At 33.8% G+C, this 72,089-nt stretch overlaps 3 protein-coding genes across 3 annotated transcripts; 1 reads left to right on the top strand and 2 right to left on the bottom strand.

Moving 5' to 3' along the window:
- Positions 1 to 18,083: 18,083 nt before the first annotated feature.
- Positions 18,084 to 23,615, top strand: LOC139858679 (uncharacterized). The gene is made up of 2 exons (XM_071847516.1): positions 18,084 to 18,772; positions 22,716 to 23,615. Exons 1-2 carry the CDS (start codon positions 18,275 to 18,277, stop codon positions 23,478 to 23,480), a joined length of 1,263 nt encoding a protein of 420 aa, XP_071703617.1. The 5' UTR covers positions 18,084 to 18,274; the 3' UTR covers positions 23,481 to 23,615.
- A 1,452-nt stretch (positions 23,616 to 25,067) lies between these two features.
- Positions 25,068 to 26,144, bottom strand: LOC139856228 (uncharacterized). Its single transcript, XM_071845467.1, has one exon. It carries the CDS (start codon positions 26,142 to 26,144, stop codon positions 25,068 to 25,070), a length of 1,077 nt encoding a protein of 358 aa, XP_071701568.1.
- A 24,386-nt stretch (positions 26,145 to 50,530) lies between these two features.
- Positions 50,531 to 67,342, bottom strand: LOC139856133 (disease resistance protein Roq1-like). The gene is made up of 6 exons (XM_071845406.1): positions 66,913 to 67,342; positions 53,530 to 53,714; positions 53,163 to 53,234; positions 52,899 to 53,099; positions 52,635 to 52,814; positions 50,531 to 50,662 (listed from the first exon to the last, which is right to left on the bottom strand). Exons 1-6 carry the CDS (start codon positions 67,340 to 67,342, stop codon positions 50,531 to 50,533), a joined length of 1,200 nt encoding a protein of 399 aa, XP_071701507.1.
- Positions 67,343 to 72,089: the final 4,747 nt, after the last annotated feature.

The raw sequence follows: 72,089 nt of genomic DNA, 5'->3' as shown, positions 1-72,089 counted from the left end.
CGCCATTATATTATACTAACTCATGCTTCAATTCCCAACACTTTTCCACAATTCATTCATAATTTATACTTCAATTTTACAGAAGTTTTCAATATAATAGAATACAGAAAATACGAAGAGGTAGATAATTTTGGACAAGAATATTTATGAAAATATCCTCAGAAATATCGAAGATATTTATGATGATATTTTGGAATTTCTAAGTTCGAAGGTTGATGAAGAAAAATTTTTTCGCAAGATTTTAACATGACTTCGGAGTAAGATATTCTCTAGAGATTTCATCGAATCCAGAATTATTTGGGTTCTTTGAATATAGGGTATGTTCCTTGTATTTGTCCTCGGTCTCCTTCATGGTGTACTCAATTCGTTTTTCAGTACCAAATTTTCTATCGAGCGTTCCTAACACTCCTTTCTTTATCATCAAACTCTTGGCCATTTAGGCCATCTACAATTTTACTGTTTCCTCTGCATTTAATGCAGCCATATCTGAATCGTTGGTTATCAATCCGAGGTGGTTTCAGGAGAATTGTGTTTTTAGATGATTAAACGCTGATGTTAATATGGTGGAATATAAAAGGCTCTCTGGTAACAATAAATGAGCACGCATATATATCAAGGTTATAATAAGGTTGTTTTGAATGAAAAATCGAAGTTGACTTGCTGGAGCTGTGACAAAATTGGCTAATTTGAAAAGGGATTGCAAAGTTATTTTTGGTAATAACAACTCCCAAAGAGTTAGCACAGATACGTTTTAAACATTTACTCAGGTTCCCAGTGTTTTCAGGTGCATAACTATATGCATAAATCTTTTCTTTCGTAGATGAAGTGCGGTTGGTTCATCCTCTCGATTGAGGTGTTTTCAAGAATTATGAAAGGTTTGAACGCAGATTGTAACTGTCAAAATGCCAATGAGGTTTAAGATGAAATCAAGTGGCAAACTTGAAGAATTGTTTAGTTTCATATGTTATAGTCAATATTTTAATTCATTTTAATTGTCCAATGTTGGTAGTCCACAGTTGATAGTCCACAGTTAGCAATTCAATAGTTCATATATAGTTTAATATATAATATTTGAATTAATTAATACGTATCGTGACCCGTATTCATCTCAGACTCGATCACAACTCAAATTATATATATTATTGTAGAATCAACCTCAACCCTGTATAGCTAACTCCCGCATTACTGCATATAGAGTGTCTATGGTTATTCCAAATAATATATATAGATGGGTCGATATGATATGTCAAAACCTTGTATACGTGTCCCGATATTTAAAGTGCGTAAAATAAATACAGAAATTAAATGACGATAAATAAAATGCGTAAAGTAAATAACAGAAATTAAATGACAATAAATAAAATTGCGATAAATAAACTGCGATAAATAAAATGTAATCAGTTAGCTAGGAACAGTTAGCTAGGATTTTGTTAGCGTGGATTCTTAACAAAATTTTCTGATGGTTAATTTGTTTGTTTCTAACAAATTTTATTTTGTCCAATGTTTTCTTCATTATGCCACTTGTCGGATTCTGATAGGTCAAAATCCAAATATGAAATTGAATGAAAATGGTTATTCTGCGGTGAACGGATACGTATATCGGTGGTTGTAAATAGGATAGTAAATGACTGTTGGATTAGATTTGAAAGAATGTACAGTGTACTTATTAATGTGAAATCTAAATATTCCCCGGGTATTACTTACCCGTTAAAATATTTTCACCATTAACAGTTTGTACAAAAGAATTTTTAATTACAATCTTTATGAAAATATATATATACATATATATTTTCTTCAGATGTAATCATGGATTTAATGAGTCAATGTGATATTAAACTCATCAGATTTACGGCTAAAACTAGAGTACATAATCTCTAAAACATTAAAGATTACATAATTGCCATGAAGGACGAAGATAGTTTATGTAGAATGATTCGTAGAACGATGATTATATTCGAGGTACCGAATGAGACGTTGAGGCGTGTGACGTTGAAACTTGGGTTGTTGGTGGTAATGGTATTGATGTTGTTGATGAAGCTGGTAAGTTTTGCACCATATTCTGCAAATTGATTACTCGAGCACGAAATTTGTTGACTTCTTGTATTACTCCGGGATGATTGTCGGTTTGGATGAGCGGATGAAAAGGATTCAAAATTTTGAGATAGTATATAATCGTGGCGAGATATTCAGGAAATGAGGATAAAAATGGTGTTGCGGATAGGTTCGCCGGTAAGTGCTTCAGGTTCTTCACCAAGAGGTGAATTCGGTTGATGGAAAGAATCGCCTTCTTCGCGTCTCCATTGATTAAGTCGACTACGAACTCATCAAATGAATTGGGGACGGATGATTGGTTGATTCATTCTGGTGATGCTGCTTTCGGAGCTTAGGTGATCATCTATGTCGGAATAGCTGTCGAAATTCGGGGGACTTGAACTAATTGAGGATTCATCTCGTACGATCAGATGAAGTATTTTCGATAAGAAATAGATTATGTGATGTAGATTAGTACCCTGCAATACATAATTTACATATGCATATAATACTAAAATCTCATAAGTTACGGAGAAATCTACGAAAGCTGTCAGGCAAAGGTAACAATAACAGATACGCTAAGATATAAATTTATCTATACACAGTCTATGCAATAGAGGTAGTAAGACGTGTCTAGACTTTAAGGATGATAAGCAAATAATTTTTGACACTAAATGATAAGCAAAACTTTTGACATGCAGACACGGTTGAAGTCCAGACTCACTAATGCATCTAAACAACTACTAGTTAGATACACTAATGCAAGACCTGGTTCGCTAAGATCACCGCTCTGATACCACCTGTAGTGACCCGTCCTAATCCATCTGGACGAAGTCTTCAACAGTTGGTCCCATTGCGTGGTTCTGACCTCTATATGCCATGAACGACTCCATATAGTATGAGCAAATGCACAGCGGAAGATTTCTTTCATACCTGAGAATAAACATGCTTTAAAGTGTTAACCAAAAGGTTGGTGAGTTCATAGGTTTATCATAAAACAATAAAATTCATCATTTTGATAGACCACAAAATTTAAATCTTGCATGGTACAAATGGGCCCGAATCCTATACCCACCTGTAATGTACATGCGATATCTTTTAAATACAGTACACCTTTCTCGTGTATGAAATCATCTTTCATAAATCTTAGTAACCGTACACATATCTCGTGCACAAAAATAACATACACATAACCTGTGTATAAAATCATTCTCTCGATACATAACATTCATATTAATTGGTGGCAATTATCATGTCCACATAATTCAATGGTGGCAATTATCATGTCCACATAATTCAACGGTGGCAATTATCATGTCCACATAATTCAACGGTGGCAATTATCATGTCCACATAATTCAATAATAATCCGCAGAACTTCTGTCTGCATAATAATTCATTCGAGAAATGTTTTGCTTGTGTCTATCTCGTCAAACATTTATAAAAGCATTTCATGGATTCGCAGTTCAAAATATATTTCAAAAGCATTTAATAAAGCAGTTGTAAAAACAGCGCATGTATTCTCAGTCCCAAAAATGTAAAGAGTAAAAGGGAATCAAATGAACTCACGCATATAAATATTGTAAAACAGTTAATAAAATATTTGCATGTATTCTCAGCCCAAAAATGTAAAGAGTAAAAGGGAGCAAATGAACTCACCATAATGTATTTTGTAGTAAAAATACATATAACGACATTGAACAAAAGTAGGGTTGGCCTCGGATTCACGAACCTTAATGTAACAAGCCCTTAAAAAAAATAAATGCCTTTGCCAAGAATTGAACTCGAGACCTCTCGCTTACCAATAACACCCCTTAACCATGGCTTCAGTTCCATTTTTACTGATTAATACTAGTCTTTGTTTTATTTACCCCCTTTTACTTTCATTTCAGCCCAACAGGAGGAAATGGATTCGGCCCAACATAACTGAATAGAAGTTCGGTCCAGCAAACAAATCAAGGCCCAATCCATGTTTAATGTTGATAAAAAATATTTGCAGTAGCCAAGATTCGAACTCAAGACCACTCGTTAACCAAACACCCTCTTAACCGTTCCTCCATCTTTGCTTTTGTGGAATGAATCGAATTCCTAATTGATTAAACAAATATCTCTGTTTCATCTTCTTCAAAACTCATTAATTCTTTTCAACATCATCATCTATATTTGCTAGCATCATCATCGATTTATTATTACTATTAACATTGTAATACATATCATATTATGTATCATTCATCAACTAATTCATCACCTTTACCAATTATCACGGCATCATTAGACAACATCGACATAATTTCCATCTTGATCATATTCATACATTGTTACCATCACAGTTAACTCGCCAACATCTTCATCTCATTATCATGATCATAATCATTAACACATAAACTCATACGCATCATAATTAACAGCATCATCGTCATCTTAACGTCTCCATCATCGTTTAACATCATGGAATACTCATCATCATGGGTTTTGAATATCATTCTTATGTAACCTCATCATCTTTATTGTGTATTTATCATCATATCCATTTACTCGTCTGATCATGTACATCATGATCATTATCTTCGTGTTCCAAGTTTTAACAGAAGCTGTAGCAGGAAACATGATTCTACGAAGGTGGTGTTTTGAAACGAATACAGAAACAGAAATTAACTAATGCGAATCGTTTAGATTCCACACGTTCCGCTTAAATCTCATGACTAAATTACGCGATACGTATGCTAAAGTACAATAAACGTGTAATCTTTTGGCCATGTTATTGTAGCATCACCATCATAACTTTGCATCTTCGTGATTTATCAAGCAAAAGAAACTATCACATATGATAAAATAATGGGTCGTGTTTAATTAAAGACACCGATTACCTTACCATTTGTTTTTAATTCTTAGCAAGCTCCATTATTGTATTAATTTATTCCCTTGCAACCCACTAGTGAGAAAAAGTTGGCAAGTGGGGTATCCTTGATTGATAAATGTTGGTCAAAAAGAAAACACAACACGCTACCATATTCTATTATTAGCAAGTGGTTTTGGTAATAAAGGCAAAAGAAAAGGTGGCGGTTTTCAAAATTATATAATAGTTACATTAGTTAGATGGTTTATAATGGTGGTTTGCAAGTGGTGGTTGGTAGCTCAATGGAGAAGGAAAGTGATGGTGGTTAGAAGGTGAGGTGGTGACCGGTGGAAGGTGGTCGTGGATTGATGCTCGATGTAACCATAAAATATAAACAAGTTGATGAACAAAGGTGGGTTGTGTTCACGGTGTACAGTAACCGCAATTTAGGAGCTACAGCAGGGTGATTTGTGGACTGTTTTAGGTTGTCTTTGGGTGGTTTTTATTGTGCAGAAAGTAGTAGAAAAGGAGCAGAAGTAACGGCTGCAATATATAATCGTGTAGGGTTGTTTTAGACCTTAGTCGAACAACAACAAATAGCAACTTAAGGGGATTGTGGTTGGCGGTTTAGAGTGATGATGAGGTGGTGATTAGAAACAAGAGAGAAAGTGTGGGTTTTAGTTTAACTATCATTATGCATATGTCGATAGATGTGTGTATGTTGTAGTATGTATACATAGATTTGATATATGATTTGTTAAGATTGATCAATTGAACACAAGAACACAGTAAAGTTAATAATTCATATTACATGTAAAATATCTCTGCCGACACTTTAATTATGAATAAAACCCTGTACTCCGTTGTTGATCAGTGGCGGATAAAAAGTCTTCTGAAAAATCCCCTATTTTTAAATTAACTATATTTATTTATTTTAGTCATTATGGTATAAAATTCAATCATTAATTATTAAATAAAAAATACATCAACTGTCCCTCTTAATTTTGGGTAAAATATAAAAAGTGTTAAAATTTAATAACTAGATCCTAAATACATTTTTAGTAAGCCTAAAATTTATACAACTCATTTTCGGATCATCGTTTATTTTAAAATAATATAAGTTTTAATTTAACTTGCTTAATATCAATCGGAACATCAAACGAGTATTACAATCATTTAATATTTATTTTTAATATTCTTTATTTATATATAGAGATATATTTTAAATAATAATTATTATAATATCCTATTTTTATTTTATTAATAACAACAACATATAATACTTCAAATTATATTTCAAATTATTAATTATATATACACACACACATATCTATTTACAATTAATTGTTCGTGAATCGTCAAGAGCAGTCGAAAGTCAATTGAATATATGAAACAGTTTAAAATTTTTGAGACTCAACCTATCAGACTTTTCTTATCGTGTCAAAATCATATAAAGATTAAGTTTAAATTTGGTCGGAAATTCCCGGGTCGTCACACGTAACATATCCTCCAACGTTTGATTGGTACGCTCGGTTTGACCGTCTGTTTGAGGATGATACACCGTGCTCATCTTCAACTGTGTACCCATATCTTCATGAAACTTATTCCAAAATCGAGATGTGAAATGAGTATCTCGATCCGAAAAAATAGATATAGGAACCCCATGTCTCGATATCACCTCCTTGATAAACAACATTGATAAGGTATCCGACGATATCGTCTCTCGAATGGGAAGAAACAATGCACTTTTTATCAACCGGTCAATTATCACCCAAATTGTATCAAATTGGGTTCTCGCCGTCTTTGGTAACTTTGTAATGAAATCCATGGTAATGTGCTCCCATTTCCATTTCGGGATTTCTAACGGTTGTAACATACCATACGGATTTTGGTGCTCAGACTTAACTTTCAAGCACGTAATGCATTGTTCAACATACTTAACAACATCACGTTTTATGCCGGGCCACAAATACTCTTTCTTCAGATCAAGATACATCTTCGTCGCACCCGGATGAATGGAATACTTTGACTTATGTGCTTCATCAAATAGCACTTGTCGGTAATCTCCCACTCTAGGCACCCACACTCTTCCTTGAAAGGACAACAAACCATGCGGGCCTAAAGTAATAGAGTCCGTTTGCCCCATGATTCGTTCTTCACGCTTGTTAACAAAAGATTCAATTTAAAACTCATCGAGCTTTACAAGAAAATCGTTAGTAATAGTCATGCGTAACGATCCTACTCGTATTGCCGGATGTTGACTCTTTCGACTCAATACATCTGAGACCACGTTCGCTTTACCCGGATGGTAAAGTATCTCACAATTATAATCTTTCACCACATCGATCCACCTACGTTGTCGATAATTCAAATCCCGTTGGTCAAAGAGATGTTTCAAACTCTTGTGGTCCGAATAAATCGTACACTTGACACCATACAAGTAGTGGCACCAAATCTTTAATGCATGAACCACTGCCACCAATTCGAGGTCATGAGTCGGATATCTCTTTTCGTATTCCTTTAATTTTTGAGAGGCATAAGCGATAACTTTTCCCCGTTGCATTAGAACACACCCGAGCCCATTTAATGAGACATCACAATAAAACGTCATATCTTCTACACCTTCCGGTAACACCAAAACCGGAGCTTGACATAACTTCTCTTTCAACAATTGGAAAACAATTTCTTGCTTGTTTTCCCAATTAAATCTCACGTTCTTCCTTGTCAACTTCGTTAATGGAGAAGCGATTTTAGAAAATTCTTGGATAAACCGACGATAATAACCGGCCAATCCGAGAAAACTTCGAATTTTCGTAGGCGTAGTCGGTTGTCCCTAACTCTTCATCGTCTCCATCTTTCCTGGGTCTACTTGAATGTCATCTTTGTTCACAATATGGCCAAGGAATTGCACTTTCCTTAGCCAAAATTCACACTTGGAGAATTTGGCATACAATTTCTCCTTCCGTAACATCTTCAACACTTCGCGCAAATGGCGTTCATGTTCCTTCATACTCTTAGAATAGACAAGTATGTCGTCAATGAACACAATTACCGACTTGTCTAACATAGGTTGGCACACTCGGTTCATAAGTTCCATGAATTCCGCCGATGCATTCGTAAGACCGAAAGGCATAACTATAAATTCAAAATGCCCGTAACGAGTTCGAAAGGACGTTTTCTCAATATCTTCCTCACGGACCCGCATTTGGTGATAGCCGGACCGTAAGTCAATTTTATAAAAATATGTCGCACCTTGGAGTTGGTCAAACAAATCGTAAATCCGAGGCAATGGATAACGATTCTTGATCGTCACCTTGTTCAACTCCCGATAATCAATGCACATCCGCATACTACCGTCCTTCTTTTTCACGAACAAAATCGGAGCACCCCATGACGAAGCACTCGGTCACATAAAACCCTTTTCAAGCAACTCTTGAGTTTGATTCAACAACTCTTGCATTTCCATTGGTGCTAAACGATAAGGAGTTTTAGTAATGGGAGTAGCCCCCAGAACCAACTCAATACGAAACTCAACTTGTCTTTCTACCGGAACACCCGGTAACTCATCCGTAAAAACGTCTTCGAATTCGTTAACCACCAAAATTTCACGAATGGTTGGTGGCTCTTCACGAGTATCAACTACATGGGCAAGAAAAGCCATGCTACCACTACTAAGGAAACGACGTGCCCGTGCATAAGTGCATAATGGCACAATTCTCCCCCGCTCATCCCCATGGATAATTAACTCTCCCCCACTTGGGGTCTTCACACGAATGAACTTTTCATGGCATTCAATATCGGCTCTATAACGATCGAGCCAATCCATACCAACAACGATATCAAACTCACCCAAGGTCATCGAGATAAGATCGATTTTTAAGGTCTCGGCACCAAACACAACATTACAATCTTTACACACATCAACCCCTAGCATCGTCTTACCATCCGCTATTTCAACTTCTACCGGATGACTTAAATTAGCTAGCGGTCTATTAAGTTTAGGCACAAATCTTGGTGATACAAACGATAAATTAGCACCGCTATCAAATAGTATCCTCGCCGGATTAGAGTTAACCATGAAAGTACCTGAGACAACTTCATTGGATTGTTTGGCTTCATCATTGGTCATCAAGTAGTTGCGACCCCTAGCCGTGCCTGCCGCCTTCTCTAGCTTCTTAACTTGATCACCATACAAATAAGGACACTCCGTCCTTCGGTGCCCATCCTTTTGGCAATTGCAACAGGTAAGTTTGTTCGATGATTTGGTACAATCACGGGCCATGTACCCCTTTTGACCACAATTATAACACGTGGGTCCATAACTCAAAGTACCACCTTTCTTCATGCTATTAACACTTTCGGAGCCCTTCTTGTTCTTTTTGTTTGAAAAGTTCGAATGACTTGAACCTTCAAATTTTCTCTTAGAGAAAGAGAAATCACTTCTTTTCAGGACCTCTGGCTCGAAACCCCGAGTCAACTCAAACAACTCTTCAAAAGACTTAGCCATTCCCCGACTAATCTTACCCTTCAACTCATCACTTAAGGTACGATAGAAATCTTGCATCAACATTTGTTCATCACCAACATACTCCGGACAAAAACGAGTCTTTGATAAAAAGGTAGACTTGAGAGTAACCAAGTCCATCGAACCTTACCGCAAATTGCGCAACTCGTCCTGGATTCTATTAAGGTCAGCTTGAGTTCGGTATTCCTTAAAGAATTCCTTTCTAAACTCTTCCCACGACAAGCTCAAACATTGCTCTTCACCGTACACCTGAATTTTACCATCCCACCACAACTTAGCCTCTTCACACAACATACTAGAACCATAACTCGTTTTATTCTCGGGAGGGCATTCATCGGTGCGAAAAGCCCCCTCGATGTCGGAGATCCAACATGTACTTTTCAATGGATCTCTCACCCCATTAAACATAGGAGGTTGAACATCCTTGAAGTTCTTATAATGGAAGTCTCTATCACACCCCCAATTAGGGCCTGGGTGAATGTGACATTAATATCAAATAAACCAACATATTATAATATACGAGAACAATACTAAATGATAAGAACAAACTTCATTGAGTACGCAGCGGAAAATGAAATGTCGTTAAAATAATGGGAATTACATTAAAGTAATTGTTTCAAATGCAAGAATAATAAATGCGATATCTCTTGATCCTAAGTCCAAGTAGCATCACATAAGCAAAAAGTTTGAGTAAAGTTCATAGGTTTAACAAAAATGTTTGATCGTTGTTTTAGATCACAAGATTTAGTTTATAAAGTTGATCTCGCAGGGATCAAAAAGTTATGCCAGTTCGTGATATTTAGACTAAACGTTCAAGTTTGCCCCAATGACAAGTTGTGTCTGTCCTTGTCGGTTTAATTTCATTATTAAGTAATACAATGACTTGGTCAAATGTATCGGGGACGTTACTCCCGATAGGCCTACCCCCAATAATTAAGCATGTATTCAACGAGCAATTAAAAATATCACTGTAGGGACTTAGTCGGACATAGCCGGGTATAGCAGAGTTTAACAGTTGGTATTGTGTCTAAATTGTAAATAGTAAAAGCAGCATGTGTCTCACCCCAAGAAGTTAAATAAGTTGTGCACAATATAAAGTGGGGCTATGAAATTCACCTTAGTAAGTAGAGAGAGAGTTATTCCTCGAAATAGAAAGTTTGAATGAACGTGAGCAGAAAATCAACCTATTGACATTTAAGAGTAGTTAAGTGTTTTGCCCAAATTTAAGTTTAAGTATGCAAGTGTTTAAGTATAGCTCGTTTTACTAAGTTCCATTCTTAGTAAGTTTCTACTTTTAGCAAGTTTCCATTTTTAGTAGTTTCCACTTTTAGTAAGTTAGTGTCGAACACTAGTGAGTTGTCCTTAATAAGGCTACCACCTATTAAGTGTGAAGATAACTAAGTGTATGATTACTATAGTCGGGTTTGACATTGTGCATCATACTCAAACATCTATTCCACCGCCGAGTCACCAGAATGAACAATTGTTACCGGTTGGCCCAGGATTTCTTGACCAAAATCTAAGTTTGGCATTCGTAATCCACAAGCGTCCCATAGTGGTACCAAGGATCACCCTAGGCCTTAAGTAGCGTTGACGTTCGAGTAATCACACGTTATCGTGAATGACTAACGTAATCGTATTATATAATATAAGTAGTAGTATGTGTTATAATATAAGTAGTAGGTTATAAGTGTTAGTAATAGTAATAGTGTATAAATGTTAAATAATAGTATAAGTAATATTAGGGTTTCATTAATTAATTAGGGTTAATTAATTAAAGTAGTATTTTAAATGATTAGGGTTTAGTAATAAATGACTAGGGTATAATTAATGTCCCAGGGTTTAGGTAATATTAAGGTTTTAATAAATTAGGGTTTACTAATTAGGGTTTTAATAAATTAGGGTTTACTAATTAGGGTTAGGTTTAGGGTTTATGTATATATATATGTATATCGTATATGTGTGTGTGTGTGTATATATATATATATATATATATATATATAGTTTTTATTTTTATTTTTTTATATGTAAACCGTGTATATGTATATATATATATATATATATATATATATATATATATATATATATATATATATATATATATATATAAATATATATTTTTTTACATGTATATATATGTATCGATTTATATATATGTATATATGTTTATATTTTATTTCCTTAATTAACACAAACAAATCTTTTATCTAATCACCTTGGTTTTAAAGATCAAACACTCCTTTTCCTTTTCTTTTTTTTTCGATCGACACACACACATACATATTAATATTTTTTTCTCCATGTATATGTATATATATATATATATATATATATATATATATATATATATATATATATATATATATATATATATATATATATATATCTATGTGTGTTCATGTATATGTATATGTATTTGTTTGAATTAACAAGATTATATCATGAACATGAATTTAAAACAAGATCAAAGATTATGTAAATAAGTTTTAGGGTTTATGTTATACCTTGAAGATTCGAAGATGCTTAACAAAGAAAAGATGAAACACTTTGGAGATAAAGATCAAAACCTTGAAGATTTGAAGAACACCTTTGAAGATCTTTGAAGAATGCGAAGAACACGATGAAGATTGCTTGAAAACCCTTGAATATTTTTGATGGTGGTAGGGGATTTTCGGTTTTGTGAGCCGAAAATTAGAGAGAGAGGGGAGAGATTTGAGAGAGATTTTTGATTGTGATTTGGTACATCTTTAGCTCTAGCTTAGGCCTCTATTTATAGGGAGGATTAGATAATTCTAGAATTAGGGTTTAATTAGGAATTACCTAGGGAACAAGTCAAGTAAATGAGGAGGTGATTATGGGTGCCTTGGCCGAAAATTTAAGGGGCAAAAGGGTAATTTTACCCTTCCTAAATTCGGCTAGGGTTACATGAGTTGGTTTTAGGATTTTTCACTTTAGTCCTTGTACTTTAAGTTAGTTTAAATGATCCCTAAACTTATTTAAGACTAATTAAGTTATATACATTAAACTTTAATTTATTACCTTTTGTTCACGAAAGTTATTTAGCTTATCATTTCCGTATTTTATTAACTTGTTGTTTATCACACAAAGTTAACTTGTTGTTTATGCATTCGTTCGTTGATTAACTCAGTTATTTGCTCATCAACCGATTCTTGGAAGACCTTTTTGACATCCACGAGAAATTCCGCTTTTTGACGTTTAAAGATGGCCTCAACCTTAGCCGTGAACTCAGAGTCTTCACTCGTACCTCCGTTATTGGTATCGTGCCCGTTTCTCACCTTCATTCTATAAAACAGAATATGTTAAACAACGAAACAAACGAGAATGACATATGTACACCACACCGCCCCATCTTGCCTAATACTCGTCGTACATTGCTTGTTTGACACGATTTGCACCCGTAACAATGGTAGCTAGTCATTGTTACGCGAGCAGGTCGCATTAACTCGCTAGTACAATGTCTATCACGTTTGATGATTGCAAACGCAACACGAAACAATTATCATATAGTTAGTTCACCTAACCTAGGCACTAACCAAGCCCGATCCGACCCGACCCGACCCGTATCCTACAAGTCCCGCATAAAACGCATACACATTTAAGTCTAAGTCTAGAAACCTATCTCAAGTCGCCTAAATCCCTTAGACCATGCTCTGATACCACTTGTAACAACCCAACCCATAAATAATCACAAAACGTTTTTTTTTTTGCTAACATTGCTGTCAGAACCAAGGCCCAATGCGCCTTATTTGGCCGCGGCGCGGCTCACCAGATTTGCTGAAGGTCAACAGCCTTAAAAACGACTGTCACCAATTTACACTTACTTTCGCGGCGCGTCCCCAAGGGACCGCGGCGCGGCTTCGCCCTGGGTCAGATTCTGCCATCCACAAACATGAGACCACCATTTTTATTTTCAAACTTTAATCACACATCGACTCAAAGGCATCCAAAGACATAATTAAAGAAATTACATGTTTAAACCACAATTCAAGTATTTTAACAACCGAGTCACATTCGCAAACCAAAATATAAGTTTCAACCGATAAGTTTAAATACCAAACATAAACCCGAGCATGGTGTTTGGGGTTAAACTACCCCAACCTAGGTCGAACTCCAAAAGCTAAACTCTAGCATAATCATGTAGGGATATCGCTAATCCATACGTATACCCTTGCATTTGTCCACATCGGAGCCTAAAAGAGTAAACAAGAATAGGGTAAGCATAACGCTTAGTGAATGCAATATTTACACATATACATATATAGTATATTTACTTGCATACACTTACTCACATACCGCATACATGCTAGCAAAATAATTAGCATACCATCTCAAGTACAAAGTTAATAACCTCCACAACCGCAACTAGCATAATCATTAGCATATAATCGAAACAATATAATATGCTACACTACAACGCACACAAAACCATATGGTCAACCATACTCGCGTCATGGTAATACCGGCTCCGTGGTTCACACCATACGCATTGTCATGATGCTACCGGCTCCGTGGTTCACATCATAACTCGAGTCATACTCACGTGAAGGCGTTACCGGCTCCGTGGTTCACACCTCATTTTATAGTGCTACCGGCTCGTGGTTCACACTTTAGTGTTATCGGCTCGTGGTTCACACTTTGATGCTACCGGCTCGTGGTGCTCGTATCAACTCAAATACCAAGATGTTATCGGCTTGTGGTTCACATCATGACACTCGTCACATACATGTTATGGTACTACCGGCTCGTTGGTTCATACCATAGCATTCACAAATAAATACGTCATATATATACGCGTATAATTATTCCACTCACCTCGTATCTAAAATGAAGGTAAGCCAATAAGCTCTTCAACCGTCAATGAAATCACCTATACATTAACATAAAATCAACACTTATCTAAATTGGACTCTCAACCCGCCCAAATAGACACCTAGTGCAAATGTTCACCCTTTGCACTTACAACGCCAATCATAGGCCTAAATCACCAATAATCACTAAAACTAGTGACCATGGCATTAAATCATCCAACTACACACCACTAGGTCATTCAAAACTCATTTGACCCATTTCAAGGTCAACACACCTATTTGGGTCATCCGAAACCCAAATAACACACATTCACCCAAACACAAAGTGTGCTAGTGATTTAACTAACCATTCAAGACCCATAAACACCAATTATTACTTTAAAACCCTAGGTTAGTCATTCTTGGGTTCTTATGACCCAATCACACCCAAAACCCCCAAATTACCAACAAATGGGTTTTATGTTCACATTTGACCCAAACCCTAGCCCTTATACAAATCAAAGTAAAGAAAATCAAGGTTAGGACATACCACCACAATCAAAATGTAGCTAGTGACTAGATGAACAAATTTAAAACTCGCGCTTTGACCCGAATCAAGCTTTGACCCGAATCAAGCTTCTTCCTCCTTAATTTGAGCTTTCTCTCTCTCAAAAGGTTTTCTCTTACTAGAATTGAAGTGGAGAGGATAAGGTTGGTGAATGTGAGATTATGAGCCAAACCAGCCTTCTAATGGCCATAAACTCAGCCTCAAGTGAAAAGTCCAAACTACCCCTCTTTTAATTTAAAATAAAACAAATGAATTTCCACCAGACACTAGCTGCGCCGCGGCCTACGTTGAAAATTGAAGCCGCCAGCTGCCATAAATATACAATATGTACGTTTAGAACTTAGGTATTATAGTTTAGTAAATAAAATTGTTGTTTCTTCGTCACTTAATCAGTCACCTAATCTGAAATTTGGTTTATTTCGATGAGAAATAAAATTAGACACCTCTTCACACTAAGAAGCAAATACGAAACAAAGACAAATTCAAAAAAAGTCAACAACCCTAATTTCATAACAATAAACTAACAAGGCGTTAGTACATACGAGACACTTGCAAGACGTTGTACACATATTAAAATTTGTAACAAAACTATTGAAAACATATATATATAGCTAAATAATTTCTAAAAAATACTAAACGTGTTTAAACATAACATATGTAATTTAATACAAATTATAACTAAACTCTATCGTGAATAAATATTAAATATCAAAATTATATAAGAAAAATTGATATTAAAAATGAATATTTATACTTTGTAATTAATTAACAATGATTGTAAACTTAAATATGTTATGTTTAAACGTACTCTTAAGGGTTACGTTTAACATTCTTCATAATTTTTAATAATTTTTTCTATCAGAAAAACAAATACTCCCCAGTCCTAGATTTGTTGTTTGAGTTGACTTTTAGTTAAATTTAATATATTTTATAATTTTTCTATTATGTTCTTAATTGAATGAGTTATTTTAAATAGAGAATTTATTATAAAGAGTAGGTAATAAATTTGATTATATAATAAATGTTAGATTTCTAATTATAAATATAGAAATGGTTTAATTGAAAAACAAGTGAATTTTTATTGTCATTTAAAGTATGAACAGTAATTTTAGAAGAAATTAAAATAGTAAGATAGATAGTTTTTTTGAGACGAATGAAGTATTAAATTATAATATATTCAAAAATCAAAAGATCTAATTGTGATACAAATTAATTCAAATAAGGAAATTTAAAATAACATAAATTTTAAACTATTTTTTTAAGTTGAGCTGTGATGCGTGTGGAACAATATATCAATTACCCTCAAATTTATACAAGATCAAACACTACAAATAAGCACACACAACTAACGAGCACTTAAAAACCGGTTATTATAACACTTTTTATGTGAGTATTCGTTTCAAGTTCGTCCCAAGAGCGCGATGTAAGTAGAATAATTGAAACTATTAATTGTCCTAGGGTTTGTTTGATTGTGTGTGTGGGGGGGGGGGGGGGGGGGGGTTGATTGATTTTAATTAACAACTAAGACGTGCACAAGTAATCAAACTTAAACTTAACAATTAAAACTAGTTTGCAAGTAACGAGTAACTAAATATTAAGAACTAAATCAAGTAACTAAGTAGTGTTCACTTACCTAATCCTCTCTATACTTGGATTGCCCCGTTTTACCTAATTTGCTATCGCATTAGTTGTTGAACTATTGAATGTTTAGCATTACTACCAAAACTTAATCATACTACACTTTGCAAACTCACATAAGCATTGTATCCTAAGATCAAGTTAAGCATGATTGATTATTGAGATTATGTTTGGGTTGAAATCACTTAGAACCCTTCAACTATCGAAATCACTTAAGATAATCGAACACCACTATGTTGACTAAAGGCCAATTGAAAACCAACTTAAATCAAGAACACAATCACTTGAAATCCTTAATCTAGTTGTCTCGATCACTATGAGTGTTGAAGCATAAATTGATTCACTTCTCAAATCACTAAGAGAGCTACACAATCTATGTAATCAAAGTAAAGCCTAAAACCAATGCATAGCAATGGATCTATAGCTAACACAATAACAGTTGTTCATGTATTTCATTAAAACAACTTCATCCAATTAATTTAGGGCAAATCCTTGCATTAGAGGTTCATAGATAAGCAAACACAATCAATTTAGTCGATCATGGCTAAGATTACACTAATCATAAGCATTGAAATACAAATAAACATCATATTAATCTATTACAAGTAATCAATTCAAAAACTAGAGAATTAAAGGTGGAGATTACAACCCAAATTGAAATAGAAGAAGATCTAGAGCTAAACTATGATAGAACTTGAGTTTGTCTCTTTCAAATCACCTTCAAACTCCAATGGATGATGAAAATTAATGTTTTGAAAGTGAAAATCAGATTTGGAATTGCAGCTCTCCCTTGAAATGACCTAATCTCTTTCCCTTTTATAGTGCTGAAAATTCTGGGCTGAATAGTGACATGAGCGCCGCTTTTGGTTCAGGAGCGGCGCTTTTATGGTGAATTGCGGCGCTTTTGTCTACTTGTGAAAAATGCCAAAACGTATACAAGAACGTCGCTTTTCTATGAGGTGCGGCGCTTTTGACAGTTAGGAGCGGCGCTCTTCTATTAAGAACGGTGCTTTTGGAGCTGATTTCTGCACTTGTCATTTTCTTTGCCTCTTTTGATTAAGACTTGGTCAATTTTGCACCAAATCAAGTTTTTAGCCTTGAACCGACACTTTAGCGCAAATAAACAACTTTCAGGCTCAATGATCCTCAAAACCGAATGAAATGAGGGAGATATTGCGAGACAAAACGTGTATAGTTAGAGCAATATCAAGCTGTCCTATTTTAAGTTATAAGGCATAAAAATTGAGTGTTTATAACCATTAAATTTTTCAATACATAAAAAAAAAAAAAAAACATTATTAGAGTGTTATCAATAAAAAAATTCTTACAACAACCGTAGCAAGATATTTTATTTTATTCTTCTATAATTGTTAACTCCTTATATTTAATTTATTAAAGAACGGCAACTAAATTTTTTTTCTTCTAAAATATTCGATCAAATGTAAATAAATGGATTAACAAAAGATATCGACTCCTATTCGGCTCCATACTCTACGCTAGACATGGCTCCAAGTCGTTCTTTTTCTAAGAAATATGACAATTTTGTATTTTTTTTCATAATGTAAAATAACTATATATGCTAATTAAGTCACATAAAGATACCTTTTCATATAGAATCTTTAATCTTTATTAAATAATCCAACCATTGAATATTCACACCAAACATTTTACAAAAAATCTATAAATTGACAATACTGCATAAACCATCACCTTCTTCTTGCCAACCTAGACACCCCACACGCTAATATCATGTTCTCCTAATCCTTCATTTCCTTCAATTAAATCCGTACAACTTTTTGTTCATATCAACTCAAATTTATCACAATCAACACAAATAAATCTATTCAAATTCCTCGAACTTTTTCATCATGAAGACGATACATAAACTCTCATCACAGCTAATGAAACGGTTATTCGACCTCAAATGGCGGTCTGTATTCATTTTAATCATTCCGATTTCGGTCATCCTATTTCTATCAATTACAAACAATCAGATTCACTATTTCAACAGCTTCAATCTAAACCTTAAACTAAATTCATTATTCGTTAATCAAAGCGCTGCACATGTACATGTAAATAACAGTTTGTCGACGGAGTTGAAGAATTCGAAAATCGCGGTGTGTTTAGTAGGCGGAGCACGACGCTTTGAGCTAACTGGACCGTCGATTATTGAGAATATTCTGGAAGAGTATCCTAATGCAGATTTGTTTTTAAATAGTCCGGTTGATTCGAATTCGTTTAAGTTTTCGCTGTTGAAATCGGCCCCGAAAATTGCGGTGATTAGGATATTCAAGCAGGAGGTGATGCCCGAAACTGATGCCGCCGTTAGAGTGTTAACGGCGAGCAACTCACCTAATGGCATTCAGGTGACTTTAATTTATCTCTTATGTTTTTATTTATATCATAGTTTCAGTTACATAAATATATAAATACGATTCTCAAATTCAAGTAATATTAGTAATCGTATTTATTACCAAATTAAATTTACTTTCCGTTTTTTTTTTTTTTTTTACATTAATAATTTTGTATTAACGCGCTAATAAATAACAGTATTTTGTTTTGACGTTAATAAGTTACTGCTTCCGTTCACATGTAAAATGGCAAAAAAAAAAAAATATTTTTAACAAATAGACTTCCAAAAAAATAAAATTGGAGACCGGCCGTCTAGATTTATTTCATTGTTGAAATTGAAATTAAATATACATGAAATGACAATTACCGGTTCGGACCGGCGGTCTCATTCCATGTATGAGCCATGCAATGCATGTGTTCTATGGTGTGCAATAATTTGTTTATATTTTTTCCTGTTTCTGAAAATTTATTTATTGGTTGCTTCTTTAATTAGTTAGAGGTCTTTTTTAGGTTGTTGGTATGCATAAAAAAGTGTACATTTTGACATTTTACCTAAACAAAACCAACCAGGATAATATTTATAAAAAATCATAATGAAATAGTCTGAAAGTTAGTTGTCATCTGGTTGCTAAATAATTAGCTTCTACGATTTGCTAACTTGTATGGTAAATTTTTCATTTGATAATGATATATTTGCATATATGTGCATTATATTACGTTAAGATCTTATAAGAATGTAAACATTTATTCTTAATTATAGTCTGATCGAGTTATTGATCGAAACAGATAATAATAGGTAGTTTGCTTATGTTTGGTTAATTGAAAAGCATTTAATTTATTGAAAAACAGTGTATTGTGTGATTGTACTCTAGCTGTTAAATTGTGACTTGCCTTTTTATTAGTAAAAAACTTGATCTTGGTTGATCTTTATTTTTAACTTGTAATTCATGATTAATTTGACATGTGTAAGTTACTATATGCACATAATTATAATTATTATTTTTTTTTTTTAAAAGTTAATAGTAGTATTGATATACCAAAACACCGGGATTGTTATATGAACGCCTTGGTACACAAGGAGCGGACATGACTACAACTAGAAACAATATACCTTATTAGGATATTATGTTCTTATAAGAAGTAAAACATGATAAATATTTAACATAATAACCTACAAAACCACAAAATTAATTAATTTAGAATAGATTAAAGTCATTTTGTTATTTTGTATATTAATTTACACTAGAACTAGAAAAGATATATATAACTTTCTACTCGTATAGAATCACACGAGTTTTGGAAGAATCAAATATTCTAAAGAGTCAATAAATAAATTACTCTAATAATCAAAATCATTTAAAAAGTCGGGATCCAAATCACAATGTAATAAACTTTAGATTTTTGACCTGATTCTAACAGCTATGATTGCACAAATTTGTGCTATGCTCCGTAAAAATGAATGCAAATAAAAAATATAAAAAATGCGGTTGGTACAAAAAAAGATAGTGTTGGTTAACGATGGTTGCCAACCACTGAAAATATGACCAACTAATTAACAATAACGAAGGGTAGCAGCTGTACTAAGTTAGAGTTGAGCTTGATAGTTTGTTAGGTTTGTAGTTTTATAGAGATTCATTTAGTAATATAGTTTGTTTTCTTTTCCCAACACACACATCAAAAATTTATTTATTTATTACTTAAAGAAAAACGAAATAATAGCAAAGATTGAAAGCTTTTTGTTACATGTTCGTAATCTCACATTTAGTCACTTAAAAAAATTGAATCAAGGTAAACGTAAATCCATTAACTATTAATTGAAATTATAAATTTGGGTCAAAGAAAGTAAAACTCAGAAGTATGAATATTGGGTTGTCTTTGATTGTCGCAACTATTATACAATTAGTTTGTAAATTAAATTATCACTATACGAATTTTATAGGTATTACTCCGTATTATAAGCTATATTTAAAATATGAGAAAAACGAGTATAAAATATAGATGTGAGAATTGTGATTGAATGCGCGAACTAATAGTTAATTGAAGTGGAAGAGTGTGACATTCAAATGTTGGTAAATTATTATTTAGCTCATATTAGTTGTTGCTTGAGTTTCATAACTCTCAAACAAAAAATTAATGACACATGCATGCATTGGCGTAACTTGAACCTGATCACAGATAATACGAAACTAGTTATAGGGTGCGTGTAAACACTAAAAGAAACCCTTATTTTTTAAATATTTTTATTCTTTAGTGTAATCTTTTTATATTAAATGTATTATGTCTATGTTCTACCTCTGTATACGTACTTATTTTGTTTACCAATCTTTTATATATAACAAATTATAGAACTAATTTCTAAAAAGAAATTTAAAGATTAATATAAACTCACACAGACTTAGGGAGATTCATATAACTAAATAAGTGACTCATTATATGTAAAACAAATCCTTCTAACAGTTCTTTATCCCCAAAGTCAGAGAAAACAATTTTTTAAGATTTTTAGCGGTAGAAAAACTTTTTACCTAGATGTTATTCCTTTTAGATATAAAAGAAAATGTCACTCACAAAGTTATATATTACTATAAATCACTTGCAATAACTTTACGTGTCATTTTCTCTATTAAACTGAATTAAATAATTCAAAATGTCATTTTCTCAATTAAAATGAATTAAATATTTATGCATGTTATTTTTAATTAACCTGAATTAAATAATAATAACTCTCTAAAATAATTCTTTGAGTTAGAGTTACGTAATTTTTATGATGTTCTATTTGATTACTTATAGAATCACAATCATATTTAATATATAATAATGACTGATATCTTATTCATTAATATTAATATTAATATTAATACTACGTATCATACGATTTTAAGTTTAAATTATTATTCATTAAATTTAAATATTTAATAGTTTAATAATTAAATGCTACTATATTTATAATTTTAAGTAAACAATCTGTCACATAAATAGGCTAATAATCTATGTATTAGTATTCAATAATAATGTTTTTGATACAAATGTTATTAGTAATAAATAATTTTTTTATTGTAATTGTATTATACATTTGATAAATATTAATATTAACGTTATCGAATGCAAATTTATACAACTGTCGTGCAATTCACGGTCTCGCGTTAGTATTCAATAATAATGCTTTCGATACAAATATTATTACTAATAATCATTAATGATTTTTCAATTTAATTGTATTATACATGATACATTTAATAAAATATCAATAGTAACATTATCGCACGGGCACATAAAAGGATAAATTAAATTAGTATTTTATAAAAATATGTAACATGTATTCTTGAGAGATATATATGTAAAAAGAATCATTAAAAGAAATCGTGTTTAATAATTTATAGTTATGATGTGTTTTAAATTTGGAAAATTATACTCCGTATATGAATAGCATCATATCAACCCGACTTGAGCCCCATTCGAGATATACAATTTGATAATCCGAACCAAAGTACTCGCTGGTTGATCAACAACCAGTATCAATCTATTTTACGATATTTATTCTTTTATAATATTCTATTTATTTAGTTTAATTTCAAAATACAACACACACTACATATATTCATATTATTCCCATTTTGTTTCATTGACAAGTCTCTTGATAAAATCTGATAACGTCAAAAGTTAACTTCTTTTAAAATGTCGACTACACGTCTCTTGACAAAATCACGGAATACATGTTAAAAGCTTAAAGTTCTAAAAAAGTTGGCTAGCATGGTTTTCACGAAAAATTCAATCCAAGATTTTAGAAAGATCAACAGGTGCAGTATTTAGTCAATTAAGCAAACTATACCTTTTATATATTTCAGTTGAAAATGATAAAAAATTAAAAAATTATAATAATAAAAAATTAAGAGATATTTAATGCTTAAACACGGACTATATTTCAGTCAATTAACATGACCGACCTTTTTTTCATTTCAGGGCTTGTTACAATATTTCAACCTAGTAGAAGGATGTTTAACCATGATCAAATCATACCAGCAGCAAAACAACTTCACCTACAATTGGATAATCCGAACCCGGGTAGATGGATACTGGTCAGCCCAACTTGAACCCGACTTATTTATCCCAAATCACTACATTGTCCCATCCGGATCCTCCTACGGTGGTCTCAACGATCGTTTCGGTGTTGGCGACTTCAAAACTTCCCAAACCGCCCTTTCCCGCCACTCCATGATCCAAGAACTCGATAAATCCGGATTAACTAAACAAAATTCGGAATCATTTTTCAAAGCCCAACTCGGCCTCCACAACATTTCGTACCTCACCAAAAGTGTCCCATTTTGTATAGTCTCGGATCGAATGTACGAGTTCCCTCCACAAATGTTTGGTGTTCCTGTGGCGGCTATGTCGAGTAAAGGCCCATTAAGTGGGGTGAAATGTAGGCCGTGTGTTTCAAGGTTTTCTACTAAATGGGCCGAGGAAATTGTTAATAGGCTGGATCGAGGGTGGAGTTGGGCCGAAAGTGCGAATGGGACAATGCAACTTTGTGATGGACATAGTGAGTGGGAAGAAGGGTGGGAAAGGATTTTTGATAAAGTGGTTGGAAAGAAATTGAGTCAAGTGAGAAAAAGGGTTTCAAAATTGAAGTTTGATGAATGTGTTGAAGATTTTGAGACTTTGAAAAGAAGGTCAGATGTGTGGGATGTGATACCAATTGATGAAATTTGTAAACATGTTGGATAGGTATAGCCGTATAGATTATAGATATATATCGGAGTAGATAGATAGATATATAGGAAATGAGTTTATTTTGTGGTGTATTAAAATTTGGATTTAGGAAACAGGAAATTTTTTTTTTTTTTTTGGACAACTTCAAATATATTAATAAACAACCTTCCTAGCAAGGAGTTAGGAAAGGCTAAAAAACTACAATGGCTTCACTAGTCAAGAGTTCCAAGTTACATTGATTTTACTTCTACTACTAAACCAAAAAAGTTACAAATTGAATTAAACAGTAAATTTTTCTTAATTAGAGGTAGAAATAACAAACTATTCATATATATCCAAATGTGCCATATCGGCGTCACAACAATAGAGTATAACCGCTCCTTCACATCCGCTTTTCTCGCCAATCATGAAACCATAAAATCCAATCTCCCCAATAATTAAAGTTGGCATCGAACTATTCACCCATATCCTAATTTTTAGCCATTATACTTGGTAAATATTTATACAAATATGCACTTCAGAACAAAGAACAATATATTCATATATTCATATAAATATACATAAAGATAATTTTATTTTGTTAAATCATGAAGGTTATTGGTAAAATAGGGCTAGTAACTAGTAAAACATTTATTTATGAATATTACTCCCTCCATCTAAAAAAGAATGTTCTCTGCATTTTTTTCTTTCTAAATTCCATTTATATCTAAAAAAGAATGTTCTTTGTGGGTTGGGGTTCGCAGCTGCAGACTTTAGTTCAGGTGAGGGCTTTTCTTAGAATTCGGTGGTCTGGGTGGCGGTTACTTCACGAAAGCAGTAGCTTCCCGTTATTGGTTGTTTTGTAATTTTAACGTATTGTTGTTGTATTACTGTAATAGGGTTATTTCAATCAACAGATGCATATCTGTCAATGTAACACATATGTAACGCCCTAGATCATCGGATCCATCTTTTTTATTTATAATATTATGTTATTTTTCCAAAAAATAAAAAAATAAAAAAATCTATGTGACACATCAATATACTTATAATTTTTTCTAAATTACTTCGTACATCAGTAAAGATAGACTTTTATAAGACACGAATAATACAAATAAATGCTAGCTTGCACTTGATGATATATATAGCTTTTAGAGCACAAGGTGTCCCTGTCCATTTTTCAGTGTCCATTTTTGACACTGAAATTGACTGACAGTGTGTAAGGTGGAGGTGTCCACAGTGTCTATTTCAGTGTCAATTTCAGTGTCCATTTTTTATTTTTTATTTTTTAAATTGATTTTTTAAATATTGTATTTAACTAAATCTAATATAAAAACAAAATAATCAATTAAAATTCATAAAATAAACTATTACATTTATTAAAATTCATAAAATAAACCATTACATTTATTAAAATTCATAAAATAAACTAATACATAATAAAATTCATAAGTCGTCTCGAAGATCCCACAAATGTTCAACCAAATCAGATCGTATGCCTTCATGCACTTCTCTATCACGTAACTCCCTTGTTCTTCTTGCACGAGCGTCGCACCTATCGATCTAAGTACGTTGTATATGTTGAACGGGCTCAACTACCCAATCATTCTCAGCAAGGTTGTATCAATTGTCTTCGATAATGATGTTGTGTAACACGATGCACGTGTACATTAGTTGTCTCATTATATTCACCTCGTAAGACCGTGCGGGTTGCTGAAGAATATGCCAACGGCCTTGTAGGATCCCAAACGTTCTTTCAACATCTTTGCGAGCGCTCGCTTGTTTCTTTGTAAAGTAAGAACGTTTTTCGTCAACGGCACTTGAAAATCCCTTAACAAATGCCGCCCATGTTGGGTAAATACCGTCAGCTAAATAATACCCTCTTCTGTAATGAACCCCGTTTATTTGATAAGGAACGTCGGACATTTCCTCATTAAGCATTGAGTTGAACAAATCACTAGTGTTTAGCACATTAATATCGTTGTTTGAACCCGCTACACCAAAATACGAATGCCAAATCCAATTATCATACGAGGCGACCGCTTCAAGCATAATAGTTGGGTGACTGTGATCGCCTCGCATAAACTGTCCTCTCCACGCAATCGGACATTTTGCCCATGCCCAGTGCATACAATCTATACTACCCAACATGCCCGGAAAACCATGAATCCTTTCATGACCTTCATACAAACGGTGAATGTCGTGCAAAGTAGGCTCTCTTAGGTAGACGTTAGCATACAAATCAATGATACACCTACAAAAATTGTGTAGAGATTTTCGACCAACTCGTTCAGACATTTGAAGATACTCATCCAACGCATCCGGTGTATAACCGTATGCTAGCTGACGTAGTGCGGCTGTCATCTTCAAATGTGGGCTAATACTCCACTTACCACGTATATCTTGTCTTCGATAAAACCATCTAAAATAATGCGGCAATGGATTTGCTGAGTAGCTTAGAATATCATTCATAATCCTAAGAAAAACACGTCGCCGCATTCGAAATCTTCGTTTGAAATTTTCATTAGTATATTTGCAACCCTCGTTAAAATAATCGTCCATCAAACGATCGTGTACTTCATAATGATTTCGACGTATATAACGACGTGAGTTAACTTCTTCTTCAGCAGATAAATCTTCAAGTACGTTTAGTGTATAGTTTGTGAACGAGTCGCCAGAAGTACTCGAAGAAGACGACATATTTTGGGGAAAAAAGATAAAAACAAATTGATAAATAAGATAATTGTGTTGAAAGGTGAATAAGAAAATGGGTGTGTGTGTGTAAAATGAGGAAATATGGTGTTATTTATAAGAATAAAAAAGAAAATAAAAAAAATAGGAAAACTAGTCTTAAAAACGGCTAGTTTTTAAATATTCAAAAAATCAAACCGTTGAAGCCACTGTCGGATTTGGGATATCGGAAATCGACGGCGAGATCGACGCCGTGCCGGTGTCGGCCGACCGTCGATCTCGGCGTCGATATAGGAGGACGGCGAAAACAAATTACGGGCACCGGGTGCTCTTATGGCCTATGTTAGTCATAAGTGATGTGACCCTTTAGATGTTTTGACCAGTGACAGATGAAGAAAAATAGTGATTGGAAGCAAAAAAAAAAAAAAAAAAAAAAAAATTTATTAAAACATGGACGGGTGTTAATCAAAATAATATATATACATATATATAAAAGAAAAAGTTATTCTTCGTTGTGGTTGAAAGTTATTTTAGGATGTTTGTATCTATATATTATATCTATATATATATCTATATTATATATATTATTATTAAATTAATTATAAATTAATTAGTGACAAATTAATTACGGAGTACAAATTTTTAGTCTACTAACAAACAAACAAAACGCATAGCATATTTATAGAAAAAAATTTATATAGATAAAACAACTAAATATTTTTAAACATTAACTAGATTTCATTATTATCGATATACACTTGTGGAGAAAGAAACGAATATTTTTGTAACTACAGTAATTATATACACTTAAATTGCATCATAACTTGTCATATTATTCATGAATACGTATATATCCACTTACATGTTAGCCTATATGTATTGATATGTGTGGCGTATTTTTTTTTTAACGGCCAAAGAACAATATATAAAAACAAAAATGCTCCCTAGCAAGGCGTTAAAGGGAAGAATTACAAGGGCATATCGAGCCATAAGTTCCAATTAGAAACTAGATGACCCCTATTTTTAATCCAACAAAAAATAAGTAATCTAATCAAACAAAAATACTACTTCTAGAACAAAAAGAATCATTAAAAACGAGATCATTTCTAAATTTCCATAAAGCCCAAAGTAACGTCACCACGGAAGAATTTGCTAACTTAGGTTAATATATGTTGGTGGTTTACTTGGATTTGAATTTATATTTTTATTAATGTTAGATGATGTTTTTGAAATTCAATTAACAATGTTTAAATACCCTATTCACTCGATACTATTACAAGTATGTTTTTTAGTTCATTAACAGTCGTGTAACGCACGGGCTCAAAGCTCGATATTTAAATTTGCAATAACGTAACTTTATAATTTCCGTTGATGGTGTGATTTCATTTGGTAATTCTTAAACTTTTCTTATTTTTTTAATATCACTATATATGAACATGCAAATATAACTATTATAATATTAATACCCATATACTGCTAAAATGACTAATAACCTTTTTTAAAATTAAATTTGCGAGTTATTTTTATTAAAAAAAATAATTGTATATAATAATTGTAAAATATTGACCCTTGTCCAACACATGGGCTCTTAAACCAATACTACGGGCTCTTAAACTCATAAGAATAATTAAAACAATATTAATGGTAAGAAAAAAAATTGTAGACGTTAAGTTACTAACGTAACTTTTAAAATTTGTCAACACCATGAGCTCTTAAACTGAAAAGAATTTTTAAAAGACACCGCAGGCTATTAAATAATTATTATACTTTTTCTATTTTTTTAATATCGCTATTTACATATCAATATGAATTGCAAATTACATTTTTTGCACGGTTTTTTACACACCCGTGCAACGCACGGGCTCAAAAACCTAGTGTGTGTGTGTGTATATATATATATATATATATATATATATATATATATATATATATATATATATTGGTTATAAAAGTGAAATAAAACATCAATACACATCTTAAAAACATCACAATTGCTTAAACATCAATTTTGCGTTTTTACAATGAGAAATCATATTATAACTTCTTTTAAAGATGATGATGTATAGATGCGCTTTTTAAATGAAATTATTAAAAAGTTATCATAAAAAAAATTGGATCGTGGGGGACGGGTGACCCCGCAACCGGGGTGGATCCTCCCTTGTTTATAAGGGCTAAAAGTATAGTTTAAAAATAACTGAATTTGTTTGTTAAAGACCACATACTTTAGGGAAAATTGTAAAAAATAATGTCCTATTTTCTAACATATATCCATTTTTTGTACTTTTCTTTATACTTTTTTCTCTTCATATTCATTTTCATTTAAGTAGGCCTCATTCGACATTCATTGGTTCCACCCCTTCATCTCACTAAGTTGGGCTTCGGTTTTGGGTGGAGGTGAGTTTGATTTGGCGGGGTTTAGGTGGATCGTGTTTTGTGTTGAATTCCGACGGATCTCGATAGTCCGGTCGCGGGTCTTCGGTGGTGTTGTGATGGTGGTCGGTGTTCTCCCGACAATCACCCATGTTAGAGCTCCGGCATTCTTACCGGTGGACTTTGTTCTTGTTGGAATGGTTTTTTTCTTTTTTTACTTATTTACTTATTTGATTATGTGTAGTATAACCGGTATTTTAGTTTCTTATTGTTATAGCTTTAGTTGTATTTGGTTCTTTGTAAAACGCGTTTTCTCACCCAGTTGGTGAGCCGTTTGATTAGGACTGTGTATTATTTGCTAGAGCTCGTTTTAGACTCTGTTGTATCGGTTGTATGAGTTGATCTCCGGATCAGTTATTAATGTTATCGTTTTTTTGCCAAAAAAAAATAAATAAATAAAAAATTTGGTTCCACCCCTGGTTACAGCATTATCAATTTTTTTTATTTTTTTTAAAGGCAAGTTGTTGGCATCGAATACTCTCATTTCCCACGCACGCACGCACTTTCGGACAGGAAACCCAAAAGTAAAACCTACGTACAATATATCACTGAACTATTTGTTGAGTGGTAAAAAGCCTCCGTTGGTTCTGGACATGTATCCTTGAAAAATAGGTGCATATTTACAATCTATGATATCTGGACTTTGACTTTCAAAGCATAATATATAGTAGAGGTTTTTAAGTGGACTACCATCCCAGATGAGTAAGATTAACATTCTTTAATAGCTTGAAGAAACCAGCAGCATCACGTGTTGGATGAAATGTCCCGTTCTTATTGATTAAAAACGTTCCATATTAATTGATTTCGTTGCGAGGTTTTGACCTCTATATGAGACGTTTTTCAAAGACTGCATTCATTTTAAAATAAACCATAACCTTTATTTCATCAATAAAGGTTTAAAAAGCTTTACGTAGATTATCAAATAATGATAATCTAAAATATCCTGTTTACACACGACCATTACATAATGGTTTACAATACAAATATGTTACAACAAAATAAGTTTCTTGAATGCAATTTTTACACAATATCATACAAACATGGACTCCAAATCTCGTCCTTATTTAAGTATGCGACAGCGGAAGCTCTTAGTATTCACCTGAGAATAAACATGCTTTAAACGTCAACAAAAATGTTGGTGAGTTATAGGTTTAACCTATATATATCAAATCGTAACAATAGACCACAAGATTTCATATTTCAATACACATCCCATACATAGAGATAAAAATCATTCATATGGTGAACACCTGGTAACCGACATTAACAAGATGCATATATAAGAATATCCCCATCATTCCGGGACACCCTTCGGATATGATATAAATTTCGAAGTACTAAAGCATCCGGTACTTTGGATGGGGTTTGTTAAGCCCAATAGATCTATCTTTAGGATTCGCGTCAATTAGGGTGTCTGTTCCCTAATTCTTAGATTACCAGACTTAATAAAAAGGGGCATATTCGATTTCGATAATTCAACCATAGAATGTAGTTTCACGTACTTGTGTCTATTTTGTAAATCATTTATAAAACCTGCATGTATTCTCATCCCAAAAATATTAGATTTTAAAAGTGGGACTATAACTCACTTTCACAGATTTTTACTTCGTCGGGAAGTAAGACTTGGCCACTGGTTGATTCACGAACCTATAACAATATATACATATATATCAAAGTATGTTCAAAATATATTTACAACACTTTTAATATATTTTGATGTTTTAAGTTTATTAAGTCAGCTGTCCTCGTTAGTAACCTACAACTAGTTGTCCACAGTTAGATGTACAGAAATAAATCGATAAATATTATCTTGAATCAATCCACGACCCAGTGTATACGTATCTCAGTATTGATCACAACTCAAACTATATATATTTTGGAATCAACCTCAACCCTGTATAGCTAACTCCAACATTCACATATAGAGTGTCTATGGTTGTTCCGAAATATATATAGATGTGTCGACATGATAGGTCGAAACATTGTATACGTGTCTATGGTATCTCAAGATTACATAATATACAATACAAGTTGATTAAGTTATGGTTGGAATAGATTTGTTACCAATTTTCACGTAGCTAAAATGAGAAAAATTATCCAATCTTGTTTTACCCATAACTTCTTCATTTTAAATCCGTTTTGAGTGAATCAAATTGCTATGGTTTCATATTGAACTCTATTTTATGAATCTAAACAGAAAAAGTATAGGTTTATAGTCGGAAAAATAAGTTACAAGTCGTTTTTGTAAAGGTAGTCATTTCAGTCGAAAGAACGACGTCTAGATGACCATTTTAGAAAACATACTTCCACTTTGAGTTTAACCATAATTTTTGGATATAGTTTCATGTTCATAATAAAAATCATTTTCTCAGAATAACAACTTTTAAATCAAAGTTTATCATAGTTTTTAATTAACTAACCCAAAACAGCCCGCGGTGTTACTACGACGGCGTAAATCCGGTTTTACGGTGTTTTTCGTGTTTCCAGGTTTTAAATCATTAAGTTATCATATCATATAGATATAGAACATGTGTTTAGTTGATTTTAAAAGTCAAGTTAGAAGGATTAACTTTTGTTTGCGAACAAGTTTAGAATTAACTAAACTATGTTCTAGTGATTACAAGTTTAAACCTTCGAATAAGATAGCTTTATATGTATGAATCGAATGATGTTATGAACATCATTACTACCTTAAGTTCCTTGGATGAACCTACTGGAAAAGAGAAAAATGGATCTAGCTTCAATGGATCCTTGGATGGCTCAAAGTTCTTGAAGCAAAATCATGACACGAAAACAAGTTCAAGTAAGATCATCACTTGAAATAAGATTGTTATAGTTATAGAAATTGAACCAAAGTTTGAATATGATTATTACCTTGTATTAGAATGATAACCTACTGTAAGAAACAAAGATTTCTTGAGGTTGGATGATCACCTTACAAGATTGGAAGTGAGCTAGCAATCTTGAAAGTATTCTTGATTTTATGAAACTAGAACTTTTGGAATTTATGAAGAACACTTAGAACTTGAAGATAGAACTTGAGAGAGATCAATTAGATGAAGAAAATTGAAGAATGAAAGTGTTTGTAGGTGTTTTTGGTCGTTGGTGTATGGATTAGATATAAAGGATATGTAATTTTGTTTTCATGTAAATAAGTCATGAATGATTACTCATATTTTTGTAATTTTATGAGATATTTCATGCTAATTGCCAAATGATGGTTCCCACATGTGTTAGGTGACTCACATGGGCTGCTAAGAGCTGATCATTGGAGTGTATATACCAATAGTACATACATCTAAAAGCTGTGTATTGTACGAGTACGAATACGGGTGCATACGAGTAGAATTGTTGATGAAACTGAACGAGGATGTAATTGTAAGCATTTTTGTTAAGTAGAAGTATTTTGATAAGTGTCTTGAAGTCTTTCAAAAGTGTATGAATACATATTAAAACACTACATGTATATACATTTTAACTGAGTCGTTAAGTCATCGTTAGTCGTTACATGTAAATGTTGTTTTGAAACCTTTAGGTTAACGATCTTGTTAAATGTTGTTAACCCAATGTTTATAATATCAAAAGAGATTTTAAATTATTATATTATCATGATATTATGATGTACGAATATCTCTTAATATGATATATATACATTACATGTCGTTACAACGATAATCGTTACATATATGTCTCGTTTCAAAATCATTAAGTTAGTAGTCTTGTTTTTACATATGTAGTTCATTGTTAATATACTTAATGATATGTTTACATATCATAATATCATGTTAACTATATATATAACCATATATATGTCATCATATAGTTTTTACAAATTTTAACGTTCGTGAATCACCGGTCAACTTGGTTGGTCAATTGTCTATATGAAACCTATTTCAATTAATCAAGTCTTAACAAGTTTGATTGGTTAACATGTTGGAAACATTTAATCATGTAAATATCAATCTCAATTAATATATATAAACATGGAAAAGTTCGGGTCACTACAGTACCTACCCGTTAAATAAATTTCGTCCCGAAATTTTAAGCTGTTGAAGGTGTTGACGAATCTTCTGGAAATAGATGCGGGTATTTCTTCTTCATCTGATCTTCACGCTCCCAGGTGAACTCGGGTCCTCTACGAGCATTCCATCGAACCTTAACAATTGGTATCTTGTTTTGCTTAAGTCTTTTAACCTCACGATCCATTATTTCGACGGGTTCTTCGATGAATTGAAGTTTTTCGTTGATTTGGATTTCATCTAACGGAATAGTGAGATCTTCTTTAGCAAAACATTTCTTCAAATTCGAGACGTGGAAAGTGTTATGTACAGCCGCGAGTTGTTGAGGTAACTCAAGTCGGTAAGCTACTGGTCCGACACGATCAATAATCTTGAATGGTCCAATATACCTTGGATTTAATTTCCCTCGTTTACCAAATCGAAAAACGCCTTTCCAAGGTGCAACTTTAAGCATGACCATCTCTCCAATTTCAAATTCTATATCTTTTCTTTTAATGTCAGCGTAGCTCTTTTGTCGACTTTGGGCGGTTTTCAACCGTTGTTGAATTTGGATGATCTTCTCGGTAGTTTCTTGTATAATCTCTGGACCCGTAATCTGTCTATCCCCCACTTCACTCCAACAAATCGGAGACCTGCACTTTCTACCATAAAGTGCTTCAAACGGCGCCATCTCAATACTTGAATGGTAGCTGTTGTTGTAGGAAAATTCTGCTAACGGTAGATGTCGATCCCAACTGTTTCCGAAATCAATAACACATGCTCGTAGCATGTCTTCAAGCGTTTGTATCATCCTTTCGCTCTGCCCATCAGTTTGTGGATGATAGGCAGTACTCATGTCTAGACGAGTTCCTAATGCTTGCTGTAATGTCTGCCAGAATCTTGAAATAAATCTGCCATCCCTATCAGAGATAATAGAGATTGGTATTCCATGTCTGGAGACGACTTCCTTCAAATACAGTCGTGCTAACTTCTCCATCTTGTCATCTTCTCTTATTGGTAGGAAGTGTGCTGATTTGGTGAGACGATCAACTATTACCCAAATAGTATCAAAACCACTTGCAGTCCTTGGAAATTTAGTGATGAAATCCATGGTAATGTTTTCCCATTTCCATTCCGGGATTTCGGGTTGTTGAAGTAGACCTGATGGTTTCTGATGCTCAGCTTTGACCTTAGAACACGTCAAACATTCTCCTACGTATTTAGCAACATCGGCTTTCATACCCGGCCACCAAAAATGTTTCTTGAGATCCTTGTACATCTTCCCCGTTCCAGGATGTATTGAGTATCTGGTTTTATGAGCTTCTCTAAGTACCATTTCTCTCATATCTCCAAATTTTGGTACCCAAATCCTTTCAGCCCTATACCGGGTTCCGTCTTCCCGAATATTAAGATGCTTCTCCGATCCTTTGGGTATTTCATCCTTTAAATTTCCCTCTTTTAAAACTCCTTGTTGCGCCTCCTTTATTTGAGTAGTAAGGTTATTATGAATCATTATATTCATAAATTTTACTCGAATGGGTTCTCTGTCCTTCCTGCTCAAGGCATCGGCTACCACATTTGCCTTCCCCGGGTGGTAATGAATCTCAAAGTCGTAATCATTCAATAATTCAATCCACCTACGCTGCCTCATATTCAGTTGTTTCTGATTAAATATGTGTTGAAGACTTTTGTGGTCGGTATATATAATACTTTTGACCCCATATAAGTAGTGCCTCCAAGTCTTTAATGCAAAAACAACCGCGCCTAATTCCAAATCATGCGTCGTATAATTTTGTTCGTGAATCTTCAATTGTCTAGACGCATAAGCAATCACCTTCGTTCGTTGCATTAATACACAACCGAGACCTTGCTTTGATGCGTCACAATAAATCACAAAATCATCATTCCCTTCAGGCAATGACAATATAGGTGCCGTAGTTAGCTTTTTCTTCAATAACTGAAACGCTTTCTCTTGTTCATCATTCCATTCAAATTTCTTCCCTTTATGCGTTAATGCAGTCAAGGGTTTTGCTATTCTGGAAAAGTCTTGGATGAACCTTCTGTAGTAACCAGCTAGTCCTAAAAACTGGCGTATGTGTTTCGGAGTTTTCGGGGTTTCCCACTTTTCAACAGTTTCTATCTTTGCCGGATCCACCTTAATACCTTCTTTGTTCACTATGTGACCGAGGAATTGAACTTCTTCCAACCAAAATGCACACTTTGAAAACTTAGCGTACAATTCTTCCTTCCTCAATACTTCTAACACCTTTCTCAAATGTTCACCGTGTTCTTGGTCATTCTTTGAGTAAATAAGTATGTCATCAATGAAAACAATGACAAACTTGTCAAGGTATGGTCCACACACTCGGTTCATAAGGTCCATGAACACAGCTGGTGCATTAGTTAAACCAAACGGCATGACCATAAACTCGTAATGACCGTAACGTGTTCTGAAAGCAGTCTTTGGAATATCATCTTCTTTCACCCGCATTTGATGATACCCGGAACGTAAGTCAATCTTTGAATAAACAGACGAGCCTTGTAGTTGATCAAATAAGTCGTCGATTCTCGGTAGTGGGTAGCGGTTCTTGATGGTAAGTTTGTTCAACTCTCGGTAGTCGATACACAACCTGAATGTACCATCTTTCTTCTTGACAAACAAAACAGGAGCTCCCCACGGTGATGTGCTTGGTCGAATGAAACCACGCTCTAAAAGTTCTTGTAATTGGCTTTGCAGTTCTTTCATCTTTCTGCGTGCGAGTCTGTAAGGAGCACGAGCTATTGGTGCAGCTCCTGGTACAAGATCTATTTGAAATTCAACGGATCGATGTGGGGGTAGTCCCGGTAATTCTTTCGGAAATACATCGGGAAATTCTTTTGCGACGGGAACATCATTGATGCTCTTTTCTTCAGTTTGTACTTTCTCGACGTGTGCTAGAACAGCATAGCAACCTTTTCTTATTAGTTTTTGTGCCTTCAAATTACTAATAAGATGTAGCTTCGTGTTGCCCTTTTCTCCGTACACCATTAAGGGTTTTCCTTTTTCTCGTATAATGCGAATTGCATTTTTGTAACAAACGATCTCTGCTTTCACTTCTTTCAACCAGTCCATACCGATTATCACATCAAAACTCCCTAACTCTACTGGTATCAAGTCAATCTTAAATGTTTCGCTAACCAGTTTAATTTCTCGATTCCGACATATATTATCTGCTGAAATTAATTTACCATTTGCTAATTCGAGTAAAAATTTACTATCCAAAGGCGTCAATGGACAACTTAATTTAGCACAAAAATCTCTACTCATATAGCTTCTATCCGCACCCGAATCAAATAAAACGTAAGCAGATTTATTGTCAATAAGAAACGTACCCGTAACAAGCTCCGGGTCTTCTTGTGCCTCTGCCGCATTAATATTGAAAACTCTTCCGCGGCCTTGTCCATTCGTGTTCTCCTGGTTCGGGAAATTTCTAATAATGTGGCCCGGTTTTCCACATTTATAACAAACTACATTGGCATAACTTGCTCCGACACTACTTGCTCCGCCATTACTCGTTCCGACACCATTTGTTCCTTTCGTTCTATTAACCCCTGGTCCGTAGACCTCACACTTCGCCGCGCTATGACCATTTCTTTTACACTTGTTGCAAAATTTGGTGCAGAACCCCGAGTGATTCTTTTCACACCTTTGGCATAGCTGCTTCTGATTGTTGTTGTTGTTGCGGTTATTATTGTTGTTGGGATGATTGTTGTAGTTGCTGTTGTTGTTGTTGTTGTTGTTGTTGTTGTTGGGCCGTTTGTTGTAGTTGCGATTGATGTTACGATTGTTGGGATAATTGTTGCGATTATTGTTGTAATTGCTGTTGTTGTTGTATTGGTGATTCTTATCACCGTTTTCCTCCCACTTTCTTTTGACTTGCTTCACATTGGCCTCTTCAGTAGTCTGTTCTTTAATTCTTTCTTCAATCTGGTTCACTAGTTTGTGAGCCATTCTACATGCCTGTTGTATGGAGGCGGGCTCGTGTGAACTTATATCTTCTTGGATTCTTTCCGGTAATCCTTTCACAAACGCGTCGATCTTCTCTTCCTCATCTTCGAATGCTCCCGGACACAATAGGCACAATTCTGTGAATCGTCTTTCGTACGTGGTAATATCAAATCCTTGGGTTCGTAACCCTCTAAGTTCTTTCTTGAGCTTATTGACCTCGGTTCTGGGACGGTACTTCTCGTTCATCAAGTGCTTGAATGCTGACCACGGTAGTGCGTACGCATCGTCTTGTCCCACTTGCTCTAGATAGGTATTCCACCATGTTAACGCAGAACCTGTGAAGGTATGCGTAGCGTACTTCACTTTGTCCTCTTCAGTACACTTACTTATGGCAAACACCGATTCGACCTTCTCGGTCCATCGTTTCAATCCAATCGGTCCTTCGGTTCCATCAAATTCCAAAGGTTTGCAGGCAGTGAATTCTTTGTAGGTGCATCCTACACGATTTCCTGTACTGCTAGTGAAATGTCCCGTTCTTATTGATTAAAAACGTTCCATATTAATTGATTTCGTTGCGAGGTTTTGACCTCTATATGAGACGTTTTTCAAAGACTGCATTCATTTTTAAAACAAACCATAACCTTTATTTCATATATAAAGGTTTTAAAAAGCTTTACGTAGATTATCAAATAATGATAATCTAAAATATCCTGTTTACACGCGACCATTACATAATGGTTTACAATACAAATATGTTACAACAAAATAAGTTTCTTGAATGCAGTTTTTACACAATATCATACAAGCATGGACTCCAAATCTCGTCCTTATTTAAGTATGCGACAGCGGAAGCTCTTGATATTCACCTGAGAATAAACATGCTTTAAACGTCAACAAAAATGTTGGTGAGTTATAGGTTTAACCTATATATATCAAATCATAATAATAGACCACAAGATTTCATATTTCAATACACATCCCATACATAGAGATAAAAATCATTCATATGGTGAACACCTGGTAACCGACATTAACAAGATGCATATATAAGAATATCCCCATCATTCCGGGACACCCTTCGGATATGATATAAATTTCGAAGTACTAAAGCATCCGGTACTTTGGATGGGGTTTGTTAGGCCCAATAGATCTATCTTTAGGATTCGCGTCAATTAGGGTGTCTGTTCCCTAATTCTTAAATTACCAGACTTAATAAAAAGGGGCATATTCGATTTCGATAATTCAACCATAGAATGTAGTTTCACGTACTTGTGTCTATTTTGTAAATCATTTATAAAACCTGCATGTATTCTCATCCCAAAAATATTAGATTTTAAAAGTGGGACTATAACTCACTTTCACAGATTTTTACTTCGTCGGGAAGTAAGACTTGGCCACTGGTTGATTCACGAACCTATAACAATATATACATATATATCAAAGTATGTTCAAAAATATATTTACAACACTTTTAATATATTTTGATGTTTTAAGTTTATTAAGTCAGCTGTCCTCGTTAGTAACCTACAACTAGTTGTCCACAGTTAGATGTACAGAAATAAATCGATAAATATTATCTTGAATCAATCCACGACCCAGTGTATACGTATCTCAGTATTGATCACAACTCAAACTATATATATTTTGGAATCAACCTCAACCCTGTATAGCTAACTCCAACATTCACATATAGAGTGTCTATGGTTGTTCCGAAATATATATAGATGTGTCGACATGATAGGTCGAAACATTGTATACGTGTCTATGGTATCTCAAGATTACATAATATACAATACAAGTTGATTAAGTTATGGTTGGAATAGATTTGTTACCAATTTTCACGTAGCTAAAATGAGAAAAATTATCCAATCTTGTTTTACCCATAACTTCTTTATTTTAAATCCGTTTTGAGTGAATCAAATTGCAATGGTTTCATATTGAACTCTATTTTATGAATATAAACAGAAAAGTATAGGTTTATAGTCGGAAAAATAAGTTACAAGTCGTTTTTGTAAAGGTAGTCATTTCAGTCGAAAGAACGACGTCTAGATGACCATTTTAGAAAACATACTTCCACTTTGAGTTTAACCATAATTTTTGGATATAGTTTCATGTTCATAATAAAAATCATTTTCTCAGAATAACAACTTTTAAATCAAAGTTTATCATAGTTTTTAATTAACTAACCCAAAACAGCCCGCGGTGTTACTACGACGGCGTAAATCCGGTTTTACGGTGTTTTTCGTGTTTCCAGGTTTTAAATCATTAAGTTAGCATATCATATATATATAGAACATGTGTTTAGTTGATTTTAAAAGTCAAGTTAGAAGGATTAACTTTTGTTTGCGAACAAGTTTAGAATTAACTAAACTATGTTCTAGTGATTACAAGTTTAAACCTTCGAATAAGATAGCTTTATATGTATGAATCGAATGATGTTATGAACATCATTACTACCTTAATTTCCTTAGATAAACCTACTGGAAAAGAGAAAAATGGATCTAGCTTCAATGGATCCTTGGATGGCTCGAAGTTCTTGAAGCAGAATCATGACACGAAAACAAGTTCAAGTAAGATCATCACTTGAAATAAGATTGTTATAGTTATAGAAATTGAAACAAAGTTTGAATATGATTATTACCTTGTATTAGAATGATAACCTACTGTAAGAAACAAAGATTTCTTGAGGTTGGATGATCACCTTACAAGATTGGAAGTGAGCTAGCAAACTTGAAAGTATTCTTGATTTTATGAAACTAGAACTTTTGGAATTTATGAAGAACACTTAGAACTTGAAGATAGAACTTGAGAGAGATCAATTAGATGAATAAAATTGAAGAATGAAAGTGTTTGTAGGTGTTTTTGGTCGTTGGTGTATGGATTAGATATAAAGGATATGTAATTTTGTTTTCATGTAAATAAGTCATGAATGATTACTCATATTTTTGTAATCTTATGAGATATTTCATGCTAGTTGCCAAATGATGGTTCCCACATGTGTTAGGTGACTCACATGGGCTGCTAAGAGCTGATCATTGGAGTGTATATACCAATAGTACATACATCTAAAAGCTGTGTATTGTACGAGTACGAATACGGGTGCATACGAGTAGAATTGTTGATGAAACTGAACGAGGATGTAATTGTAAGCATTTTTGTTAAGTAGAAGTATTTTGATAAGTGTATTGAAGTCTTTCAAAAGTGTATAAATACATATTAAAACACTACATGTATATACATTTTAACTGAGTCGTTAAGTCATCGTTAGTCGTTACATGTAAGTGTTGTTTTGAAACCTTTAGGTTAACGATCTTGTTAAATGTTGTTAACCCAATGTTTATAATAACAAAAGAGATTTTAAATTATTATATTATCATGATATTATGATGTACGAATATCTCTTAATATGATATATATATACATTAAATGTCGTTACAACGATAAATGTTACATATATGTCTCGTTTCAAAATCATTAAGTTAGTAGTCTTGTTTTTACATATGTAGTTCATTGTTAATATAATTAATGATATGTTTACTTATCATAATATCATGTTAACTATATATATAACCATATATATGTCATCATATAGTTTTTTTTTTTTACAAGTTTTAACGTTCGTGAATCACCGGTCAACTTGGGTGGTCAATTGTCTATATGAAACCTATTTCAATTAATCAAGTCTTAACAAGTTTGATTGCTTAACATGTTGGAAACATTTAATCATGTAAATATCAATCTCAATTAATATAGATAAACATGGAAAAGTTCGGGTCACTACAGTACCTACCCGTTAAATAAATTTCGTCCCGAAATTTTAAGCTGTTGAAGGTATTGACGAATCTTCTGGAAATAGATGCGGGAATTTCTTCTTCATCTGATCTTCACGCTCCCAGGTGAACTCGGGTCCTCTACGAGCATTCCATCGAACCTTAACAATTGGTATCTTATTTTGCTTAAGTCTTTTAACCTCACGATCCATTATTTCGACGGGTTCTTCGATGAATTGAAGTTTTTCGTTGATTTGGATTTCATCTAACGGAATAGTGAGATCTTCTTTAGCAAAACATTTCTTCAAATTCGAGACGTGGAAAGTGTTATGTACAGCCGCGAGTTGTTGAGGTAACTCAAGTCGGTAAGCTACTGGTCCGACACGATCAATAATCTTGAATGGTCCAATATACCTTGGATTTAATTTCCCTCGTTTACCAAATCGAACAACGCCTTTCCAAGGTGAAACTTTAAGCATGACCATCTCTCCAATTTCAAATTCTATATCTTTTCTTTTAATGTCAGCGTAGCTCTTTTGTCGACTTTGGGCAGTTTTCAACCGTTGTTGAATTTGGATGATCTTCTCGGTAGTTTCTTGTATAATCTCCGGACCCGTAATCTGTCTATCCCCCACCTCACTCCAACAAATCGGAGACCTGCACTTTCTACCATAAAGTGCTTCAAACGGCGCCATCTCAATGCTTGAATGGTAGCTGTTGTTGTAGGAAAATTCTGCTAACGGTAGATGTCGATCCCAACTGTTTCCGAAATCAATAACACATGCTCGTAGCATGTCTTCAAGCGTTTGTATCGTCCTTTCGCTCTGCCCATCAGTTTGTGGATGATAGGCAGTACTCATGTCTAGACGAGTTCCTAATGCTTGCTGTAATGTCTGCCAGAATCTTGAAATAAATCTGCCATCCCTATCAGAGATAATAGAGATTGGTATTCCATGTCTGGAGACGACTTCCTTCAAATACAGTCGTGCTAACTTCTCCATCTTGTCATCTTCTCTTATTGGTAGGAAGTGTGCTGATTTGGTGAGACGATCAACTATTACCCAAATAGTATCAAAACCACTTGCAGTCCTTGGCAATTTAGTGATGAAATCCATGGTAATGTTTTCCCATTTCCATTCCGGGATTTCGGGTTGTTGAAGTAGACCTGATGGTTTCTGATGCTCAGCTTTGACCTTAGAACACGTCAAACATTCTCCTACGTATTTAGCAACATCGGCTTTCATACCCGGCCACCAAAAATGTTTCTTGAGATCCTTGTACATCTTCCCCGTTCCAGGATGTATTGAGTATCTGGTTTTATGAGCTTCTCTAAGTACCATTTCTCTCATATCTCCAAATTTTGGTACCCAAATCCTTTCAGCCCTATACCGGGTTCCGTCTTCCCGAATATTAAGATGCTTCTCCGATCCTTTGGGTATTTCATCCTTTAAATTTCCCTCTTTTAAAACTCCTTGTTGCGCCTCCTTTATTTGAGTAGTAATGTTATTATGAATCATTATATTCATAGATTTTACTCGAATGGGTTCTCTGTCCTTCCTGCTCAAGGCATCGGCTACCACATTTGCCTTCCCCGGGTGGTAACGAATCTCAAAGTCATAATCATTCAACAATTCAATCCACCTACGCTGCCTCATATTCAGTTGTTTCTGATTAAATATGTGTTGAAGACTTTTGTGGTCGGTATATATAATACTTTTGACCCCATATAAGTAGTGCCTCCAAGTCTTTAATGCAAAAACAACCGCGCCTAATTCCAAATCATGCGTCGTATAATTTTGTTCGTGAATCTTCAATTGTCTAGACGCATAAGCAATCACCTTCGTTCGTTGCATTAATACACAACCGAGACCTTGCTTTGATGCATCACAATAAATCACAAAATCATCATTCCCTTCAGGCAATGACAATATAGGTGCCGTAGTTAGCTTTTTCTTCAATAACTGAAACGCTTTCTCTTGTTCATCATTCCATTCAAATTTCTTCCCTTTATGCGTTAATGCAGTCAAGGGTTTTGCTATTCTGGAAAAGTCTTGGATGAACCTTCTGTAGTAACCAGCTAGTCCTAAAAACTGGCGTATGTGTTTCGGAGTTTTCGGGGTTTCCCACTTTTCAACAGTTTCTATCTTTGCCGGATCCACCTTAATACCTTCTTTGTTCACTATGTGACCGAGGAATTGAACTTCTTCCAACCAAAATGCACACTTTGAAAACTTAGCGTACAATTCTTCCTTCCTCAATACTTCTAACACCTTTCTCAAATGTTCACCGTGTTCTCGGTCATTCTTTGAGTAAATAAGTATGTCATCAATGAAAACAATGACAAACTTGTCAAGGTATGGTCCACACACTCGGTTCATAAGGTCCATGAACACAGCTGGTGCATTAGTTAAACCAAACGGCATGACCATAAACTCGTAATGACCGTAACGTGTTCTGAAAGCAGTCTTTGGAATATCATCTTCTTTCACCCGCATTTGATGATACCCGGAACGTAAGTCAATTTTTGAATAAACAGACGAGCCTTGTAGTTGATCAAATAAGTCGTCGATTCTCGGTAGTGGGTAGCGATTCTTGATGGTAAGTTTGTTCAACTCTCGGTAGTCGATACACAACCTGAATGTACCATCTTTCTTCTTGACAAACAAAACAGGAGCTCCCCACGGTGATGTTCTTGGTCGAATGAAACCACGCTCTAAAAGTTCTTGTAATTGGCTTTGCAGTTCTTTCATCTCGCTGGGTGCGAGTCTGTAAGGAGCACGAGCTATTGGTGCAGCTCCTGGTACAAGATCTATTTGAAATTCAACGGATCGATGTGGGGGTAATCCCGGTAATTCTTTCGGAAATACATCAGGAAATTCTTTTGCGACGGGAACATCATTGATGCTCTTTTCTTCAGTTTGTACTTTCTCGACGTGTGCTAGAACAGCATAGCAACCTTTTCTTATTAGTTTTTGTGCCTTCAAATTACTAATAAGATGTAGCTTCGTGTTGCCCTTTTCTCCGTACACCATTAAGGGTTTTCCTTTTTCTCGTATAATGCGAATTGCATTTTTGTAACAAACGATCTCCGCTTTCACTTCTTTCAACCAGTCCATACCGATTATCACATCAAAACTCCCTAACTCTACTGGTATCAAATCAATCTTAAATGTTTCGCTAACCAGTTTAATTTCTCGATTCCGACATATATTATCTGCTGAAATTAATTTACCATTTGCTAATTCGAGTAAAAATTTACTATCCAAAGGCGTCAATGGACAACTTAATTTAGCACAAAAATCTCTACTCATATAGCTTCTATCCGCACCCGAATCAAATAAAACGTAAGCAGATTTATTGTCAATAAGAAACGTACCCGTAACAAGCTCCGGGTCTTCCTGTGCCTCTGCCGCATTAATATTGAAAACTCTTCCGCGGCCTTGTCCATTCGTGTTCTCCTGGTTCGGGCAATTTCTAATAATGTGGCCCGGTTTTCCACATTTATAACAAACTACATTAGCATAGCTTGCTCCGATACTACTTGCTCCGCCATTACTCGTTCCGACACCATTTGTTCCTTTTGTTCTATTAACCCCTGGTCCGTAGACCTCACACTTCGCCGCGCTATGACCATTTCTTTTACACTTGTTGCAAAATTTGGTGCAGAACCCCGAGTGATACTTTTCACACCTTTGGCATAGCTGTTTCTGATTGTTGTTGTTGTTGCGGTTATTATTGTTGTTGGGATGATTGTTGTAGTTGCTGTTGTTGTTGTTGTTGTTGTTGTTGTTGTTGAGCCGTTTGTTGTAGTTGCGATTGATGTTGCGATTGTTGTTGTTGTTGTATTGGTGATTCTTATCACCATTTTCCTCCCACTTTCTTTTGACTTGCTTCACATTGGCCTCTTCAGCAGTCTGTTCTTTAATTCTTTCTTCAATCTGGTTCACTAGTTTGTGAGCCATTCTACATGCCTGTTGTATGGAGGCGGGCTCGTGTGAACTTATATCTTCTTGGATTCTTTCCGGTAATCCTTTCACAAACGCGTCGATCTTCTCTTCCTCATCTTCGAATGCTCCCGGACACAATAGGCACAATTCTGTGAATCGTCTTTCGTACGTGGTAATATCAAATCCTTGGGTTCGTAACCCTCTAAGTTCTGTCTTGAGCTTATTGACCTCGGTTCTGGGACGGTACTTCTCGTTCATCAAGTGCTTGAATGCTGACCACGGTAGTGCGTACGCATCGTCTTGTCCCACTTGCTCTAGATAGGTATTCCACCATGTTAACGCAGAACCTGTGAAGGTATGCGTAGCGTACTTCACTTTGTCTTCTTCAGTACACTTACTTATGGCAAACACCGATTCGACCTTCTCGGTCCACCGTTTCAATCCGATCGGTCCTTCGGTTCCATCAAATTCCAAAGGTTTGCAGGCAGTGAATTCTTTGTAGGTGCATCCTACACGATTTCCTGTACTGCTAGATCCAAGGTTATTGTTGGTATGTAGCGCAGCCTATACTGCGGCTATGTTTGAAGCTAGAAAAGTACGGAATTCCTCTTCATTCATATTCACGGTGTGTCGAGTAGTCGGTGCCATTTCCTTCAAAATAGTTAAATGGAACAAGTTAATCATACAGAATATTAAGAGTAGTTAATAGTATTTCGTAGCATAATATGAACTCATTTATAAAAGCTTTTTCTTCATATTAGCGTTTTATAAGTTTAAATTCGGGTAGTACCTACCCGTTAAGTTCATACTTAGTAGCTAATATACAATTCAACTACTACAATTCTATATGAAAAACTGATTATAATAATATTTCGCGTTCAAACTTTTATACAATATTTTACAAACTTACAATACCGCTTATTTTACATAAAGCATGAAATATAGCACACAATAACTTTGATACAAGATAGTTGTGAAGATAATTCTAGCTAGTACACAAGTCGTTCAGCAAAGGCAATAAAGACACGTAATTCATACGTCCGGAAACAAGTCATGCATTCTGGTTTTACTAGGACTACTTCCCATCCTTGGTCTTGTGCAACATAACCGTTATGGCCATTGATAAGACAGCGTGTTGTAACGTCGTCAAAGGGACGAGGGTTACGTAATGTCCAACAGTCCCGTAATAATCTAAAAACCTCATTTCTTACCCCAATTACCGACTCCGTCACTTGTGGAAACGTTTTGTTTAATAGTTGTAGCCCGATGTTCTTGTTCTCACTTTGGTGAGAAGCGAACATTACTAATCCGTAAGCATAACATGCTTCTTTATGTTGCATGTTAGCCTCTTTTTCTAAATCACGAAGTCCAATATTCGGATATATTGAGTCAAAATAATTTCTTAACCCGTTGCGTAAAATAGCATTTGGGTTCCCCGCAATATATGCATCAAAGTAAACACATCGTAACTTATGGGTTTCCCAATGTGATATCCCCCATCTTTCAAACGAAAGTCTCTTATAAACCAAGACATTCTTGGAACGTTCTTCGAATGTCTTACAAACTGATCTCGCCTTAAATAGTTGTGCCGAGGAATTCTGACCGACTCTAGACAAGATTTCATCAATCATGTCTCCGGGTAGGTCTCTTAAAATATTGGGTTGTCTATCCATTTTGTGTTTTTAAACTGTAAAATAGACAAGAGTTAGATTCATAAAAAAAATACTTATTAATACAAGCAATTTTTACATATGTCATAAAGCATAAGCACACTATATTACATATATTACACCACACGAATACAACTATCTTATTCCGACTCGCTCGTTTCTTCTTCTTCGGTTTTGGTTCGTTTTGCCAAGTTTCTAGGGATATATGATGTTCCCCTAATACGAGCCGTAATTTTCCACATTGGTTTAGAAAAACCTGGTGGTTTAGAGGTTCCCGGGTCATTGTTACAACTTAAGGACTTCGGGGGTTGACGATACATATAAAGTTCATCGGGGTTGGAATTAGATTTCTCTATTTTTATGCCCTTTCCCTTATTATTTTCTTTTGCCTTTTTAAATTCAGTTGGGGTAATTTCTATAACATCATCGGAATTCTCGTCGGAATCCGATTCATCGGAGAATTGGTAATCCTCCCAATATTTTGCTTCCTTGGCGGAAACACCATTGACCATAATTAACCTTGGTCGGTTGGTTGAGGATTTTCTTTTACTTAACCGTTTTATTATTTCCCCCACCGGTTCTATTTCTTCATCCGGTTCCGATTCTTCTTCCGGTTCCGATTCTTCTTCCGGTTCCGACTCTTCTTCCGGTTCCTCTTCGGGAACTTGTGAATCAGTCCACGAATCATTCCAATTTACATTTGACTCTTCATTATTATTAGGTGAGTCAATGGGACTTGTTCTAGAGGTAGACATCTATCACATAATATCAAACGCGTTAAGAGATTAATATATCACATAATATTCACATGTTAAAAATATATAGTTTCCAACAAAATTTGTTAAGCAATCATTTTTCAAGTAAACACGGTCGAAGTCCAGACTCACTAATGCATCCTAACAAACTCAATAAGACACACTAATGCAAAATTCTGGTTCTCTAAGACCAACGCTCGGATACCAACTGAAATGTCCCGTTCTTATTGATTAAAAACGTTCCATATTAATTGATTTCGTTGCGAGGTTTTGACCTCTATATGAGACGTTTTTCAAAGACTGCATTCATTTTTAAAACAAACCATAACCTTTATTTCATATATAAAGGTTTTAAAAAGCTTTACGTAGATTATCAAATAATGATAATCTAAAATATCCTGTTTACACGCGACCATTACATAATGGTTTACAATACAAATATGTTACAACAAAATAAGTTTCTTGAATGCAGTTTTTACACAATATCATACAAGCATGGACTCCAAATCTCGTCCTTATTTAAGTATGCGACAGCGGAAGCTCTTGATATTCACCTGAGAATAAACATGCTTTAAACGTCAACAAAAATGTTGGTGAGTTATAGGTTTAACCTATATATATCAAATCATAATAATAGACCACAAGATTTCATATTTCAATACACATCCCATACATAGAGATAAAAATCATTCATATGGTGAACACCTGGTAACCGACATTAACAAGATGCATATATAAGAATATCCCCATCATTCCGGGACACCCTTCGGATATGATATAAATTTCGAAGTACTAAAGCATCCGGTACTTTGGATGGGGTTTGTTAGGCCCAATAGATCTATCTTTAGGATTCGCGTCAATTAGGGTGTCTGTTCCCTAATTCTTAAATTACCAGACTTAATAAAAAGGGGCATATTCGATTTCGATAATTCAACCATAGAATGTAGTTTCACGTACTTGTGTCTATTTTGTAAATCATTTATAAAACCTGCATGTATTCTCATCCCAAAAATATTAGATTTTAAAAGTGGGACTATAACTCACTTTCACAGATTTTTACTTCGTCGGGAAGTAAGACTTGGCCACTGGTTGATTCACGAACCTATAACAATATATACATATATATCAAAGTGTGTTCAAAAATATATTTACAACACTTTTAATATATTTTGATGTTTTAAGTTTATTAAGTCAGCTGTCCTCGTTAGTAACCTACAACTAGTTGTCCACAGTTAGATGTACAGAAATAAATCGATAAATATTATCTTGAATCAATCCACGACCCAGTGTATACGTATCTCAGTATTGATCACAACTCAAACTATATATATTTTGGAATCAACCTCAACCCTGTATAGCTAACTCCAACATTCACATATAGAGTGTCTATGGTTGTTCCGAAATATATATAGATGTGTCGACATGATAGGTCGAAACATTGTATACGTGTCTATGGTATCTCAAGATTACATAATATACAATACAAGTTGATTAAGTTATGGTTGGAATAGATTTGTTACCAATTTTCACGTAGCTAAAATGAGAAAAATTATCCAATCTTGTTTTACCCATAACTTCTTTATTTTAAATCCGTTTTGAGTGAATCAAATTGCAATGATTTCATATTGAACTCTATTTTATGAATATAAACAGAAAAGTATAGGTTTATAGTCGGAAAAATAAGTTACAAGTCGTTTTTGTAAAGGTAGTCATTTCAGTCGAAAGAACGACGTCTAGATGACCATTTTAGAAAACATACTTCCACTTTGAGTTTAACCATAATTTTTGGATATAGTTTCATGTTCATAATAAAAATCATTTTCTCAGAATAACAACTTTTAAATCAAAGTTTATCATAGTTTTTAATTAACTAACCCAAAACAGCCCGCGGTGTTACTACGACGGCGTAAATCCGGTTTTACGGTGTTTTTCGTGTTTCCAGGTTTTAAATCATTAAGTTAGCATATCATATAGATATAGAACATGTGTTTAGTTGATTTTAAAAGTCAAGTTAGAAGGATTAACTTTTGTTTGCGAACAAGTTTAGAATTAACTAAACTATGTTCTAGTGATTACAAGTTTAAACCTTCGAATAAGATAGCTTTATATGTATGAATCGAATGATGTTATGAACATCATTACTACCTTAATTTCCTTGGTCAAGACTCAATCCTCTCATGTTGACGAAATGACAAACATTCAAGATTTCTAAGTTTATATACAAACGAAGGAAGTTGTTCCATAGCATTTCCATCAACATGGAGCAACATCAAGGTCTTAACTCCGCCTAAGCCTTCGGGTAGCTTATCTGTGACGACTCAGAAATTTTCGACCAAATTTAAACTTAATCTTTATATTATTTTGACACGATAAGCAAAGTCTGTAATGTTGAGTCTCAAAAGTTTTGGAACTATTTTTATGAATCCATTTGACCTTTGACTTTTCCCGACGATTCACGAACAATAGTTGACGATTAGATGTGTGTATATATATATTATAACTTACAAGACTGTAACAATGTATTAAATGTTATACTCTGAGTTTAAATGCTTCAATATATATCATTAATATATTTATCTACTTGATAATTAAATCATAATTATATAAATTGTATTTGAAATATATATGTATATATGATTTCTTTACATAACTGTTGATTGTACGTATATTGTAATATATTAAAATGTATAAATATTAATTATTCAATAGATGTTATCATATAATATATGATATAAATATAATTATTAAATATTACATAACTAATAAATTGTAATATTATTATATTAAATGTAGTTACAAATTAAGATAAATTTTTTACATTAATTACCATTACCTTCATTATTATTACAATAAATATTAATATTAATGATAATATCAGTTTTATTAGTATTATTATATATAATATATGTATATAGGAGATTTGATACATGTGATTTATTATATTATTATTATTACTACTATATTTATTATCGTTATTTTTACAAACATCATTGTTATTAATGTAATTTTATGACCATTATTATTGAAAATCATTATTTTTGTTATTATTATTATTTTTAAATGGTTATTTTTTTCTTTATTTATATTATTAATAATAATATTATTATTATTATTATTAATATCATTATTAACATTATTATTAATAAATAATATTGTCATTGTTATTAATATTATGATAATAACACTAATTATATTAATAATTACTAATAAATTAGTAATAATATATAAATCAGATAAAGATGTATTTATTAATTTGTAATATCAGATTTAAGTCGTGAGTCTGTTTTAAATCAACATCAAGTATATTTTCTTGTCTGCTTGATTTCAAAAGTCGACCTCAATTGTTTATAACAAACAAAAAGCGATCATGTCATATGTACTGGCCAATAATTCGATTAATCCCAATATATTCTACTATTTGTTACTGCAATTGTGAAAAACAAAAACCAAAAACTTATAAAGTTACACCGTATTACCCATGTTCTTACTTCTTTTTATCAAAAACTAGAAACCGAATCAAACTTCAAAAATTGTTAATACAATCTTGTTAGGAAACCTCTAAACGTTTTTTTTGCAAAAGCTCAACTTCCACTTCTGCCTATCGAATCTAAATTTCTGAGTCAAAGTATTTGAATTAAAAAGTCAACATTTATTCTTTGATCAAATTCGAGTTATCCTTTTCAATTGAAGTTAAATTGTTGATTCCTAAAGCTTCCATGAATGATTTACAACATATTTTATGTTGTAATCATAATCCAAAACTGTACTAAATTCAAAATCACGTTTCAAGTTGTTTTTTTCTTTTCGAACGCTGTTCTACAGCCTTTTTATTTTATTTTATTTTCTATCTTCCTTTCTCTGAATTATTTCAACCACCATTACACTTAATTCTGTTTCAAATCCATATACAATTCGAACCTGTAAAAGATTGATTTGAATTCCAGTCGATGGTGTGGAGAAGAAGAAGAACTGTGAAACGGGATAAATATAATTGAGTGGTAGTATTACTCAGGAAAAACAGAAACAGATCATTGGTTAAGGGGTTGATGGGTGAGCGGGAGGTCTCGGGTTCGAGCCTAAGCAGGGGCATTCTTTTTATTAAGCGATTTTCTTAAAGGTAGCAATTAAATTATTTATGTTATTATTATTATTATTATTTATTATTATTATCCTTATTATCATTTATTATTATTATTATTGTTATTATTTATTAATATTATTATTACCAATTATTATTAGAATTATAATTATTATTATTATTACCATGATTATAAGTAATATAAGCATTATTATTATTATTATTATTATTATTATTATTATTATTATTATTATTATTATTATTATTATTATTATTATTATTATTATTATTATTATTATTACTAACATTATTAATGTATTTATTATTATAAACTTCGTCATTTAAGTATTAGTGACCATTTGTTATTATTATTATAAACCTAGTTACAATTATGATTATTATTATTATTCTTATTGTTATTATTAATATTACTATCAAAATAAATATTATTATTAAGTAATATGGTTATCATTATTAATGAGATTTCTATTATTATAAGTATCAGTATTAACAAAATCATTATTTGTATTATTATTAGTAAAATTATTATTTTTATTAGTAAATCGTTATTATTATCAAAACTATCTTTTTAAACAAATGAATATTTTGTGCATAAAATATACTTATTACATATATTATAATTATATTTTACATAACTATATATATCAAACCTATTAATATTATCTATATAAATACTTACATATAACAAACTATTGATTTTTTTAAATATAACACTAAACAATTATATATATAAATATGGATATATTAATATAACTATATAAATATTAATCATTTTGAATATATACACCAACTAAATATATATAATATATAAATTAGGATATAATAAATAAATTTTGTTCAGTACGATTATATGTATTAATGAAAATACAAATGATATAGGTTCGTGAATCCGAGGCAAACCTTACACTTGTTCAATGTCGTCATATGTATTTTTACTACAAAATACAGTATTGTGAGTTTCATTACTCCCTTTTTAAATGCTTTTGTAATATATATTTTTGGGACTGAGAATACATGCGCTTTTATAAATGTTTGACGAAATAGACACTAGTGATTGAAACTACATTCTATGGTCGAATGATCGAAGCCAAATATGCCCCTTTTTGCTTGGTAGCCTAAGAATTAGTAAACCGATCTACTAATTGACGCGAATCCTAAAGATAGATCTATTGGGCCTAACAAATCCCATCCATGATTGCGGATGCTTTAGTACTTCGATGTTGTTTTATCATGTCCGATGGATGTCCTGGAATGATAGGGGATATTCTTATATGCATCTTGTTAATGTCGGTTACCAGGTGTTCAATCCATACGAATGATTTTTATGCAGATGCATGATATTTATGAGAAATGAAATGAAAATCTTGTGGTCTATTAAATTAATGGAAATGAATGTTTATGATAAACTAATGAACTCACCAACCTTTTGGTTGACACTTGAAAGCATGTTTATTCTCAGGTATGAAAGAAATCTTCCGCTGTGCATTTGCTCATTTTAGAGATATTACTTGGAGTCATTCATGACATATTTCAAAAGACGTTGCATTCGAGTCGTTGAGTTCATCAAGATTATTATTAAGTAAATTATAGTTGGATATATTATGAAATGGTATGCATGCCGTCAACTTTCGCTGAAATGAAAGTTTGTCTTTTAAAAACGAATGCAATGTTTGTAAAATGTATCATATAGAGGTCAAGTACCTCTCGATATAACCAAATGTAATGTATTCGTCCAGATGGATTAGGACAGGTCGTTAGATTATCCAATTTTTGGCAACCCGAGAGTCTGAGAAATTTTAAGGATTCCGTTTTCACTTTCGAAGGATAACTCTTAAGGAGTACACAATTTCTCAAATCTAAAACAACAAGCCTCTTGAGAGTTCCAACTGATGGGTGAAGTTTAGTTAAGTTCACACAACCTTCAAGAATCAGCTTCTCCATATTTGTAATTTCTGTGAAATTGGGGGTACTTGTTAGCATACGACAGTGACGTAGCTTCATTACTTTCAACCTTAATAAACACTGAAATCAAGGGAAAAACACAAGTTATGTAAATCATCAGGATTCGAATAGAAAAAAAATAAGTATGGACAAGTAAATACCTACCTTAGGTGTTGTCCAAAGATGTTTTATGTTGCTGTAAGATAAGTCGATGGCAACAATGTTTTTCGGATAAAAACTTGAAGGTAACAACCTAAAAGGAAACCCTTTCCAATCAAGTAACCTTAGCTCATTCGACAAAAAATCCAAACTTCCTGAGAGTTTCATATTGATATCCTTTAATTCAAAGTCCCATCTATAATCTTCCTGATATATTTTCAGTATCCGCAATTTTTTCATTCGAGCAAAAGCTTAAGCATTTATGTTAACTCGACAAGACTTTTTTAACATAACATCTACAACTTTTAACATAAGATCTACAACTTCAACTGCTTCTGTTACCTGGATACAAGAAGGAACATGTAATTATTAACAAAATATCAACATATGCTGTTGGTGATAATCGGTTAAGGAAATGCAAGATAGTCTCACATCGGAAACTCATAACAAGAAATGTATGTATATAAGCTTATGAGAACCTCCCTCTATCACCAATTAGTTTTAGAGTACTGGGTAACTCATGAGCTTATATGTTGTACATGTTGGTGGACCTGAAACAATCCTACATATGCAACTGCTAATAGTTATGTATTACTCCATATGTAATTAAAAATAACATTCATATGCCACTTCTTACCTCGTTTCCACAAAATACATCGTAAATCTCAAAGGAAATCCATAACCTGCTCGGTTTTCCATGCATGGTAGATTCTTCACGAATAATTGCCTTTGTCATAGCTTGAATTAAGTCATGCATTTGAAGAGACGAGTCACTAGAAATCGAGATCAAAGATTTATCAACTAGAACTCGGATATTTGTATCTGCAAAAAAATTTACAACTGTCTAGTATACTTGCTGCAAAATCTCTTTGTAACCCAATGAACGAACATGCAATATTAAGCAAAAATTTTTGTTGATGGAGATTTATGAAATGTCCCGTTCTTATTGATTAAAAACGTTCCATATTAATTGATTTCGTTGCGAGGTTTTGACCTCTATATGAGACGTTTTTCAAAGACTGCATTCATTTTAAAACAAACCATAACCTTTATTTCATCAATAAAGGTTTAAAAGTTTTACGTAGATTATCAAATAATGATAATCTAAAATATCCTGTTTACACACGACCATTACATAATGGTTTACAATACAAATATGTTACAACGAAATAAGTTTCTTGAATGCAGTTTTTACACAATATCATACAAACATGGACTCCAAATCTCGTCCTTATTTAAGTATGCGACAGCGGAAGCTCTTAGTATTCACCTGAGAATAAACATGCTTTAAACGTCAACAAAAATGTTGGTGAGTTATAGGTTTAACCTATATATATCAAATCGTAACAATAGACCACAAGATTTCATATTTCAATATACATCCCATACATAGAGACAAAAATCATTCATATGGTGAACACCTGGTAACCGACATTAACAAGATGCATATATAAGAATATCCCCATCATTCCGGGACACCCTTCGGATATGATATAAATTTCGAAGTACTAAAGCATCTGGTACTTTGGATGGGGTTTGTTAGGCCCAATAGATCTATCTTTAGGATTCGCGTCAATTAGGGTGTCTGTTCACTAATTCTTAGATTACCAGACTTAATAAAAGGGGCATATTCGATTTCGATAATTCAACCATAGAATGTAGTTTCACGTACTTGTGTCTATTTTGTAAATCATTTATAAAACCTGCATGTATTCTCATCCCAAAAATATTAGATTTTAAAAGTGGGACTATAACTCACTTTCACAGATTTTTACTTCGTCGGGAAGTAAGACTTGGCCACTGGTCGATTTACGAACCTATAACAAATATGTACATATATATCAAAGTATGTTCAAAATATATTTACAACACTTTTAATACATTTTGATGTTTTAAGTTTATTAAGTCAGCTGTCCTCGTTAGTAACCTACAACTAGTTGTCCACAGTTAGATGTATAGAAATAAATCGATATATATTATCTTGAATCAATCCACAACCCAGTGTATACATATCTCAGTATTGATCACAACTCAAACTATATATATTTTGGAATCAACCTCAACCCTGTATAGCTAACTCCAACATTCACATATAGAGTGTCTATAGTTGTTCCGAAATATATATAGATGTGTCGACATGATAGGTCGAAACATTGTATACGTGTCTATGGTATCTCAAGATTACATAATATACAATATAAGTTGATTAAGTTATGGTTGGAATAGATTTGTTACCAATTTTCACGTAGCTAAAATGAGTAGTTTTTACCAATTTTGGTTTGCTCGCCATTTCTTCGTTTCTAATCCGTTTTGAGCGATTTAAGCGGCCACGGTTTTCTATTGAACTTGACTTTATGAAACTAAACAGAAAAGGTATAGATTTTATAGTCGGAAATACAAGTTACAAGTTGTTTTTGAAAGAGGTAGTCATTTCCGTCGAAAGAACGACATCTTGATGACTGTTTTGAAAAACATACTTTCACTTTGAGTTTAACTATTTCCCCAGAAGTATAGCTTTTAAATCAAAGTTTTTCATAGTTTTTAATTATCCAAACTAAAACAGCCCCCGGTTGTAACTACGACGGCGTAAATCCGGTTTTATGATGTTTATCGTGTTTCCGGGTTTTAAATCATTAAGTTAGCATATCATATAGATATAGATCATGTGTATAGTTCATTTTAAAAGTGTAGTTAGAAGGATTAACTTTATTTGCGAACAAGTTTAGAATTAACTAAACTATGTTCTAGTGATTACTAGTTTACCACTTCGAATATGATAGCTTTTTATGTATGAATCGAATGATGTTATGAACATCATTACTACCTTAAGTTCCTTGGATAAACCTACTGGAAAATAGAAAAATGGATCTAGCTTCAACGGATCCTTGGATGGCTCGAAGTTCTTGAAGCAGAATCATGACACGAAAACAAGTTCAAGTAAGATCATCACTTGAAATAAGATTGTTATAGTTATAGAAATTGAACCAAAGTTTAAATATGATTATTACCTTGTATTAGAATGATAACCTACTGTAAGAAATAAAGATTTCTTGAGGTTGGATGATCACCTTACAAGATTGGAAGTGAGCTAGCTAACTTGAAAGTATTCTTGATTTTATGTAACTAGAACTTGTAGAATTTATGAAGAACACTTAGAACTTGAAGTTAGAACTTGAGAGAGATCAATTAGATGAAGAAAATTGAAGAATGAAAGTGTTTGTAGGTATTTTTGGTCGTTGGTATATGGATTAGATATAAAGGATATGTAATTTTGTTTTCATGTAAATAAGTCATGAATGATTACTCATATTTTTGTAATTTTATGAGATATTTCATGCTAGATGCCAAATGATGGTTCCCAAATGTGTTAGGTGACTCACATGGGCTGCTAAGAGCTGATCATTAGAGTGTATATACCAATAGTACACACATCTAAAAGCTGTGTATTGTACGAGTACGAATACGGGTGCATACGAGTAGAATTGTTGATGAAACTGAACGAGGATGTAATTGTAAGAATTTTTGTTAAGTAGAAGTATTTTGATAAGTGTCTTGAAGTCTTTCAAAAGTGTATGAATACATATTAAAACACTACATGTATATACATTTTTAACTGAGTCGTTAAGTCATCGTTAGTCGTTACATGTAAGTGTTGTTTTGAAACCTTTAGGTTAACGATCTTGTTAAATGTTGTTAACCCAATGTTTATAATATCAAATGATATTTTAAATTATTATATTATCATGATATTATGATGTACGAATATCTCTTAATATGATATATATACATTAAATGTCGTTACAACGATAATCGTTACATATATGTCTCGTTTCAAAATCATTAAGTTAATAGTCTTGTTTTTACATATGTAGTTCATTATTAATATACTTAATGATATGTTTACTTATCATAATATCATGTTAACTATATATATAACCATATGTATGTCATCATATAGTTTTTACAAGTTTTAACGTTCGTGAATCACCGGTCAACTTGGGTGGTCAATTGTCTATATGAAACCTATTTCAATTAATCAAGTCTTAATAAGTTTGATTGCTTAACATGTTGGAAACACTTAATCATGTAAATAACAATTTCATTTAATATATATATAAACATGGAAAAGTTCGGGTCACTACAGTACCTACCAGTTAAATAAATTTCGTCCCGAAATTTTAAGCAGTTGGAGGTGTTGACGTATCTTCTGGAAATAAATGCGGGTATTTCTTCTTCATCTGATCTTCTCGTTCCCAGGTGAACTCGGGTCCTCTACGAGCATTCCATCGAACCTTAACAATTGGTATCTTGTTTTGTTTAAGTCTTTTAACCTCACGATCCATTATTTCGATGGGTTCTTCGATGAATTGAAGTTTTTCATTGATTTGGATTTCGTCTAACGGATTAGTGAGATCTTCTTTAGCAAAATATTTCTTCAAATTCGAGACGTGGAAAGTGTTATGTACAGCCGCGAGTTGTTGAGGTAACTCAAGTCGGTAAGCTACTGGTCCGACACGATCATTAATCTTGAATGGTCCAATATACCTTGGATTTAATTTCCCTCGTTTACCAAATCGAACAACACCTTTCCAAGGTGCAACCTTAAGCATGACCATCTCTCCAATTTCAAATTCTATATCTTTTCTTTTAATGTCGGCGTAGCTCTTTTGTCGACTTTGGGCGGTTTTCAACCGTTGTTGAATTTGGATGATCTTCTCGGTAGTTTCTTGTATTATTTCCGGACCCGTAATCTGTCTATCCCCCACTTCACTCCAACAAATTGGAGATCTGCACTTTCTACCATAAAGTGCTTCAAACGGCACCATCTCAATGCTTGAATGGTAGCTGTTGTTGTAGGAAAATTCTGCTAACGGTAGATGTCAATCCCAACTGTTTCCGAAATCAATAACACATGCTCGTAGCATGTCTTCAAGCATTTGTATCGTCCTTTCGCTCTGCCCATCAGTTTGTGGATGATAGGTAGTACTCATGTCTAGACGAGTTCTTAATGCTTGCTGTAATGTCTGCCAGAATCTTGAAATAAATCGGCCATCCCTATCAGAGATAATAGAGATTGGTATTCCATGTCTGGAGACGACTTCCTTCAAATACAGCCGTGCTAACTTCTCTATCTTGTCATCTTCTCTTATAGGCAGGAAGTGTGATGATTTGGTGAGACGATCAACTATTACCCAAATAGTATCAAAACCACTTGCAGTCCTTGGCAATTTAGTGATGAAATCCATGGTAATGTTTTCCCATTTCCATTCCGGGATTTCGGGTTGTTGAAGTAGACCTAATGGTTTCTGATGCTCAGCTTTGACCTTAGAACATGTCAAACATTCTCCTACGTATTTAGCAATATCGGCTTTCATACCCGGCCACCAAAAATGTTTCTTGAGATCCTTGTACATCTTTCCCGTTCCAGGATGTATTGAGTATCTGGTTTTATGAGCTTCTCTAAGTACCATTTCTCTCATATCTCCAAATTTTGGTACCCAAATCCTTTCAGCCCTATACCGGGTTCCGTCTTCCCGAATATTAAGATGCTTCTCCGATCCTTTGGGTATTTCATCCTTTAAATTTCCCTCTTTTAAAACTCCTTGTTGCGCCTCCTTTATTTGAGTAGTAAGGTTATTGTGAATCATTATATTCATAGATTTTACTCGAATGGGTTCTCTGTCCTTCCTGCTCAAGGCGTCGGCTACCACATTTGCCTTCCCCGGGTGGTAACAAATCTCAAAGTCGTAATCATTCAACAATTCAATCCACCTACGCTGCCTCATGTTCAGTTATTTCTGATTAAATATGTGTTGGAGACTTTTGTGGTCGGTATATATAATACTTTTGACCCCATATAAGTAATGCCTCCAAGTCTTTAATGCAAAAACAACCGTGCCTAATTCTAAATCATGCGTCGTATAATTTTGTTCGTGAATCTTCAATTGTCTAGACGCATAAGCAATCACCTTCATTCGTTGCATTAATACACAATCGAGACCTTGCTTTGATGCGTCACAATAAATCACAAAATCATCATTCCCTTCAGGCAATGACAATATAGGTGCCGTAGTTAGCTTTTTCTTCAATAACTGAAACGCTTTCTCTTGTTCATCCTTCCATTCAAATTTCTTTCCTTTATGCGTTAATGCAGTCAAGGGTTTTGCTATTCTGGAAAAGTCTTGGATGAACCTTCTGTAGTAACCAGCTAGTCCTAAAAACTGGCGTATGTGTTTCGGAGTTTTCGGGGTTTCCCACTTTTCAACAGTTTCTATCTTTGCCGGATCCACCTTAATACCTTCTTTGTTCACTATGTGATCGAGGAATTGAACTTCTTCCAACCAAAATGCATACTTTGAAAACTTAGCTTACAATTCTTCCTTCCTTAATACTTCTAACACCTTTTTCAAATGTTCACCGTGTTCTTGGTCATTCTTTGAGTAAATAAGTATGTCATCAATGAAAACAATGACAAACTTGTCAAGGTATGGTCCACACACTCGGTTCATAAGGTCCATGAACACAGCTGGTGCATTAGTTAAACCAAACGGCATGACCATAAACTCGTAATGACCGTAACGTGTTCTGAAAGCAGTCTTTGGAATTTCATCTTCTTTCACCCGCATTTGATGATACCCGGAACGTAAGTCAATCTTTGAATAAACAGACGAGCCTTGTAGTTAATCAAATAAGTCATCGATTCTCTGTAGTGGGTATCGGTTCTTGATGCTAAGTTTGTTCAACTCTCGGTAGTCGATACACAACCTGAATGTACCATCTTTCTTCTTGACAAACAAAACAGGAGCTCCCCACGGTGATGTGCTTGGTCGAATGAAACCACGCTCTAAAAGTTCTTGTAATTGGCTTTGTAGTTCTTTCATCTCGTTGGGTGCGAGTCTGTAAGGAGCACGAGCTATTGGTGCAGCTCCTAGTACAAGATCTATTTGAAATTCAACGGATCGATGTGGGGGTAATCCTCGGTAATTCTTTCGGAAATACATCGGGAAATTCTTTTGCGACGGGAACATCATTGATGCTCTTTTCTTCAGTTTGTACTTTCTCGACGTGTGCTAGAATAGCATAGCAAAATTTTCTTATTAGTTTTTGTGCCTTTAAATTACTAATAAGATGTAGCTTCGTGTTGTCCTTTTCTCCGTACACCATTAAGGGTTTTCCTTTTTCTCGTATAATGCGAATTGTATTTTTGTGACAAACGATCTCTGCTTTCACTTCTTTCAACCAGTCCATACCGATTATCACATCAAAACTCCCTAACTCTACTGGTATCAAGTCAATCTTAAATGTTTCGCTAACCAGTTTAATTTCTCGATTCCGACATATATTATCTGCTGAAATTAATTTACCATTTGCTAATTCGAGTAAAAATTTACTATCCAACGGCTTCAATGGACAACTTAATTTAGCACAAAAATCTCTACTCATATAGCTTCTATCCGCACCCGAATCAAATAAAACGTAAGCAGATTTATTGTCAATAAGAAACGTACCCGTAACAAGCTCCGGGTCTTCCTGTGCCTCTGCCGCATTAATATTGAAAACTCTTCCGTGGCCTTGTCTATTCGTGTTCTCCTGGTTCGGGCAATTTCTAATAATGTGGCCCGGTTTTCCACATTTATAACAAACTACATTGGCATAACTTGCTCCGACACTACTTGCTCCGCCATTACTCGTTCCGACACCATTTGTTCCTTTCGTTCTGTTAACCCCTGGTCCGTAGACCTCACACTTCGCCGCGCTATGACCATTTCTTTTACACTTGTTGCAAAATTTGGTGCAGAACCCCGAGTGATACTTTTCACACCTTTGGCATAGCTGCTTCTGATTGTTGTTGTTGTTGCGGTTATTATTGTTGTTGGGATGATTGTTGTAGTTGCTGTTGTTGTTGTTGTTGTTGTTGTTGTTGTTGTTGTTGTTGTTGTTGTTGGGCCGTTTGTTGTAGTTGCGATTGATGTTACGATTATTGGGATAGTTGTTGCGATTATTGTTGTAATTGCTGTTGTTGTTGTATTGGTGATTCTTATCACCGTTTTCCTCCCACTTTCTTTTGACTTTCTTCACATTGGCCTCTTCAGCAGTCTGTTCTTTAATTCTTTCTTCAATCTGGTTCACTAGTTTGTGAGCCATTCTACATGCCTATTGTATGGAGGAGGGCTCGTGTGAACTTATATCTTCTTGGATTCTTTCCGGTAATCCTTTCACAAACGAGTCGATCTTCTCTTCCTCATCTTCGAACGCTCCCGGACACAATAGGCATAATTCTGTGAATCGTCTTTCGTACGTGGTAATATCAAATCCTTGGGTTCGTAACCCTCTAAGTTCTGTCTTGAGCTTATTGACCTCGGTTCTGGGACGGTACTTCTCGTTCATCAAGTGCTTGAATGCTGACCACGGTAGTGCGTAAGCATCATCTTGTCCCACTTGCTCTAGATAGGTATTCCACCATGTTAACGCAGAACCTGTGAAGGTATGCATAGAGTACTTCACTTTGTCCTCTTCAGTACGCTTACTTATGGCAAACACCGATTCGACCTTCTCGGTCCACCGTTTCAATCCGATCGGTCCTTCGGTTCCATCAAATTCCAAAGGTTTGCAGGCAGTGAATTCTTTGTAGGTGCATCCTACACGATTTCCTGTACTGCTAGATCCAAGGTTATTGATGGTATGTTGCGCAGCCTGTACTGCAGCTATGTTTGAAGCAAGAAAGGCACTAAATTCCTCTTCGCTCATATTCAAGGTGTGTCGAGTAGTTGGTGCCATTTGCTTCAAAATAGTCAAATGAAACGAGTTAATCATACAGAATATTAAGAGTAGTTAATAGTATCTCGTAGCATAATATGAACTCATTTATAAAAGCTTTTTCTTCATATTAGCATTATATAAGTTTAAATTCGGGTAGTACCTACCCGTTAAGTTCATACTTAGTAGCTAATATACAATTCAACTACTACAATTCTATATGAAAAACTGATTATAATAATATTTCGCGTTCAAACTTTTACACAATATTTTACAAACTTACAATACCGGTTATTTTACATATAGCATGAAATATAGCACACAATAAATTTGATACAAGATGGTTGTGAAGATAATTCTAGCTAGTACACAAGTCGTTCAGCAAAGGCAATAAAGACACGTAATTCATACGTCCAGAAACAAGTCATGCATTCTGGTTTTACTAGGACTACTTCCCATCCTTGGTCTTGTGGAACATAACCGTTATGGCCTTTGATAAGACAGCGTGTTGTAACCTCGTCAAAGGGACGAGGGTTACGTAATGTCCAACAGTCCTGTAACAATCTAAAAACCTCATTTCTTACCCCAATTACCGACTCCGTCACTTGTGGGAACGTTTTGTTTAATAGTTGTAGCCCGATGTTCTTGTTCTCACTTTGGTGAGAAGCGAACATTACTAACCCGTAAGCATAACATGCTTCTTTATGTTGCATGTTAGCCGCTTTTTCTAAATCACGAAGTCCTATATTCGGATATAGTGAGTCAAAATAATTTCTTAACCCGTTGCGTAAAATAGCATTTGGGTTCCTCGCAATATATGCGTCAAAGTAAACACATCGTAACTTATGGATTTCCCAATGTGATATCTCCCATCTTTTGAACGAAAGCCTTTTATATACCAAGGCATTCTTGGAACGTTCTTCGAATGTCTTACAAACTGATCTTGCCTTAAATAGTTGTGCCGAGGAATTCTGACCGACTCTAGACAAGATTTCATCAATCATGTCTCCGGGTAGGTCTCTTAAAATATTTGGTTGTCTATCCATTTTGTGTTTTTATACTGTAAAATAGACAAGAGTTAGATTCATAAAAAAAATACTTATTAATACAAGCAATTTTTACATATATCATAAAGCATAAGCACACTATATTACATATATTACACCACACGAATACAACTATCTTATTCCGACTCGCTCGTTTCTTCTTCTTTGGTTTTGGTTCGTTTTGCCAAGTTTCTAGGGATATATGATATTCCCCTAATACGAGCCATCGTTTTCCACATTGGTTTAGAAAAACCTGGTGGTTTAGAGGTTCCCGGGTTATTGTCACAACTTAAGAAATACAGGCGTTGACGATACATATAAAGTTCATCGGGTTTGGAATCAAATTTCTCTTTTTTTATGCCCTTTCCCTTATTGTTCTCTTTTACCTTATTAAATTGTGTTGGGGTAATTTCTATAACATCATCGGAATCCTTGTCAGGATCCGATTCATCGGAGAATTGGTAATCCTCCCAATACTTTGCTTCCTTGGCGGAAACACCATTGACCATAATTAACTTTGGTCGGTTGGTTGAGGATTTTCTTCTACTTAACCGTTTTATTATTTCCCCCACTGGTTCTATTTCTTCTTCCGGTTCCGATTCTTCTTCCAGTTCCGACTCTTCTTCCGGTTCCTCTTCGGGAACTTGTGAATCAGTCCACGAATCATTCCAATTTACATTTGACTCTTCATTATTATTAGGTGAGTCAATGGGACTTGTTCTAGAGGTAGACATCTATCACATAATATCAAACACGTTAAGAGATTAATATATCACATAATATTCACATGTTAAAAATATATAGTTTCCAACAAAATTTGTTAAGCAATCATTTTTCAAGTAAACAAGGTCGAAGTCCAGACTCACTAATGTATCCTAACAAACTCGATAAGACACACTAATATAAAATTCTGGTTCTCTAAGACCAACGCTCGGATACCAACTGAAATGTCCCGTTCTTATTGATTAAAAACGTTCCATATTAATTGATTTCGTTGCGAGGTTTTGACCTCTATATGAGACGTTTTTCAAAGACTGCATTCATTTTAAAACAAACCATAACCTTTATTTCATCAATAAAGGTTTAAAAGCTTTACGTAGATTATCAAATAATGATAATCTAAAATATCCTGTTTACACACGACTATTACATAATGGTTTACAATACAAATATGTTACAGTGAAATAAGTTTCTTGAATGCAGTTTTTACACAATATCATACAGGCATGGACTCTAAATCTTTTCCTTATTTAAGTATGCGACAGCGGAAGCTCTTAATAATCACCTGAGAATAAACATGCTTAAAACGTCAACAAAAATGTTGGTGAGTTATAGGTTTAACCTATATATATCAAATCGTAACAATAGACCACAAGATTTCATATTTCAATATACATCCCATACATAGAGACAAAAATCATTCATATGATGAACACCTGGTAACCAACATTAACAAGATGCATATATAAGAATATCCCCATCATTCCAGGACACCCTTCGGATATGATATAAATTTCGAAGTACTAAAGCATCCGGTACTTTGGATGGGGTTTGTTAGGCCCAATAGATCTATCTTTAGGATTCGCGTCAATTAGGGTGTCTGTTCCCTAATTCTTAGATTACCAGACTTAATAAAAGGGGCATATTCGATTTCGATAATTCAACCATAGAATGTAGTTTCACGTACTTGTGTCTATTTTGTAAATCATTTATAAAACCTGCATGTATTCTCATCCCAAAAATATTAGATTTTAAAAGTGGGACTATAACTCACCTTCACAGATTTTTACTTCGTCGGGAAGTAAGACTTGGCCACTGGTCGATTCACGAACCTATAACAAATATGTACATATATATCAAAGTATGTTCAAAATATATTTACAACACTTTTAATACATTTTGATGTTTTAAGTTTATTAAGTCAGCTGTCCTCGTTAGTAACCTACAACTAGTTGTCCACAGTTAGATGTACAGAAATAAATCGTTATATATTATCTTGAATCAATCCACGACCCAGTGTATACATATCTCAGTATTGATCACAACTCAAACTATATATATTTTGGAATCAACCTCAACCATGTATAGCTAACTCCAACATTCACATATAGAGTGTCTATGGTTGTTCTGAAATATATATAGATGTGTCGACATGATAGGTCGAAACATTGTATACGTGTCTATGGTATCTCAAGATTACATAATATACAATACAAGTTGATTAAGTTATGGTTGGAATAGATTTGTTACCAATTTTCACGTAGCTAAAATGAGTAGTTTTTACCAATTTTGTTTTGCTCGCCATTTCTTCGTTTCTAATCCGTTTTGAGTGATTTAAGCGGCCACAGTTTCGTATTGAACTTGAATTTATGAAACTAAACAGAAAAGGTATAGGTTTATAGTCGGAAATACAAGTTACAAGTTGTTTTTAAAAGAGGTAGTCATTTCCGTTGAAAGAACGACATCTTGATGACTGTTTTGAAAAACATACTTTCACTTTGAGTTTAACCATGATTTTTGGATATGGTTTCATGTTCATAAGAAAAATCATTTTCCCCGAAGTATAGCTTTTAAATCAAAGTTTTTCATAGTTTTTAATTATCCAAACCAAAACAGCCCCCGGTTGTAACTACGACGGCGTAAATCCGGTTTTATGGTGTTTATCGTGTTTCTGGGTTTTAAATCATTAAGTTAGCATATCATATAGATATAGATCATGTGTATAGTTGATTTTAAAAGTGTAGTTAGAAGGATTAACTTTATTTGTGAACAAGTTTAGAATTAACTAAACTATGTTCTAGTGATTACTCGTTTACCACTTCGAATATGATAGCTTTTTATGTATGAATCGAATGATGTTATGAACATCATTACTACCTTAAGTTCCTTGGATAAACCTACTGGAAAAGTGAAAAATGGATCTAGCTTCAACGGATCCTTGGATGGCTCGAAGTTCTTGAAGCAGAATCATGACACGAAAACAAGTTCAAGTAAGATCATCACTTGAAATAAGATTGTTATAGTTATAGAAATTGAACCAAAGTTTGAATATAATTATTACCTTGTATTAGAATGATAACCTACTATAAGAAACAAAGATTTCTTGAGGTTGTATGATCACCTTACAAGATTGGAAGTGAGCTAGCAAACTTGAAAGTATTCTTGATTTTATGTAACTAGAACTTGTAGAATTTATGAAGAACACTTAGAACTTGAAGTTAGAACTTGAGAGAGATCAATTAGATGAAGAAAATTGAAGAATGAAAGTTTTTGTAGGTGTTTTTGGTCGTTGGTATATGGATTAGATATAAAGGATATGTAATTTTGTTTTCATGTAAATAAGTCATGAATGATTACTCATATTTTTGTAATTTTATGAGATATTTCATGCTAGTTGCCAAATGATGGTTCCCACATGTGTTAGGTGACTCACATGGGCTGCTAATAGCTAATCATTGGAGTGTATATACTAATACTACACACATCTAAAAGTTGTGTATTGTACGAGTACGAATACGGGTGCATACGAGTAGAATTGTTGATGAAACTGAACGAGGATGTAATTGTAAGCATTTTTGTTAAGTAGAAGTATTTTGATAAGTGTCTTGAAGTCTTTCAAAAGTGTATGAATACATATTAAAACACTACATGTATATACATTTTTAACTGAGTCGTTAAGTCATCGTTAGTCGTTACATGTAAGTGTTGTTTTGAAACCTTTAGGTTAACGATCTTGTTAAATGTTGTTAATGCAATGTTTATAATATCAAATTAGATTTGAAATTATTATATTATCATGATATTATGATGTACGAATATCTCTTAATATGATATATATACATTAAATGTCGTTACAACGATAATCGTTACATATATGTCTCGTTTCAAAATCATTAAGTTAGTAGTCTTGTTTTTACATATGTAGTTCATTATTAATATACTTAATGATATGTTTACTTATCATAATATCATGTTAACTATATATATAACCATATATATGTCATCATATAGTTTTTACAAGTTTTAACGTTCGTGAATCACCGGTCAACTTGGGTGGTCAATTGTCTATATGAAATCTATTTCAATTAATCAAGTCTTAACATGTTTGATTGCTTAACATGTTGGAAACACTTAATCATGTAAATAACAATTTCATTTAATATATATATATATATATATATATATATATATAAACATGGAAAAGTTCGGGTCACTACAGTTTAGGTCATCGTAGCTTCTACGAAGCACTCTTTGTATTTCGTCATTGGGATGTAATTTGAGACTATCAAGTTCACTGACCCATTCACACAAAGGTTTTTCATACAAAAAACGACCCAAAACTTTGAGGGCCAGAGGGTGACCTTTTACATATTTCACAACTTTTTTAGCAACTTCTTCAAAGCCACTAGCAGTATGATTTTCCTTGAAGGCATAAGAAGCGAAGAGCTCGAGAGATTCGTCGTCATTGAGAAATTCCATGTTGTAGATTTCATCTACTCTATGTGATCTGAGTAACTGCTTATCTTTACTGGTGAAAATAATCAAACTTACCGGGTAAAACAATTTAGGTGAACCTGCAAGTGCTTCTAACTGATCTCGATGATCCACATCATCCAGTACAAGTAGGATTCTCTTAGATGGCATCATTTTCTTAATTGTTGCGATCCCTTGACTAACATTTGAGATGTCTGTTAGGATATTAGGACCCAAACAATGCTAGTAATTCTACAAGACTACTAGCAGAGTAGTGATGCTATCAAGATCACTCAAACCCACTTAATGAATGAAAGATAATAAATGCGAAAATGTAAAGAACGACACAAGATATAACGTGGTTATATGCAATCGTTGTGAATGCTTTAGTCCACGGACCAACTAGAGATCATTTATTTACTGAATATTTGAGAGTGGTGTGTTACAATTGCATACAATGAGTTCTATATATGGGAGAGAACAAGAACAACCAAACTTCAATTTGATCTTCATCATGCTTCAAATAATCATCATGCTAGCCCATTTGATCCTTTTACAACCTAGCATTGGCATGTTCACAGCCATAATTTTAGGTGTAAAGTAGAAAACTTTGCACCTAAAGAAAAAGGTAGATCAAATATGTCCGTATCACATGTGTGCAACTTGGGCAAGTAGCAGGCTGCAAGAGATGCGCCGCATCTGAAAGGTGATGCGTCGCATCCCTTCAATTTCCACGATAGATTCCAGTTTTCAACTACCAGGTTCAAATGCCCAGACTCAGATGCGCCGCATCTGAGGAGTGATGCTCCGCATTTCCTTTGTTTGATGCGCCATATCAGTTTGAAACCCCGCATCCAAAACCTTCGGCATAAAATGCTGCATGGATGCACCGCATCCCTTGAACGATGCACCTCATCGCTCACCAGAACTAGTTTTCTTGTTGTTTAAGGTCTCCACACTCCAACAAATCTCCCACTTGGAGACTTTGAACAAAACTCCAATCATATCAATGAATTAACCAAGAACATTAAACCAACTTTGATTACCGCCAAATACCATTTGGAACACGTACGCTCAACACATACTTCGAATGAGTAGACTTTCGATAAAAGGTCTTCAATACTACTTGTTAAACTTGTAGCACCATTCACATCTTTAGCTGGGCTCTTCTCTCATCAATTCGTGAGAAGACCAATTGAGGTAATGCAAAACGTCAATTTCTCCATCGTAACCACCTTAGTAAACATATCGGCAGGATTCTTCGTACTAAGGATTTTCTCCAAGAATAAAGTGCCATCATTTATATGTTGTCGAATAAAATGATACCTTATCTTGATGTGTTTCGTACGACTATGAAACACCGGATTCTTCCCAAGATGAACCGCACTTTGATTATCACAATACAAGACGCAATAGTCTTGTCTTTTACCTAACTCGCCTAAGAAGTTCTTCAACCACACTAGCTCTTTAGAAGCTTCCGTAATAGCCATGTATTCGGCTTCGGTGGTTGACAAAGCAACACTCTTTTGTAATCGAGATAACCAACTAATCGCCGTCTTCCCCATTGTGAAAACATAACCCGTAGTGCTTTTTCCCGAATCATCACATCCACCCAAATTAGCATCCGCATAACCTCTAAGTATGAGAGATTGTTTTTGGAGAAACACAATCCCATATTAGAAGTACCTTTCAAATAACGAAGCAACCATTTGACTGCTTCCCAATGCTCTTTCCCCGGATTAGACATATAACGACTTACAACTCCCACTGCTTGAGCAATATCGGATCTTGTACAAACCATGACACTACCCACGGCTGATGCATATGGAACCTTTTCCATATCCGTTTTGTCTTTTACCGTTTTTGGTGATTGACTCTTCGATAACTTTAAGGTGCTTCACAAAGGCATAGAACGAGCCTTTGAATCTTCCATGTTGAATCTCTCTACTACTTTCTCGATATATTTAGATTGAGACAAGTATAGAGTACCCTTCACACGATCACGCACAATACTCATGCCAAGTATTTGCTTAGCACCACCAAGATCCTTCATCTCGAATTCTGGGGAAAGTAATCCCTTCAACTTGTTAGATTCGAACATGTTAGAACCTGCAAGCAACATGTCATCAACATACAACAATAAGATTATGTAAGAAGACTTGAATTTCTTCAAGTAGCAACAGTGATCCGCTTCACATCTTAAGAAACCAATCTTCTTCATAAACTCGTCAAACTTCAAGTACCATTGCCGAGGTGCTTGCTTCAATCCATACAAACATTTCTTTAGTTTACAAACTCACTTCTCTTTACCCTTTACCTCAAAGCCCTCGGGTTGCCTCATGAAGATCTCTTCAACAAGATTACCATGTAAGAATGTAGTTTTTAAATCTAGTTGCTCAAGATGTAAGTCTTCGGATGCAACCATAGAAAGTACCAAATGGATAGTAGTCATTTTAACTACCGGTGTAAATATCTCTTTGTAGTCAACCCCTTCCTTTTGTTGAAAGCCTTTGACTACCAAACGAGCCTTGTACCTTCTCTTGCCATCTAACTCATTCTTGATTCTATACACCAATTTGCTATGCAATGCCCTTTTATCATGAGGTAACTTCACTAGTGATCAAGTCTTATTCTTCTCAAGTGATCCCATCTCTTCTTTCATGGCGAGCTCCCATTGTATGGATTCTTTTGTTTTTCTTGCTTCAAAGTAACTTTCGGGTTCACCATTCTTGATATAGAGCAAGTAGTTTACTGATGGAGAATACCTAGGATTAGGTTTGGGCACTCTAGTCGAGCGTCTTTGTAAAGACCCATCCTAATCTATAAGAACGAATACAATAACATGATTACATTGCGAGGTATTTGACCTCTATATGATACATTTTACAAACATTGCATTCGTTTTAAAAGACAAACTTTCATTACATCGAAAGTTGACAGGCATGCATACCATTTCTTAATATCCAACTATGAATGATCTAATCTGTCATTTACTTAATCATAATCTTTACTGAACTCAACGACTTGAATGCAACGTCTTTTGAAATATGTCATGAATGACTCCAAGTAATATCTTTAAATTGAGCAAACGCACAACGGAAGATTTCTTTCAATCCTAAGAATAAACATGCTTTAAAGTGTTAACCAAAAGGTTGGTGAGTTCATTAGTTTATCATAATCGATCATTTCCATAATTTTAATAGACCACAAGATTTTCATTTCCATTTCTCATAAATATACGTCCCATACATAGAGACAAAAATCATTCATATGGATTGAACACATGGTAATCGACCTTAACAAGATGCATATAGAATATCCCCATCATTCCGGGACTCCCTTCGGATATGATAAAATCGAAGTACTAAAGCAGTTCAAATTCTCTGACTGGGGCTTGTTAGTGCCCATTGATCTATCTTTAGGATTCGCGTCAATTAGGGTGTCTGTTCCCTAATTCTTAGATTACCAGACTAAAAAGGGGCATATTCGATTCGATAATTCAACCATAGAATGTAGTTTCGATTACTTTTGTATATTTCGTAAAACAGTTATAAAAGCGCATGTATTCTCAGTTCCAAAAATATATATTGCAAAAAGCATTTAAAAGGGAGCAAATGAAACTCACAATACTGTATTTCGTAGTAAAAATACATATGACTTCATTGAACAAGTGCAAGGTTGGCCTCGGATTCACGAACCTATATCATTTATATATATATATATATATATATATATATATATATATATATATATATATATATATATATATATATATATATATATATATATATATATATTAACACATATAATTGTAATCGGACAAATTTACATATTATTAGTGATCTAATTGTTATTTTAATAAAATATGTTTTATTAATAACTTAGTTAGACATATTTATTTTTATATACTTTAAATAGATAAATAATATTTATTACTAAAGTATTAATATAGTTATGTTTTATGTCATAAATATATTTTTATATAGAAAATCTCTATTTGATATATTAATGATAGTAATAATAATAGTAAAAATATTACTAATTATGATGAGATTTATGATAATTCTAATAATAAAGTTAACCTTTTTATAAAAGATGATTCTAATACAAATATTAATTTTAATACCTTTAATAATAAGAATGATAATAATAATAATACTAATAATAATAATGATAATAATAATAATCTGAATCATAATAATAATAATACTAATAATATTTATAAAAATGATAGCAATCCTAATATTAATAATAATAATAATCATGTTATTAATATTAGGGATAATAACAATTAACATAATAATAACAATAATAATCATATTAATAAAAATAATAATAATAATAATAATAATAATAATAATAATAATAATAATAATAATAATAATAATAATAATAATAATAATAATAATAATAATAATAATAATAGAAAAAAATGATAAGATTTATACCCTCATGTATTCTTATCGTATCGTCATTGTTATCATCATACGTGTCATCATCCCCTCATCATCATATGGCATCACTCATCATCATCATTCTCGTTCAGTTTTATCAATATATAACATGTATCATTCCAATTATTCTGGCCCAACTTCATAAACAAACGTGGCCCAAGAAGTAAAGGAACCACAGTCCAACATAAATAAACAGCCACGGCCCAACAGGAAAAATCGAAGCCCAACAGACTAATTTAGTACTCGGCCCAGCAGAATAAAAGGAAATAAGAGAATCGAACAGCAGGCCATCCTGGTAGGGTTCGTTTCTTTTTTTTATATAATCGAATAGAAAGAGTATGCAACACAGAAGTAGTAATAAACATTTATTAATTGTCATCACCACTTCTTAAAGTCTAACCAAAAAGCTCGTTTGTCCCTACAATCAACTTAACATCCACTACATCGGTCCACATCAACTTTAGTTG

This window comes from Rutidosis leptorrhynchoides, chromosome 1 (assembly GCF_046630445.1).
Source record: "Rutidosis leptorrhynchoides isolate AG116_Rl617_1_P2 chromosome 1, CSIRO_AGI_Rlap_v1, whole genome shotgun sequence".
Lineage (NCBI taxonomy): Eukaryota > Viridiplantae > Streptophyta > Magnoliopsida > Asterales > Asteraceae > Rutidosis > Rutidosis leptorrhynchoides.
The sequence above is the reverse complement of the archived record's forward strand: the minus strand, read 5'-3'. Positions and strand labels throughout refer to the sequence as shown.

Coding starts and splice junctions, on each gene's coding strand:
- LOC139858679 (XM_071847516.1), top strand. CDS start 18,275: ATGAAGACGATACATAAACTCTCATCACAGCTAATGAAACGGTTATTC. Junction 18,773..22,715: donor ACTCACCTAATGGCATTCAG/GTGACTTTAATT, acceptor TTTTCATTTCAG/GGCTTGTTACAATATTTCAA.
- LOC139856228 (XM_071845467.1), bottom strand. CDS start 26,144: ATGTCGTCTTCTTCGAGTACTTCTGGCGACTCGTTCACAAACTATACA.
- LOC139856133 (XM_071845406.1), bottom strand. CDS start 67,342: ATGATGCCATCTAAGAGAATCCTACTTGTACTGGATGATGTGGATCAT. Junction 53,715..66,912: donor AAGCTACGATGACCTAAACT/GTAGTGACCCGA, acceptor ATTTTTTTGCAG/ATACAAATATCCGAGTTCTA. Junction 53,235..53,529: donor ATGTATTTTGTGGAAACGAG/GTAAGAAGTGGC, acceptor TCTTGTATCCAG/GTAACAGAAGCAGTTGAAGT.